This window comes from Panthera onca, chromosome X (assembly GCF_046562875.1).
Source record: "Panthera onca isolate mPanOnc1 chromosome X, mPanOnc1 haplotype 2, whole genome shotgun sequence".
NCBI lineage: Eukaryota > Metazoa > Chordata > Mammalia > Carnivora > Felidae > Panthera > Panthera onca.
The window spans coordinates 55,560,027-55,632,115 of record NC_138357.1 but is presented as its reverse complement, the minus strand read 5'-3'; the positions used below and the strand labels follow the sequence as shown (position 1 = coordinate 55,632,115).

At 37.7% G+C, this 72,089-nt stretch overlaps 1 protein-coding gene across 1 annotated transcript; it reads right to left on the bottom strand.

The window, feature by feature from the left end:
* Positions 1–26,356: 26,356 nt before the first annotated feature.
* On the bottom strand, positions 26,357–27,679 carry TGIF2LX (TGFB induced factor homeobox 2 like X-linked). Its single transcript, XM_081792360.1, has one exon. It carries the CDS (start codon positions 27,528–27,530, stop codon positions 26,817–26,819), a length of 714 nt encoding a protein of 237 aa, XP_081648486.1. The 5' UTR covers positions 27,531–27,679; the 3' UTR covers positions 26,357–26,816.
* Positions 27,680–72,089: the final 44,410 nt, after the last annotated feature.

Below are 72,089 nucleotides of genomic sequence, written 5' to 3'. Positions count from 1 at the left end.
GTTTTTGTGGAGAGGAAACAGAGAGAAATATAAAAGGGGAGAGTGAAGTGCTATGGTATCATGCAAGAAAATCCTTCACCCCAAAAATACCTGGTGAGAAAGAGAGAAAGAATGAAAACAGTCACAGGGGGCTGGACAAGAAATCTGTTCCCCAAAACCATTGACAGGGAAATAGGATAGCATTTCAATACCACCAGGATTCTATAAGCACTGGAGAACATAGTCTGAATGTTCAGGGCTCAGTTCTTGGTGGTATTCTGGTGAAGAAGTAGGGTGAATCTCCAGAAGCAGACCGTGTGGTCTAAAGAGTCTGTGAGCCACACAAGTGTTCCCCTGCTTGGAGTGCATTTGGTAAAGTCCATATGACCTCCCTGAGTGAAAAGGTCCTGGCAAACCCTGGACAGCAGCCACGTTTTTGGTATTGGAACCAACACACCAGATTGTAGCAAAACTGTTGCCAACTGTGTGTTATAATTTGCCATAAACTCTGAACCGCTACCACTCCACAATCACGTTAATGTTTTCTGGGACAAGCTAGACCTGGGGATTGCTCGGCCATTCCTTCCCCCAGAGAATTGGCACGGGTCCAAGTGGAAGGGGTCTCTGAAGTATTGTTTTTTTTTTTAACGTTTATTTATTTTTGAGACAGAGAGAGACAGAGCATGAACGGGGGAGGGGCAGAGAAAGAGGGAGACACAGAATCGGAAGCAGGCTCCAGGCTCCAAGTCATCAGCCCAGAGCCCGACGCAGGGCTTGAACTCACGGACCGTGAGATCGTGACCTGAGCTGAAGTCGGATGCTTAACCGACTGAGCCACCCAGGCGCCCCCGAAGTATTGGGTTTTAAAACACAGCACCATCTGAGATAAAACTCTGGAGGGAGGCACCAGCTCGCAAGTCAACAGCTTGGACAAGGAGAAGGTAGAGGTGGTGAGTAGATGGAGGCCTGAGAGTAAGAAAGGGTGCTTGATCATGGGTCAGTGGGAGAGCAAAGCTCCTGTGCCAGAGAGTAGGTAGCTGGATAAAGCCATTTTTACCTGTAGTGCATGAATGCACATGTGCACTTGCACACAGGATCTACCACAGTAAGCTAAGCAGCTCCATCAAGTGAAGAACTTAGATGTTACAACAATCCCTGCCCAACTGTACCCTCCAAGCACATCCCCCAGAGGAACAGCACAAATCTCTCTCACCTGCTTAGTCAATGGACTATAGTGTGGTTCAAAGTTTCAGTTCTAGGGGAAACTGGATGTAACTTCATTCTGGTTTCATTCTGTTTACTGACTCATTTATTTCTCTGTTAACTTTAATTCTGCTTTTGCTAAAATAATTCTTTATTCTTTCTTTATTTTCTTTCCCTTTCTTGGACCCCCCAAAAAGCAATTTTTTAATTTATTTTCATTTTTTTAATTTTTAATTTATTCTAATTTTTAAATTCTATTTGATTTTCTTTATTGTATTTTATTCTGTTTTATTGTTTAATTTTTGTTTTTAATTTTAACTTTTTTTCCCTTTCCTTTTTTTCTTTTTTCTCTATTCTGTCAACCTTTTTTTCAACAATCAGATGGAAACACATCTAGGATTTTGCTTCCTTTATTTGATATTTTTTGTTTTGTCTGTAATTTCTGAATTTTTATATTTTATTTTATTATTTTCTTCTTCATCCAAAATGACAAGATGGAGGAATTCACCCCAAAAGAACCAACAAGAAGAAATGACGGCCAGAAATTTACTCAGCACAGATGTAAGTAAGATGTCTGAACTAGAATTTAAAAACATGATTATAGGAATAATAGCTTGGGTCAAAAAAAAAACATAGATGACACTAGAGAATCCTTTTCAGTGGAAATAAAAGAACTAAAATCTAGTCAGGCCAAACTTAGGTTATAACCGAGATACAATCTCAAATGGATGCCATGACAGCATGGATAAATGAAGCAGTGCACCAAATCAGTTATATAGAAGATAAAATTTTGGAAAATAGTGAAGCAGAAAAAAGAGGGAAACAAAGGCAAAAGACAACAATACAAGACTTAGAGAACTCAGTGACCTATTATAAAGAAATAACATTTGAATAATAGGAATCCCAGAAGAAACAAAATGAGAAAAAAGGGCACAAGGTTTATGTGAACAAATTATAGCTGAAAACACTCCTAATTTGAAGGACACAAACATCAAAATCCAAGAAGCACAGAGAACTCCCATTACATTCAATAAAAACTGACCATTACCAAAGCATATCACAGTCAAATTCACAATTTACACAGACAAGGAAATAATTATGAAAGCAACAAGGGGAAAAAAGTCTTTAAATGACAAGGGAAAACAGATCAGGTTTGCAGCGGATTTGTCCACAGAAACTTGGCAGACCAGAAAGAAGTGGCATGATTTATTCAACGTGCTGAATAGGAAAAAAAATATGCAGCCAAGAATTCTTTATCCAGCAAGGCTGCCATTCAAAACAGGAGAGATAAAGAGTTTCTCAGGCAAACAAAAACCAAAGGAGATAATGACCTCTAAAGAGCTCTGCAAGAAATTAAAAAAAAATGTTTATTTAGTTTTGAGAGGGGGGACAGAGAGAGAGAGAGAGAGAGAGAGAGATACACTGAATTGGAAGCAGGATCCAGGTTCTGAGCTCTAAGCACAGAGCCTGATGTGGGGCTCAGACCCACAAACCGTGAAATCATGACCTGAGCTGAAGTCAGACACTTATCGAACTGAGCCACCTAGGCACCCCAGCTCTGCAAGAAATTTTAAGAAGGATTCTCTGAGTGGAGAAAAAACAAAACTAAACAAAACAAGACAAAAAACAACAAAGACTATAAAGGACCAGAGAACATCAACAGAATCACAAACCCTACAGGTAACAAAATGGCACTACATATATATGTTCCAATAATCACTCTAAATGTAAATATATTAATGCTGCAATAAAAAAAAACATGGGCTATCAAAATGGATAAAAAAAAAATACCAATCTATATGCTGCCTACAAGAGACACATTTTGACCTAAAGACACCTTCGGATTGAAAATAATGGGATGGAGAATCATCTATCATGCAAATGGAGGTCAAAAGAAAGCCAGAATAGCCATTCTTATAGCAGACCAACTATATTTTGACAAAGACTGTAATTAGAGATAAAGAAAGATATTATATCATAATTACAGGGTCTAACCACTAAGAAGATCTAACAATTGTAAATAATAAAAAAATAATGTTTATTTCTATTTTGCAGAGCAAGAGAGAGAGAGAGGGAGGGAGAGAGAGAGAGAGAATGAGTGGAGAAGAGGCAGAGAGAGAGATGGAGACAGAATGTGAAGCAGGCTCAAGGCTCTGAGCTGTCAGCACAGAGCCCAATGAGGAGCTTGAAGTTATGAGCCGTGAAATCATGACCTGAGATGAAGTCAGAAGCTTAACTGCCTGAGCCACTAAGGCACCCCAACAATTGTAAATATTTATGACCCAAATGAAGCACACCTAAATATATAAATCAGTTAATCACAAAAATAAAGAGACTCATTGATAATGAAACCATAATGGTAGGAGACTTTAACACGCTACTTCCAACAATGGACAGATCATCTAAGCAGAAAATCAATAAGGAAACAATGGCTTTGAATGATACACTGAACTGGATGGACTTAAAAGATATATTCAGAACATTTCTTCATAAAGCAGCGGAATACTCTTTCTTTTTGAGTTCACATGGAATAGTCTCTGAAGACATCACATACGGGGACACAAATCATCCCTCAACAAGTATAAAATGATCAAGCTCATACCACACATATTCTCAGACCACAATGCTATGAAACTTGAAGTCAGCCACAAATTTCCAAATATTTGGAAAGACCACGAATACATGGAGATTAAAAGACATCCTACTAAAGAATGAATGGGTTGACTGAAAAATTAAAGACTAAATTAAAAATGACATGGAAGCCAATGAATGTAAAATCACATCAGTCCCAAACCTCTGGGATGCAGCAAAGGCATCCACAAGAGAAAAGTATATAGCAATCCAGGCCTTACTAAAGAAGAAGAAAGGTCTCTAATATACAACCTAACCTTACATATAAAAAAAAGCTGGAAAAATAACATCAAATAAGGCCCCAAACCAGCAGAAAAAGGGAAATAATAAAGATTAGAGCAGAAATCAATGATATCAAAATAAAATAAAAACCAGTAGAATAGATCAATGAAACTAGGAGCTGGTACTTTGAAAGAATTAACAAAATTGATAAACTCCTAGCCCAATTTATGGAAAAAAGAGAGGAAAGGACCCACCTAAATAAAATCACAAATTAAAGAGGGGAGATCACAACCAACATTGCAGAAATACAAACAATGATAAGAGAATATTATCAGCAATTATATGCCAACAAATTGGAGAATCTGGAAGAAATGGAAAAATTCCTAAAAATATTTAAAACTACCAAAACTGAAATAAGAAGGAATACAAAAGTTGAACAGACTATATCGAGTAAATAAATTGAATCAATAATCAAAAATCCCCCAACAAACAAGAGTTCAAGGTCAAATGTTTTTCGGAGGAATTCTACCAAACATTTAAAGAAGAGTTAATACCTATTATTCTGAAGCTGTTCCAAGAAATAGAAATGGAATGAAAACTTCCAAATTCATTCTATAAGGCCAGCATTACTTTCATTCCAAAACCAAAGACCCTACTAAACAGAACTACAAACCAATTTCCCTGATAAATGTGGATGCAAAAATTCTCAACAAGGTACTAGCCAACCAAATCCAACAATACATTAAAGTAATTTTTAATCACAATCAAGTGGATTTATTCCTGGGCACAGGACTGGTTCAATATCTGCGAATCAATGTGTGTGATACATCACATTAATAAAATACAGGATAAGAACCACATGATCCTGTAAATAGATGCAGAAAACGCTTTTGACAAAAAATATCATCCTTTCTTGATAAAAACCCTCAAGAATTGGGGCGGTATATGAAACATACCTCAAGATCATAAAGGCCATACATGAAAGACGCACTGCTAATATCACCCTCAATGGGGAAAAAACAAGAGCTATTGCCCTCTTGTTAGGAACACGACAGGCATGTCCACTCTCACCACTGTTGTTCAACATAACACTGGAAGTCCTAGCCTCAGCAATTAGACAACAACAACAACAAACGCTAAATGCATCCAAATAGGCAAGGAAGTAGTGAAAGTTTCACGCTTCACAAATGACATGATCTTCTACATGGGAAACCCAAAAGACTCCACCAAAAAACTCCCAGAGCTGATACATGAATTCAGCAAAGTCACAGGATGTAAAGTAAATGTTTAGAAATCTGTTGCATTTCTATGCACCAAAAATGAAGCAATACAAAGAGAAATCAAGGAATCGATTCCATTTACAGTTACAACAAAAAGCATAAAATACTTATGAATAAACCTAACCAAAGAGGTAAAAGATCTATATGCTGAAAACTATAGAAAGCTTATGAAATAAATTGAGGAAGACACAAAGAAATGGAAAAACATTCCATGCTTATGGATTTGAAGAATAAATATTGTTAAAATGTCTGTACTACCCAAAGCAATCTACACATTCAATTCAGTCCCTATCAAAACAACGTTAGAATTCTTCAAAAAGCTAGGGGAAAAAAAACTATTCTAAAATTTGTATGGAACCAGAAAAGACCCCAAATAGCCAAAGTAATGTTGAAAAAGAAAACCAAAGCTGGAGGCATCACAATTCCATTCTTCAAGAAGTATCACAAAGCTGTAATGAACAAGACAGTGTGGTACTGGCACAGAAACATACACATAGATCAATGGAACAGAATAGAGAACCCAGAAATGGACCCCCAAGTGTAGGGTCAACTAATCTTTGATAAAGCAAGAAAGAATATCCAATAGAAAAATGTCTCTTCAGCAAATGATGTTGGGAAGTCTGGACACCGACATGCAGAAGAATTAACATGAACCACTTTCTTACATCATACACAAAAATAAACTCAAAATGGATGAAAGACCTAAATGTAAGGCAGGAAGCCATCAAAATCCTACTGGAGAAAATAGGCAACAAAATTTTGACCTCGGCCACAACTACTTCTTGCTGAACATGTCTCCAGAGGCCAGGGAAACAAAAGTAAAAATAAAATATTGGGACCTCATGAAGACAAAAAGTTTCTGCACAGAGAAGAAAACAATTAACAAAACTAAAAGTCAGCCAGCAGAATGGGAGAAAATATTTACAAATGACATATTAGATAAAGGGTTTGTATCCAAAATCTGTAAAGAACTTATCAAACTCACCACTCACACAAAAAGTAATCCAGTGAAGAAATGGGAAAAAAATAAGAACAGACACTTTTTGAAAGAAGAAATCCAGATGGCTCACAGACACAAGAAAAGATGCTCAACATCACTCACCATCAGAGAAATGTAATTCAAATCTACAACAAAATATCCCCTCAGACCTGTCTGAATGGCTAAAATTAACAAATCAGGAAACAACACATGTTGGTGAGGATGCAGAGAAAGGAAACAGCTTTGCACTTAAATTTTTTTCACATTTATTTATTTTGGAGAAATGGAGAGATAGAGTGTGGGAGAGGGTCAAAGGGAGACAGAGGATCCAGTGTAGGCTCCATACTGTGATTGCATAGCACAATGCGGGGCTTGAACTCATGAAACATGAGATCATGACCTGAGCCAAAAATCAAGAGCCAGCCTCTTAACCAACTGAGCCACTCAGGTGTCCTCACCTTTTCACTTCTGGTAGGAATGCAAACTGGTGTAGCTACTCTGGAAAGCAGTAGGGAGGTTCCTCAAAAAACTAAAAATAGAGTTACCCTATGATCCAGAAAATGCACTACTAGGTATTTATCCAAAGGATACAAAAATGCTGATTTGAAGGGGCACATGCACCTCAATGTTTATAACAGCACTATCAACAATAGCCAAATTATGTAAAGAACCTGAATATCCATTGACTGACAAATGGATAAAGAATATCCATATATATATACAGACATTTACACACACACACAATGGAATATTAGTGATCAAAAAGAATGGAATTTTGCATTTGCAACAATGTGGATGGAACTAGAGTGTATTATGCAAAGGGAAATAAGTCAGTCAAAGATAAATATCATATGATCTCAATTATATGTGGAATATAAGAAACAAAACAGATGAACATAAAGGAAGGAAAAGAAAAAATAGATAAAAACAGAGAGGGAGGCAAACCGTAAAAGACTCTTAAATACAGAGAACAAACTGAGGGTTGTTAAAGAAGCGTTGGGTGGGGGGATGGGCTAAATTGGTGGCAGACATTAAGGAAGGCCGTTGTTGGGATGAATACTGAGAGTTTTATGTAAGTTATGAATCACTAAATTGTACTCCTGAAACCATTATGACACTATATGTTAACTAACTTGGATTTAAATAAAATTATTAAAAAATTCCAATTTGCATTTTATAGAAAGCATTAAGAGCTATTCTCAATTAGGCTTAAATACTATCCAGCCTGGCATTCTATCTGTACAGGTAATAGCAAAAACTATATTTGAAAGGCTATAGTTGGGCTCATGATTTCATCTTTTGTGGGTTCTGCCAGTAAATGTTACCTTGTTTTAAAAATTCATCTTGGCTTTGTTATTTATTATTTTTGAAGTCCTTTAATGTTTATTTCTTAACTCTGAGAGAGAGCATGCTCAAGTGGGGAGAGACAGAAAAATTGTGTGAGAGAGAGTCCCAAGCAGGCTATGCACTAGTGTAGAGCTTATATGGGTCTCAATCCCATGATCTATGAGATCATGACTTGAGCTAAAATCAAGAGTTGGACACTTCACTGGGTTCCCCCCCGTGCCCTGAAGTTTGAAATCTTTTCAGATTATATTTTATGGTGTACCAATTCTTGAGGTTCCAAAACCACCAAGTAATCATCTATAACTACTTTTAATATTGACTATAATTAAATTAAATACCTTCTTATGTGAAAGACTACATTCTTTGCCAGAAATTTCTTTCCCACTTGCTCTAAAGTATGTGACTTTTTTCTAACATTCTGGGAGTTAGTGGCTAAATCCATGCTTATCTTACTCTTAGTGTCCTTATTTTAGCATAATGAAATTAAAAAGCTAAAGGTCTGGCACACATATTTAACAAAGAAATACATAAAAGAAGCATTTTTCAGAAAAAAAATGATACAGGTGTCTAGGTCCTTGAAATATGACAGAAAAAATACATATAATGGGTAAAATAAATCAACTGTAAGTGTTGGGAAAAATTTGAAAACAAAATACAGATGCTTTAAGTAAGTGACTTAAAAGAAAATTACCAGAATGGCTTAATCATGGTATATAAAGTATACCTTTGCTTACTGGGGAGATTAGAACATAGACTGAATATATTTTTTGTGTTAGCATTCACTGAATTAAATATCCAGGAGAATTTCATTCCCATATTATCTTTTTCAAATAGATGGATTGCATGTATTAGAGCTTATTATGAAAAAAGTGTGCAAGACATTCTAGACTTCATAAATAAGCTAAAGAAAAATCCCTGTTACTGCAAGTTTATTGAAAGATATGAAAGAATACAAGTGTGGAGATACCCCTTATGCCTTAATTACTTATAAATGTCCTTCTATGCCAGAAGATGAAGACACAGTATTGTGATATCAATTAATCAAAATACTGTTAATATGAGATTCTTGGAGTACACATTGATGAGTCTCCACACCAGTGGAGACAGAGAAAGAAATACTGAACAGAGCAATTTCATTCCAAACTAATTATAAAGTATTCCTTGTTAGAACTACCCCTATGGACTTCTCATTTTTCCTATATCTTTCTACTATGTACTTCTGTTGCAGGGAGTATGGCCGGAGTCGCAAAAGATGAGTCCACAAACAAAGTGCAGTTAGGGGAAGGTCCTCATACTCGAGTCGGAATGAGGCCCCAATTCCAGAATAAAGCTTCTTTTTATTAGGATAATTGCTAAAGACTACGTGCATAAAGTCAGCTAAGCAAGTGTGTTAATCAATCTAATGGTTTAGCTTTTTAAGGTTGAATTTGAGTTAATTGGTTTCTATAACACTATGAAGGGTCAGGTGTGAAGGAAAACCCGGCCCTGGACAATGTTAATGGCTCTAGGTGTTGCTTATGAGACACAGCCGCATTCAGCTGTGTAAACATATCCTAAGGCCTTGCACCTTCTCCAGCTCTTCCCTTTTGAAGTCTTTTACTTTGATGCTTCTCTCCTCCATCTCCCATATATTTCTCTAATTTTTTTCTGATATAAGTAGAAATCTCTTTCCCAAGAAATAGCTCAATCAAGCTGTTTTTTTCAATGTTACCTTCACCTTTTTGTTTCTACAAAAACGTAGTGTTAAAACTGATTACTTTGTCAGATTTTACACAGTTATTAAACTCAAGAATTGGAGGTTAAGTTTATAAAACATGGTTTCTTTAAAAAAAAAAAAAACAACCTTCCATTTCTTTCCACAGAATGTAGTGGATTAAAGCTTAGAAAACTGAAGGGATAATGGTGTCATCTTTTTTTTTATTAAAATAATTATTTGACAAAACTTCCAAAATAAAAGTTCTTGGAACACCTTCATGGCTTGATATAAGCTCAGGTCCTGATCTCTCAGACATGAAATCAAGCCCTGCATAGGGTTCTGTGCTGACAGCATGGAGCCTGCTTGGGATTCTCTCTTTCTTTTTCTCCTCTGCCCACCCCCCCACCGTCTTTCTCTCTGTCTCAAAAACAAAACAAACATTAAAAACAAAGGTTATTTCCTATAGTTTCTTAATTTAACTGATAAACTAAATTTCTTCTCCATGTTTGCAGCAGAAATAAACCAAGGCAGAAACCTAAGAACATTTCCCTGTACTTTCTTCATACATAATGCAATGAAAACTATACCACCACCATAGCATATGATCTACCATTACAAAATGTGCCATGCAAATCAAAGAATACCACAGTCATCCCAACATATTCCGCTTTGGAATGAGTTGTACAATAATTATACCACAATAATCCAAATGGACTCAGCCTCAGAAATAAGGTACAAGAGGTAGACAGGAAGAACTCTTCTTTTCCAGACCCCAGAAGCTATTGAACTGTTAAGTTCACTTTTCAGTGAGCAAGACAAAAGCCTGAGTAGTCCCCAAACGTCTCAGACATAAAAGTTATAAGACAAAGTAATAAGGGTCAAGAAGTATATACACTGAGCCTAGAAATCTTCCCATACATATAACAAGCTTCCTTTCCTTCAATAAAATCCTCTTATGCTTCAATATAAAGAAAATGGCCCAAACGAAAGACTATAAAATTAAGTAGTATGGGAACTCCATTGCATGTTCTGTGGACCTCTCCGGTAAGGTATAGCCAATATTTTTCCTTCTTCCGTCTAAATCTCCTTAAATCTATATATACTTTAGAAATTTCAACTTACTTTAGGTTTTCAAGAATAGAAGTTTGGGAATATGGGCCTGTTCATGGTAAAATGCAAAATTATATATCCAGAGTAATAAGCTGTGATTATTGTTTCTTAAGATGTTTAAAGAAAGTATCTTGTATCAGAAATTTCCAGTAATTGGCAATATAAAAAATCAGGCCAAAAATTAGAACTTGATCTATTTCACCTCAGGGCAGGAGCAGTAACTGAAGCTAGAATCCAATTTCTAGCCTCACATGTGATGAAGTTTTGGGGTGATGATGGGGTGGTTCAGAGCTAATGACCAAGAAAGAATTCTTGAAGACGTCTTTGTTGCAAAAGTGATTTTATTAAAGCACAAGGACAGGACCCATGGGCAGGAAGAGCTGCATGGGGTCCTGACAGGTAACTCATTATATACCTTTAGGTTGAGAAGGTATCAGGGATAGAGTAAGTCTCTAAGGAATTTTGGAATCAAGGTTTCCAGGACCTTGAGGGGCTAGCTGTTGCTAGGGAAATGCCATTTATTACCGTTTAATAAAACCTCAATGATGAGACTCTTCAGATGTATACCAGGGTAGGGGAGCATAATCTTGGAGTATGATTGTCAGCATGTATCTTGGGGGCACTTGAGATAAAGGAAGTTTCCAAAGGGATTTTTTTTTATGTTAAAGTAGACTTACAGGTTCCTGAGGGGTCAGGGTAATGTTAAGTTAAGATTCTCTTTTGCCCCTAGCAAAGTGTCATCATTGAGGCAGCTGAGCTCCTAGAGTGAGGTCACTCTGCTGGTTTAAAGGACTTGTCAGTGGGCTGTAGGAAGTAAAGGAATTTAATTTTTCATTTGCCTTGGTTTCCCACATTATCATGGCAAACACTTAAACCACTTTCCTCTGTTCTTGGGTAGCCAGGAGAGTCCGAGGAATATCACACATATTCCACCCAGAGGTGGGGTGTGTGCCAGCCTGTATTTTGTCCTCAACTTCCCCCACTCTCCCTCATGATATCCCCCCTGGACAATTTTAACCCTTAAATCATTAAAGTTGCTGAAGGTGGAAGGTCTCATCTTCTGTAGCTTCTTCCTGCTGAGTAGGTGTGTAGAGATGTCCCTACCTATGGGGACATGAATGGAGGAGTTACAAAAAGCAGAGGCAGCTGAATCAAACAAGGACAGTAAGTTGGTACCTCTGTGGGTAGGGATCATTTGTCATCGAGAAGTCATTGTAGTGATGGAGACTCAGCACCAATGAAAAAAACATGGGAGAAAACAGCAAAACATAATTAGAATAACAATAAAGATTAGCCCAAATATATGTTCTTTAGTAGTTGACAAGAATCCTCTAGGAGTTTAACCAATCATTGAAAAAGAGAGAGGGATTTTGTTAAGTCCCAATTTATGTATTCATATCTTTTAAGAATGCTGAGACATTTTTTTATAATAGTCTGGGATATATACACAACATTTTGTTTTAATGATAGTGCATTTGCCACCTTGGGCAGCTGTTAAAACATCTAGAGTCATTCTAGTTTGTAGAACTGCTTTGTGCTGTGTGTGACTTCAGTGTCCAGTAAGGAGATGTTGTTCTGTGAGTCACTGAGTGCCTTAATAGTGTATTTTTTAAGGGCTTCCATTTGTCAATTTACACTTTCTAGCCCTAAAGACTGAGCAAAAAATGGATGACAAATGGCCACTCCATTGAAAAACAGATCGTGTTCATCTTTGTTTAAAATTTGGAAAGTTAACTAAAGCATGGTTTTAATAATGTTCCCATGAATCCAGGCAAAACCTAAGTTACAATGACCTATCCACCTTGGAGGGAGCTGGAGCCATAGGTTAGTTCCACATATCCAGTTAATTCCATTTGGAGCTAGCCATCTGATTCCAGGTCGCCTTATCTAACCAGTAGCAAACCAGTTGGTAGCCTGAAGTACAATTGTTTGGGAGCATATTTCTAATGATGGCCACCCTAGATATTGTGTGCTATTTGCCCATGTATCATATGTATGATTTCTTTGTTTCCAGCATAAATCCGCCTTTTGGCTGAGCTGTCCAATGGTAGGTGCGAGCCATAAAATAGCATCCCAAATTTGATATAAGCCATCTTCAGTATAATAAGTAGGGTTTTGTAACTTAGGCACTTGATGGGCATTAATTTGTGGGTTTGAAAAGTCAGTTAATATTTTAATAGTTTGAGGGTATGAAAAAGTCTGCCTTAGTAATCATGGTCCAGGAAAAAAAAACATTTTGATTGATAATAGGTTTATCTTGAAACAGTATCTTCACATACTATCTTTCAAATGTAAGCATATAGGGAGTGCCAGTCGGTAAAGGGCAACCCACCAGGGAACCCCAGATGTACTCGACATGGACAAAAGTCCACATATCTAGCAAGCTGTCTGATTTTGTAGTTCAGCATAGTGCTGTGCCCATTGTAGAAAGGAATTGTCAGCTAAGATATATGTATAGAGAATAAAGAGAAAATATATAACCTTAATTGTCATTTGAAGAGGAATTTGAGATCTTCTATAAGATCACAGGAGTAAGAAGGCACATTTGTTCATTCATTTGCTTCCTGTGAAGGAGGTACAGGTTTTATTCTGGATACGTGAGTCCATGAAGAGTGCCCCTCTAATTTTACTGCAGTGGAAGTACATTATGTGACCTGATATTGGCCTTTCCGTTTTGGAGTTAAGACCGTTGTATTTTACTTCCAATCCTTTAGATAAAGTCCATGTCTCCAGGACTTACATGGGGTGGGTTTTCATTTACAGTTAAATCAGGTTTTGGGAGCATGTGATCACATACTCATTAAGTAACTTATGAATTAGACATCCTCAAGTGAATAACTTAATAATGTGTTATAATCTTCATCTAAGATTCTACTAACTTCTACTAACAAGTCCACTGTACGAAATGGTTTTCCATATAACAACCCAAAGGAGCTGAGTCCCAGAGGATGTTTTGCTCTGAGAAGTCCTACTGGTAAAAGAGCAACCCAATTTTCCTCGGTCTCTAAACTAAGTTTAGCAAGGTGTCATTTTAAAGTATGATTAGCTTTCCATAATTTGGCTATTGTTGAAAAACCACAAGAGACTCTTAAAAAAACAGAGAACAATCTGAGGGGTGATGGGAGTGGGAGAGAGGGGAGGGTGGGTGATGGGTATTGAGGAGGGCATCTGTTGGGATGAGCACTTAGTGTTGTATGGAAACCAATTTGACAATAAATTTCATATTAAAAAATAAAGTATGATTAGCTTTTTATACCTTTCCAGAGGGTTGTGGATGCCAAGATAAATGTATAAAATATTTGATTTTTAAAACCTGTGCCAGTTGTTGGGTTATTTGTGCAGTGAAAGAAGGACCATTGTCACTTTGCAGGGATTGTGGAAGACCAAATCTGGGAATAATTTCCAGTAGCAAAAGTTTGGTTACTTCTTTGGGTTTTTCAGTTTTGCACAGAAAGGCCTCGATCTACCCAGTGAAAGTATCAACAAACACTAATAGTAATACATAGCCTTTGCAAGGAGGCATCTGTGTGAAACCAAGCTGACAGTCCTCTCCTGGATATGATCCAAGCTTTTGGACTGGTTTTAAAAGTTAAGGGTGGGGGGTAGTGCCTGGGTGGCTGAGTCGGTTAAGTGTCTGACTTTGGCTCAAGTCATTTGGCTCAGTTCAAGATCTTGCGGTTCATGAGTTAGAGCCCCATGTCATGCTCTGTGCTGACAACTCAGAGCTGGAGTCTGCTTCAGATTCTGTGTCTTCCTCTTCTCTCTGCCCCTCCCCTGCTCACGCTCTGTCTCTCTCTCTCTCCAAAATAAACATTATAAAAAATTTAAAAGGCGGGTGCAAGATTGTGCCCTCTGGATTTACCTGTGCATGAACAATACAGGATTGGCAGACCTGTTTTATCATAGCTGTTAAATTCTTTGCATCAAGCACATTGCTGATTAAATATATAGACTATCTTTGCTCAAATGGATAGCTTTGTGTAAACCCTGCCTTACATTCCATTGATTATTTTGGAGTATAAAGATTTTTCCATCATTATTAACAAACCAGTCTTGTGTATTCTTAGTGTAGCCTCGTTCCTGGGCTATGTACATCTCTTGGTCTGAATAGACTGGAGTTATAGACTCCATTGGGGTTAAGACTGGTATTAGACTTAGTATCTATTTTGTGCTGCCAATTTGGCAGCATGGTCTGCTAAATTGTTTCCTTTGGATTCTATGGTCATATCCTTTTGATGCCCTTTGAGATAAAACATGGCTATGTCCTTAGGTAGGTGCCTCAAGAAAAGCAAGAATTTCAGGCCCATATTTTATTGGGGGTTTATAGCTTGATAACAGTCTGTTTTCCTTACAAATTGTTTCATGGCATACACCATCAGAAAGGCATATTTGGGTTCAGTATAAATATTAATTTTTAGACCCTTCGCCAATTGAAGAACACAAGTAAGCCTTTTGAGCAGACGTATTGGTTGGAAGTGTTTTTGTCTCAATGGTCTTAAACTAACTATAGCATATCCAGTTTTTCTTTCTCCTTTATCCATGAAATAACCACCCTCGGTGAACCAATTTTCATCCACATTTTCAACAGGGGAGTCCTTTAAATCTGGCCTGCTAGAATAAACAAGATCAATAATTTCTGAGCAATCATGTTCTGTCCTAGAATAATGAAAGTCAGGGCCAGGCCTAAGGGTAGCTGGGTTTAGAGTCTGACACGTTTTGAGTATTATTTCAGGCATATGTGAAACCACAGCCTGGTATTTAGTTAGTCTGCCTCCCATAACCCATTAGTGACCCTAGGTTTCCAGGACACTCTGGACTTGATGTAGAGTCATCACTGTCAGAGTCTGTCCCATGGTAAGTCTTGAGAACTCGTCTACCAGGAGGGCTGTTGCAGCCTCTGCTTGAAGACACGCCACCCACCCTTGGGCTATATTTCCAAGTGACTTCAAAAAGTAGCCCGCTGTTCTTACTTCATTTCCTAATTTCTGAGTAAGAATCTCCAAGGTTTGTCCCTGTTTCTCTGCTACATATAAAGTAAAAGATTTTCCTAAATTTGGTAAAGTCAGAACTGGGGCTGATGAAAGCCTATACTTTAATGTTTGAAAAGGTGTTTGCTGATGTTTAGTCTAGAGTAAAGATTTCTCATCAGGGCTGGCAACATAATTATACAATGGTTTGGCTAACAGCCCAAATCCAGGAATCCACAGATGGCAAAAACCTGCCATACCCAGAAAAGTACCCGGTATTTTAGTTTTTTAGTTTTTTTTTGTTTTTGTAGTTGGGGGTTCAGGATATATTATAGCCTTTTTCCTGTCAATAGAGAGAATATGGTGACCTGGTGTTAGCTCGCATACCAAATATTGTACCTTTTGTTTAGATATTTGTACTCTTTTTTTGGAGACACACAATTTTCCCTGCATGCCAGGAAATTAAGTTATAGAATTGTTATCAGGTGTTACTTTTGTGGGACTACAGATCCAGCTGCCTCACCAGGATGCTCCCTATGTAGAACACCTCAGAACACTCCTGCTTGTGCCAGCCACAGCTTCAGTTACCTGGCCAGGTCCCCCACTATACTGAACACTCTGTGACACCCTGGTTTACCCCCACTTTAGCTTACACTGTCTTACAAGGACACTTTTTCACAAAGAGCCCAGAGACTACAGTGTCCCATGTCCTCTTTAGATTTAGCTGTTTCGCCAGGGTGCTTCCTGCACAGAGTTCTTCAAGAACCCCTGGTCTGTACCCCACTTTGCCTCCAGCCACCCCTTTAGGGTACCTTCTGTATGGAGTGTCTTGGAACACCCCAGTTTATGCCCACTTCATCTCCAGCTACCCCACTAAGGTGCCCTCTGTGTGTAGAGCCCTGGGACACTCCAGCTTGTACATATTTCAGCTTCAGTTTTCTGGGTAAGGCACTCTCTGCTTAGAGAGCCTAGGGACCTCCTGGCCTACATATCACCTCAGCTCTAGCCACCCCACTATGGCTCTCACTGCATGGGGTGTCTTGTGATTCCCTTACTTGCACCCTCAGCTTCAGCTATCCTACCAGGGTGCCCTCAACACATAGCATCACAGGACACCACAGCCTGCATCCACTTCAGCATCAGCTGTACTGACAATGTGTTCACTTCATGAAAAGCTGCAGGATCCCCCAGCTTGCACCCACATTAAATTCAGATGGCCTTCCAAGATGCCCTCTGTGTGGAGAGACACAGAACCTCCCAATATGTGCACTACCTTAGCTGCAGGCACTCTGCTAGGGCATCCCCATCAAGGAGCACTCTAAGATCTCCCAGTGTGCATTCAGTTCAGCTTGAGCTGTTCTGGAAGGCTGCCTTCAGAATGAAGAACCATAGGACCTCTTAGCCTGCACCGACTTTAATTTCAACTGTCTTACCAAGGTGCCTGCTGTATAGAAAACACAGAGACTTCCCATCCTGCTCCCTGCCTTAGCTCCAGCATCCCTACCAGGATACCTTGTCCAATTACAGCCTCTGGATAACCCAGCTTACACCCTCTCCAGGTTTAACTGTTCTGCCAGGCCACCTAATGTGTGTAGATCTCAGGGACCACATCAACCTATGATCTTTTAAGTTTTAACTTTCCTTCCAAGGTGACCACTGTGTGGAAAGCCCCAGGACACCCATACCCACCTCATGACATCCACAGCCCCAACCAGCCAGCAAAAGTCACCAAGCACACAGAGTCTGCAAAGGGGATGACCATAAACAAAACCATATATTCAAGCTTAAGATAAGTAGCTGTTCCACCTAATACGCAGAAAAGAACACAGAAAAATCAAGCAAAATGGGAGACAAAGGAATATGTACCAAGAAAGGACAATAACTCAAAAAAAAAAAAAAACTAAATGAAATAGAGATAAGCAATGCACCTGATAAATAATTTAAAGTAATGATTGTAATTATGCTCACCAGGCTGTAGAAAATACATGAACTCAGTGAGATATTCAATAAAGACATATGGAATATACTGGTAGTGTTTCTATACACTAATAATAAAGTAGAAGAAAATTAAATTAAGAAAACATTTCTACTTACAATTGCACCAAAAAGGATAAAATTTTTATCAAGAAGATGAAAGACCTGTATTCTGAAACTATAAAATATTAATGAAAGGAACAGAAGACAACATAAACAAATGGAAAAATATTCAATGATTATGGATTAAAAGAATACTGTTAAGATGTTCCTACTACACAAAGCAATCTATAGATTCAAAGAAATCCCTATTAAATACCAATAGCAGTTTTCACAGAACCAGCACAATACTAAAATTTGTATGGGAAACACAAAAACCTTGAATCACCAGAGCAATCTTGGGAAAGAAGAGCAAAGCTGGAGGTACCACAATTCTGGGTTTTAAGATACACCACAAAGGTGTGGTAACAAAAAACAGTGTGGTACTTGCACAAAAATAGACACATAGATCAAAAGAACAGAATAGAATGTCCAGAAAAAAACACACAAATGTGGCTAATTACTATGACAAAGGACATAAGGCCATACGATAGAGAAAAGATAGTCTCTTCAATAAACAGTGCTGATAAAACCAGAGTGCTACATGAAAAATAATGAAACTGGACCACTTTGTAATACCATACACAAAAATAATCTCCAAATGGATTAAAAATCTAAATGTGAGACTGAAACCATAAAAATCCTAGAAAAAAACCACAGGTAGTGCTTTATTTTGCATTAGCCATGCCATAGCAACATTTTTTTTTTTAGATATGTCTCCTAAGACAAATGGAAACAAAAGCAAAAATAAAGTATAGGGACTATATCAAAATAAAAATGGAAAGATGGTGGCGTAGGAGGATTCTGGGCTCACCGCACATCCTGCTGATCACTTAGATTCCACCTACACCTGCCTAAATAACCCAGAAAACCACCAGAAGACTAGCAGAAAGGAGTCTCCGGAGCCAAGCACAGAGGAGAGGCCCAAGGAAGAGGGTAGGAGGGCAGCGAGGTGATGCGCACTCCAAAGACTGGCGAGACGGAGCTGGGGCGGAGGGGAGGACTGCCGGCCAAGCAGGGCCCCCAAGTCTGCCTTGTGAAAGCAGAGGGGCCGGATGGAGTGTGTTCCAAAAGCAAGAGGGACTTGACACCTGGAAGGTTATAAGCTAACAGCTCTGCTCAGAGAACGGGAGGGCTGGAGGACAACGGGAGGGAGAGTTGTTGAGCCCCAGACGACAGAGCTCAGCTTGGCAGGGAACAAAGGCGCTCGCCAGCTCCATCTCCCTCATCCATCCCCCAGCCAAATCCCAAAGGGAACCAGTTCCTGCCAGGGAATTCCTGCCAATGCTGTGCTTCTGCTGATCCATCCCTCAGGCGGGTCTGACTCCCTCCAGGTGCCTCAGGGCCCCTCCCGAAGCAGATCTCCAAAGGAAAAGGGAGCTGAGCCTGCCCCTCCCACTCTGGTGCAACTTGCCAATCCACCGCAGCTAATGCACCAGATCCCCAGCACCACAAGCCTGGGAGTGTGCAAGTAGCCCAGACAGGCCACGCCACCCCACAGTGTATCCCACCCCTAGAGAGGGGAAGAGAAGGCACACACTATTCTGACTGTGGCCCCAGCGGTGGGCTGGGGGCGGACATCAGGTCTGACTGCGGCCCCGCTTACCAACGCAAGTTATTCAAGACAGCACGGGGGAAGTGCCCTGCAGTCCCTCACCACTCCAGGGACTATCCAAAATGACCAAACGGAAGAATTCCCCTCAGAAAAACATCCAGGAAATAACAACAGCTAACGAACTGATCAAAAATGATTTAAACAATATAACAGAAAGTGAATTTAGAATAATAGTCATAAAATTAATCGCTGGGCTTGAAAACAGTATAGAGGACAGCAGAGAATCTCTTGCTACAGAGATCAAGGGACTAAGGAACAGTCACGAGGAGCTGAAAAGCGCTTTAAATGAAATGCAAAACAAAATGGAGACAACTACGGCTCGGATTGAATTGACAGAGGAGAGAATAGGTGAACTAGATGATATAATTATGGAAAAAGAAGCAGCTGAGAAAAAGAGAGATAAAAAAATCCAGGAGTATGAGGGGAAAATTAGAGAACTAAGTGATGCAATAAAGAGAAATAATCTACGCATAATTGGAATTCCAGAGGAGGAAGAGAGAGGGAAAGGTGTTGAAGGTGTACTTGAGGAAATAATAGCTGAGAACTTCCCGGATCTGGGGAAGGAAAAAGGCATTGAAATCCAAGAGGCACAGAGAACTCCCTTCAGACGTAACTTGAATCGATCTTCTGCATGACATATCATAGTGAAACTGGCAAAAAAAAAAAAAGGGTAAAGAGAAAATTCTGAAAGTAGCTAGAGACAAACGTGCTCTAACATATAAAGGGAGACCTATAAGACTCGTGACTGATCTCTCTTTTGAAACTTGGCAGGCCAGAAAGGAATGGCAGGAGATCTTCAATGTGATGAAGAGAAAAAAAAATATGCAGCCGAAAATCCTGTATCCAGCAAGTCTGTCATTTAAAATAGAAGGAGAGATAAAGATCTTCCCAAATAAACAAAAACTAAAAAATTTGTCACCACTAAATCAGCTCTACAAGAGATCCTAAGGGGGATCCTGTGAGACAAATACCTGAGACACCGCTACAAGCATGAAAACTACGGACATCATGATGACTCTAAACCCATATCTTTCTATAATAACACTGAATGTAAATGGACTAAATGCGCCAACCAAAAGACATAGGGTATCAGAATGGATAAAAAAACAAGACCCATCTATTTGTCATTTAAAAGAGACCCATTTTAGACCTGAGGACAAGTTCAGATTGAAAATGACGGGATGGAGAACTATTTATCATGCCACTGGAAGTCAAAAGAAAGCTGGAGTAGCCATACTTATCTCAGACAAACTAGACTTTAAATTAAAGGCTGTAACAAGAGAGGAAGAAGGGCATTATATAATAATCACAGGGTCTATCCATCAGGAAGAACTAACAATTATAAATATCTATGCGCCGAACACAGGAGCCCCAAAATATATAAAACAATTACTCACAAACATAAGCAACCTTATTGATAAGAATGTGGTAATTGCAGGGGACTTTAACACTCCACTTACAGAAATGGATAGATCATCTAGACACATGGTCAATAAAGAAACAAGGGCCCTGAATGATACATTGGATCAGATGGACTTGACAGATCTATTTCGAAATCTGCATCCCAGAGCAACAGAATATACTTTCTTCTCGAGTGCACATGGAACATTCTCCAAAACAGATCACATACTGGGTCACAAAACAGCCCTTCATAAGTATACAAGAATTGAAATCATACCATGCATACTTTCAGACACAATGCTATGAAGCTTGAAATCAACCACAGGAAAAAGTCTGGAAAACCTCCAAAAGCATGGAGGTTAAAGAACATCCTACTAAAGAATGAATGGACCAACCAGGCATTAAGAGAAGAAATTAAAAAATATATTGAAACAAATTAAAATGAAAATACAACAATCCAAATGCTTTGGGACGCAGCGAAGGCAGTCCTGAGAGGAAAATACATTGCAATCCAGGCCTATCTCAAGAAACAAGAAAAATCCCAAATACAAAAACTTACAGCACACCTAAAGGAAATAGAAGCAGGTCAGCAAAGACACCCTAAACCCAGCAGAAGAAGAGAAATAATAAAGATCAGAGCAGAAATAAACAATATAGAATCTAAAAAAAACTTTAGAGCAGATCAACGAAACCAAGAGTTGTTTTTTTCAAAAAATAAAAAAAAAATTGACAAACCTCTAGTCAGGCTTCTCAAAAAGAAAAGGGAGATGACCCAAATAGATAAAATCATGAATGAAAATGGAATTGTTACAACCAATCCATCAGAGATACAAGAAATTATCAGGGAATACTATGAAAAATAATATGCCAACAAACTGGACAACCTGGAAGAAATGGACAAATTCCTAAACACCCACACTCTTCCAAAACTGAATCAGGAAGAAATAGAAAGCTTGAACAGACCTATAACCAGCGAAGAAATTCAATCAATCTTCAAAAATCTCCCAACAAATAAGAGTCCAGGACCAGATGGCTTCCCAGGGGAGTTCCACCAGACTTTAAAGCAGAGATAATACGTATCCTTCTCAAGCTATTCCAAGAAATAGAAAGGGAAAGAAAACTTCGAGAATCATTCTATGAAGCCAGTATTACTTTGATTCCTAAACCAAAAAGAGACCCAGTAAAAAAGAGAACTACAGGCCAAGATCCCTGATGAATATGGATGCAAAAATTCTCAATAAGATACTAGCAAATCGAATTCAAAAGCATATAAAATATTTATTCACCATGATCAAGTGGGATTCATTCCTGGGATGCAGGGCTGGTTCAACATTCACAAATCAATCAACGTGATACATCACATTAATAAAAGAAAAGATAAGAACCATATGATCCTGTCAATCAATGCAGAAAAGGACTTTGATAAAATTCAGCACCGTTTCTTATAAAAACCCTTGAGAAAGTCGGGATAGAAGGAACTTACTTAAAGATCATTAAAGCCATTTCTGAAAAGCCCACAGCTAACATCATCCTCAACGGGGAAAAACTGAGAGCTTTATTCCTGAGATCAGGAACACAACACGGATGTCCACTCTCACCGCTGTTGTTTAACATAGTGTTGCAACCGCTAGCACCAGCAAGCAGACAACAAAAGGAAATCAAAGGCATCCAAATTGGTAAAGAGCTTTCACTTTTTGCAGATGACATGATATTATACATGGAAAATCTGATAGACTCCACCAGAAGTCTGCTAGAACTGATACATGACTTTAGCAAAGTTGTAGGATACAAAATCAATGTACACAAATCAGTTGCATTCTTATACACTAATAATGAAGCAACAGAAAGACAAATAAAGAAACTGATCCCATTCACAATTGCACAAAGAACCATAAAATACCTAGGAATAAATCTAACCAAAGATGGAAAAGATCTGTATGCTGAAAACTATAGAAAGCTAATGAAGGAAATTGAAGAAGATATAAAGAAATGGAAAGATATTCCCTGCTCATGGATTGGAAGAATAAATATTGTCAAAATGTCAATACTACCCAAAGCTATCTACACATTCAAAGCAATCCCAATCAAAATTGCACCAGCATTCTTCTCGAAACTAGAACAAGCCATCCTAAAATTTATATGGAACCACAAAAGGCCCCGAATAGCCAAAGTAATTTTGAAGAAGAAGACCAAAGCAGGAGGCATCACAATCCCAGACTTTAGCCTCTACTACAAAGCTGTCATCATCAAGACAGCATGGTATTGGCACAAAAACAGACACATAGACCAATGGAATAGAATAGAAACCCCAGAACTAGACCCACAAACGTATGGCCAACTCTTCTTTGACAAAGCAGGAAAGAACATCCAATGGAAAAAAGACAGTCTCTTTCACAAATGGTGCTGGGAGAACTGGACAGCAACATGCAGAAGGTTGAAACTAGACCACTTTCTCACACCATTCACAAAAATAAACTCAAAATGGATAAAGGACCTGAATGTGAGACAGGAAACCATCCAAACCCTAGAGGAGAAAGCAGGAAAAGACCTCTCTGACCTCAGCCGTAGCAATTTCTTACTTGACACATTCCCAAAGGCAAGGGAATGAAAAGCAAAAATGAATTACTGGGACCTTATGAAGATAAAAAGCCTCTGCACAGCAAAGGAAACAACCAACAAAAATAAAAGGCAACCAACGGAATGGGAAAAGATATTTGCAAGTGATGTATCGGATAAATGGCTAGTATCCAAAATGTATAAAGAGCTCACCAAACTCCACACCTGAAAAACAAATAACCCAGTGAAGAAATGGGCAGAAAACATGAAAAGACACTTCTCTAAAGAAGACATCCAGATGGCCAACAGGCACATGAAAACATGCTCAATGTTGCTCCTCATCAGGGAAATACAAATCAAAACCACACTCAGATATCACCTCACGCCAGTCAGGGTGGCCAAAATGAACAAATCAGGAGACTATAGATGCTGGATAGGATGTGGAGAAATGGGAACACTCTTGCCCTGTTGGTGGGAATGCAAAGTGGTGCAGCCACTCTGGAAAACAGTGTGGAGGTTCCTCAAAAAATTAAAAAGAGACCTACCCTATGACCCAGCAATAGCACTGCTAGGAATTTACCCAAGGGATACAGGAGTGCTGATGCATAGGGGCACTTGTACCCCAATGTTGATAGCAGCACTCTCAACAATAGCCAAATTATGGAAAGAGCCTAAATGTCCATCAACTGATGAATGGGTAAAGAAATTGTGGTTTATATACCCAATGGAGTACTACGTGGCAATGAGAAAGAATGAAATATGGCCCTTTGTAACAACATGGATGGAACTGGAGAGTGTGATGCTAAGTGAAATAAGCCATACAGAGAAAGAGAGATACCATATGTTTTCACTCTTATGTGGATCCTGAGAAACTTAACAGAAACCCATGGGGGAGGGGAAGGAAAAAGAAAAGAGGTTAGAGTGGGAGAGAGCCAAAGCATAAGAGACTCTTAAATACTGAGAACAAACTGAGGGCTGATGGGGGGTGGGAGGGAGGAGAGGGTGGGTGATGGGTATTGAGGAGGGCACCTTTTGGGATGAGCGCGGGTTGTTGTATGGAAACCAATTTGACAATAAACTTCATACATTAAAAATAATAAAATAATAAAATAAAATAAAATAAAATAAAATAAAATAAAATAAAATAAAATAAAATAAATATAAAAATGTAAAAACCATTTGTACAGTAAAGGAAACCATTGGCAAAACAAAAAGGCAATCTACTGAATTGGCGAAGATATTCCTGAATGATATTTCCAATAAGGAGCTAATATCCAAACTATATAAGGAAAATACACAACTGATTACCACAAACCAAACAACCTGATTTAAAAATGTGCAGATGGGTGCCTGGGGGGCCCAGTTAGTTAAGCATCCGACTTCAGCTCAGGTCATGATCTCGCTGTCCGTGAGCTCAAGCCCCACGTTGGGTTCTGTGCTGACAGCTCAGAGCCTGGAGCCTGTTTCAGATTCTGTGTCTTCCTCCATCTCTAACCCTCCATCATTCATGCTCTGTCTCAAAAATAAATTAATGTAAAAATGTGCAGATGACCTGGGTAGACATTTTGTTCCAAAGAAGACATATATATGGATAGGAGACACATGAAAATATGCTTAGCATCTCTAATTTTCATGGAAATGCAAATGAAAACCACAATGAGACATCACATTACACTTGTCAGAATAACGGAAGAAAGAAAGAAAGAGAGAAAGAAAGAAAGAAAGAACAAGTGTTGGTGAGGTCATGGAGAAAAAAGGTATCCTCATGCACTATTGGTGGGAATGTAAGTGGGTACAGCCACTCTGAAAAACAGCATGGAATTTCCTCAAAAAATTCTAAAGAGAAGTACTATTTGATCCAGTAATTTCACTACCTAGTATATATCCAACAAACATGAAAATACTAATTCACAAATATATATTCTCTCCTATCCCTATTTCAGCATTATTTACATTAGGCAAGGTACAGCAGCCACCTAAGTGTCCTTCAATAGACAAATGGATAACATAAAAAAAAAAAAATCTTGTCATTTCCAACAATGATGGACATAGAGGGTATTATGTTACGTAAAGTAAGACTGAGAAAGATAAGCATCACATCATTTCACTCACACGCGGACTCTAAAAAACAAAGCAAACAAACAAAAGTTACAGTCAGGCTTATAAATACAGAGAGCAAACTGATGGTTACTAGAGGTAAGGGGAGATGGGCCAAAAGGGGTGAGGGGGAGTGGGAGTACAGACTTCCAGTTATGAAATAATTCATGTAATAAAAGACACAACATAGGGAATGTAATCAATGATATTGTAATAGTGTATGGGGACAAATGGTAACTTACACTTGTGGTGAGCATAGCATATAGAGAAGTTGAAACACTATATTGTACACCTGAAACTAATATAACATGTCAACTATGCTCAAATTAAAAAAAAAAAAAGTTTAAAATATAAATTCCTATTTTATCCTAAAGACAATAAGCAGGAATTGAAATGTTAAATAAATATGTATATATTTAATATTTAGCATTTTATATGTTAACATATTTTATATTTAATATGTGTGTATATATTTATATATACATATGTGTATATAACTACTATTTTCTATATGTTTGTGTCTCCCCCAAATTCATATGTTGAAATTAATGTGTTGAAGTCATCCCAAAGATGATAGGATTAGAGATAAGGCTTTAGGAGGTGCTTAGGTCATGAGAGTGGAGACCTCATGAATGGGGTAAATGCCTTTATAAAAGATGCTTCAGTGAGCACTAGCCTCTTTAATCATACAAGGACACAAGGTGCTGTCTATGAACCAAGAGGTGAGCGCCTTGATAAGAATGTGTCCAAACTGGCACCTTGATGTTGGATTTCTAGCCTGTGAAGTACATATCCTCCTGTGAAGTATATATGTGTCCAAATTGGCACCTTGATGTTGGATTTCAAAACTGTGAAAAAAAAACTTGTTTAAGCCCTTCAAAAATAAATAAATAAATAAATAAATAAATAAATAAATAAATAACAAAAAAGTATCCTCTGAAAACAACTATGCTGGAACTAACGACTGAAAATTACCATGTAGAATTTTTGTATCTTACTGCATACTTTTTCACTAGTATGTCAAATATGAGTGCACCCTTATCTGTAACATGTTTATGAATTCACTGTATTTTGACTCTTAGGTTTACCCTCTGCAAAAAAAAAAAAAAATAGCTACTCCTGAAGATTGTCAATAAACTATACAAAGAAAAACATAAAGTTGAAATTTTCACAAAAAATCCAACATTAAAATGACACCAGTGCTGTTATAGTCATCTTTTATAGAGCCTTTCTTTTCCATTATTCATGCTAATCAACAAGGAAAGTTAGAGAGAGGGAGAAATATTGGTGCTGTGGTATTTGCAGCAACCCTGGGATCAAAAAGTCTGATTAGAAAAGCCAAAGCAAGGCTTCTGACGATGTCTCAATACTGTGTCTAGTCTCAGGTATATTGGTCTGATTGTCTGAAGCCTTTAAACCTAGGAGATAGTAGAAGAAGTAAAGAAGATATCTTTATTTTAGTGTTGATGCCAAGTCCATCTGGAAGCACTGAAATATCTAGCAGAATTGGGTCCCAATAGCTAGTAATGGTTCTTATGAAACGCCTAGAAGGCAAAGGTCTCTATAAAATATAAAACTATTCATTAGTTGGAGGAGCACAAATAGATCTACTGCTGTAGACAAGGGACTAACTACTTGATAATTTTAGGGACATTGGATATCATGGATTGGACTCTTGCTTCTTCTGTAGCTCCAGTTCTTCAGCCTTTTGCACGGCTGCATCTACCAGCAGCTGGAAGCTGCTGAAGTCATTGTACTCTTCTGTTAACACAGGTTTGGAAGATGACATAAGCACAGGCTCATTAGTAGAAATCTTGACCTTTTTTTTTGGCTGGGCCTTTGGGGTGAGCTTCTGGCCTGTAGACAACTCTGGATCCAGCAGCTTCTCCTCCAATGGCTGGTCCATTACAGGGATGTTCAGGGGCAGCCACTGCATCTTGTCTGGATCTCTGGGCCCTGACCTGGCCTGTATAGACGAATCTGTGTTCTGCTTATGGGTCATATCAGCAGACTTGCCTTTTTGGTGGTACATGGTGATCTGATAAGGGTCATCTCCATCCTGTTGAAGCATTTCTGGAAGAACACGTCTGCGGGCATTGATAAACCAGTTTGAGACCTGCAGGAAAGACAAATTAGTCTGCTCAGACAGCATTCGCTTCTCTGCTTCTGAAGGGTAGGCCTTAAACCGGTGTTCATACAGCCAGTCACGGAGAATCTTCACTGATTCAGTTGGCAAGTACCCTTTCCGCTTCCTCTTGCCCTCTAGTGAGGCAAGAACTTTATCTGTACCAGTGTCACTATTCAATGTGATTGAGGTGCCTTGAGCCAGGCTTTGCTTCTCTGTTGGGCTTTCTTCAGAGTCTTCCATGTTCATGAGTACTGTCTTCACTCTTTTGGGAATTAGGAATGGCTGAATTAGGATTAATGTGGGTTTGGGAGAACCAGTGAAGAAGGCATGGACAGGTCTCTAAGGGGAAGTTTCACCTTTCACTTCCCAAGCAGATAAACAGTGCTCCTAACTGCTTTGAGCCAGTGGGCTTTGTGATGTCATATCCTTTCTGTCCTATGTCCTGACCATCCCCCCCCCTTTCCTGCTTCCCCCTTTCCTTCTTTTTTTTTTCATAGATTCAAATTCACTTGTTTTTACCTCATAAGTTTAAAGCTTTCCAGACTTTTATTTCTTTGCTCCTATGACAAGTTTCTGTTAACTAATGAATTCTAATTCTACTGGTTACATCTGGCTTATGCATAGCTTCCTCATTTTCTTCCTTTTTGACTTCACTCTGATAACGTTCTTCCTTTTTTTCCTTATAATTGCATTATTGACTCATCTACATATATCAGAAACAATCTATTAAATATTAACTTTAATAAAAGGAGAGTGTAGGTAGTGTACCCTGACTCCTCCCTTCCATATTTGAAGCTAATTTAAGAGTAATTTTTAACTAGACAGTTACTTTTGAAACTTTGTCCCTTCAATTTTTCTTTATGGCCTTGAAAGGTTTAACTTTGACATGACTTCATTATGCCACGAGGATCTTTATGTCTGCACTTTGGGCTTTGACATCCAGTTGTGATCATTCTCTTTGAAGCTTCAGTCGCAATTCAGGGGTCTTCCAAAACCATGGAACAAGATAGGATTCAAGAAATATGGTGATCACACACTTAGATTATTTAAATCTTTCTTGATAGTTTAAGCACCCAGCCATTAGCTTTGAACCAGATGACAATAATTTGTAAATTGTACATTTTAATTTCAGATAGCTGAAAACAAGTGTTCTTCAAGAATATGATGATCAATTTAGAAGACAATCATGGACTCTGACTTCTTACAGACAACGTATAGTATTACTTATTTCTAATTTCAGAGGGTTTTCAGAGGAAACTCCAGGTCTCCTTATTAAGCATCATATATTATCTATAGTTCCAATTTGGCAAGGACAATATCATTTTACCTTTAAGAGTTCTTATTTGGTGTCACTGGGCTGGACATAAGAATATTATCTACTGATCCTTTGGTTTTTGGTAAGCTTACCAGTGATTACTTTCATAGCTTAAAATTTATTGTAAAGGATATCTATTGAAATACACAATCAAATCTGATGGTAATTTTAGCAAAGTTCCCAATAACCAGAAAGTGCATGTGTTGGCTACAATTGAAGGTCTCCTTTGGGATATTCTGAGAATGCTACTACTTCCATTGGTCTTGTGGTCTCCTGGAATACAAAAGATAATGTTTTCTCTTCATAATGCAAACTCACTTCGCTTAGTTATTTCCCACCAATACATTCATGGCCCAGGCTCACTGAAACTACTCTTGTATGTCAGTATGATTTCTAGTAACTTATCCTTCGTCACTTGTAACTTCTAGATGCTCCTTGTATTTTTGAGATTTAGATCTCTGCTGATGTATTTTTGAGATTTAGATCTCTGCTGAAGTATTGACAGAACTGTATATATTTAGGGGCACCTAGGTGCATCAGTTGGTTAAGGGAAAGACTCTTGATTTTGCCTCAGGTCATGATCTCGTGGTTCATGAGTTTGAGCCCAGTGTCACACTCTGCTGTCATCTTCTTAGGATTCTCTTTCTTCCTTTCTCTCTCTGCCCCTCCCCAGCTTGCTCTCTCTCTCTCTCTCTCTCTCAAAATAAATAAACATTTAAAAAATTGTACATCTTTAATTCTAAATGGCATGGTCTAGGTTCCTGATTTTCAATCACTCCTTTATTAATCCCTTTTGAAAAGGAATATCATAGTGGTTCAAAATTATCACTAAAAAATTTGAAGATTTTTTTCCTTAATAACAGCTATAGGGACATAGAAAAATTTGGAAATTAGGTGAAAAATTGGAAGAATCCCTTTAGTGTTGATAAAAAATGGTTTTGTTTCATGATGTAACAATAGAAACACTGTATAGAACTCTTATTATCTTTCTTTAAAATTTTGAGGATGAAAAATATGAATTAAAAAGATGTTTAACACAGCAATGGATTCCTTCCATCCATTTCTTTAAAACTTCTAAGGAGTTCAAATTATCGAAATGGTTTCTATAAGATTTTTTCTTCCTTCATTGATTCTTATAACAAGCCGGAGGATATTATTGAAAATAGGGATATATGACTCTGAAAAGTGTCTTCTCATAATTGTTTAATGAATTAAGATGGTATTATGCTATAATATGCACCTTAATTTTCAAAATATATAAGGCATGAGAAGACTGAAGTCTTTTATACCTTGCTGCTCATTGTTTCTAGTAATCTACTTATAATTGAATATAAGCTTATGTATTCTATTTTCCAAATTATGTTAGTCTATCTGCAGAGTTAAAAAAAGAAAAGCTTATATTTTGACTTCCAAGAAATGAAGTAATGCAAAAACAATTTGAAAACAACAACCTAAAACTAAAACTAAACTTTTCCTCAAACAAAACACAGTGACCTAAGAGAAATAAAAATTAATGCTATGGTAATGGAACTTTGCCAAATCTGAAAATAGAAAATGTTAAGTGCATAGAGTTTATCATAATGTAAAGTATCTGGATAATTTTGGCCAGATATTTTACACTTTGAAATGAATTGAAGAAACATTCAGAAAGCCATTTATAAACTTCCAAAATTTAAGGAGTGGTGGCAAGTTAGGAAGAAAAAATGTAGAAAGGTCTGGTAAATACAACAAATCCTTCCTTAACATAAGTCAAATTCATAAGGAGATAAAAATCACCAGTACCACAATTCATACCTACTAGTAAAAAAAATGGTTCTTTTAATTTCATGAGCAAGGCAAAGTTGTCAATTTTTACTATTGCAGCATTGCTTAGACAATGGAGCCAATGGAATTAACCAAAAAAATATAAATGTTATGTATATAAGAAAAGAGGGTAAAATAGTATGATGTATTGATAGCTTGATTTGCCATTTAGGAAATATTTAAAAATCAATTGAGAAACTATTATAAATAATAAGAGTTAGGTGATGTAGCCAATCACAAACAAATAAATGATAAGTTTTAACATATACCAATAATTATTATTTATAAAATATATTGGAGAAATAATCTAGCTCATAATCATGACAAGAGTAATGATATAAAATCCCTGTGCATAAAATTAGAAAGTATTATGCAGGGATCATACTGAAACAAGTATTAAATTCTATTTAAGAACATAAATGAAATTTTAATAAATGGCAAAACATTTGCTTTTTATATAGGGATTCTCAACATTTTAATTATGTCACTTTTCTTTAAATATTTCTTTGCAACTCTTTTCTATCAAAATCACAAGTACTGTCAACTTCCTTCTTTGTAAACTTTGTAAACTTCTCACTTTACAATACATGTTGGAAAATAGTTCTAAAATTAATCTGGAGGGATAAATGTATGATATACTATAATATTTTTTGGATAAAAACAAACTAATGTGGAAACATTTTTCATACTAGATAATATACTATATTTTAAAGTAGAAAGAAATTAAAACAGCATGACAAACAGGTAATCAAAAAACAGATAAATGAAGCAAACAAAATATGGCAACAGTCTTAAGGGCTTAATGGTACTGTGTAGTAGATAGGTATGGCTTTTCATATTATTGATGATAGATGCCTATTCATCCTGAAAATAATGAACGTTGCAAAGAATATACCACAAACTTTGGATACTTTCTGCTAGATATTGTTGTTTTAAATAAATTGAAGGAACACACAGGGAGCCATCCTTAAAGTCATTCTATTGGTAAAGTGGTATGGATAGAAAGTGTGGAGAATCCTGGCAAATTAATTTAGTGTACTTTAAACAAGAGGAATGAAGATGAGAGTGACCAAACCATAGAAGAAAGGATAAGTTTCAACAAGTGACTATCCTGTGAAAAAAAGGAATAGTTTTGCTTTACCATTAACTATGAAGTTGGGTATTGGGATTTTATCTATTGCACATGCGTGGGCACATTCATGCACAATTGAGCAGAAAGCATCACAAGTGTAAAGATTGTTGAATGTAGTTATGTAAATATTTAGAATATTCTGTATGAAAAATCTCAACCTGAAGGCAAACAAAAACTTCCATAAGCATACACTTTTTTTTTAATTTTTTAAAAGTTTATTTATTTTGCGAGAGAGAGAGAGAAAGAGAGAGAGAGAGAGAGAGAGAGAATGAACAAGCATGAAAGGGGCAGAGAGGCAGGGAGAGAGAAAATCCCAAGCAGGCTATGCTCTGTCAGTCCAGGCCTGATGTGGAGCGTGAACTCACAGTCTGTAAGCTTATGGCCTGGGCTGAAATCAAGAGTTGGACACTTAACTGATTGAACCACCCAGGTACCCCAAGCATTCATTTTTTTATTAATGACAAAAGACAAAAAACATATATTGACAATATATATCGTAGTCAATGTTTTAGTATACTCATCATTTTCATGCCCCTTGAAATGAATAGGGAGTTGGTCACCTAATAGAAAAATTAATAAATAATATGAGCAATTTAATAAAGAATAAATATAAATGACCAATAAATATATTAAAAATTTTATTAGCTTTCATAATAATCAACAGTACACATATAAAAGAACATTTGGTAATGTTTTCTCCTATCAACTAATCAAAGACCAAGTAAATTATAAAAAGTACATTGTTTAGAGTCTGTATGTTGTAATAAGCATATTGATATATTTCTGGTAGTAGTATAAAAGGACAGAGCCTTCTTAGAGCTGTTTTTACAGGATGGATAAAAAAAAAAAATAAGGTTTACTGTACTGTTTAACCCAGGAATGTTGCTTCAAGAAATTGAGCATAAGAAAATTATTTTATAAGATGATAGAGATTAAATATACAAAGTAGTTTTTATAGAATTAAATATACTTGTGAAAAATTAAAAGCATTATTTCCAACATAATGGGATTGATTAAACAAAATGGCATTTCCTTATGATTGAAAAGAATCTAGCAATTGTTTGATGGCATAGACATTCATTAACGTGGATGAGCTTAGAATGTGAAAAGAACAATGAAAAATAGTATGCAAATTATTAGTCATATTTTGGAAAAAGTAAAGAAAGAGAAACAAAGCCAAATATATCTGTACATATAAAGATGTGGTATGCTTGTGTCTTCATGTGTGTGTGTGCTCTTGTGAGTATAGAAAAAAGAAAAAAAAATTTAAATCCTCACTATTTTGAGAGATAAGAAGAATACACTCTATATAAAATAAACCTTTTTGAGAAATCTTCAAATATACTATCAGGGGTCAAAGAAAGAATTCACACACTTAAATGTTATATTCCCAAATAGCTATGAAAAGTGAAGCGTTACAGAGTATAAGAGCATGAAATCCCTTAGTCTCTCAACAGTTTATGTAGCATCAGGAAGAGGTGTGCACAGTGAGACTAAGAACTTTTTGAAACATTTTACTCCACTCAACAAAGATGAAAGGGGGCGTGTACCTTACTGTGATTCTTGACTGACTGAGGAATCTTCAAGTGCATAATAAGAACATGCACATGTGGAGTAAAATTGCCTATTTCTCAACATTGTTCAAAAGTTAACTAGTGAAAGGGGACTAATAGCATTTATTTCCTAGGATTCTACTCTAGTCATCAGGGTAAAAAGAAAGCTCTGAAAAAACTACCCCTCCCAAATATTCAAAACAGTCTTGCCATTATTATCTGCTTTGAATATTTGGAATTAATTTTATTTTGCCATCTCTCCCTGTATACACAAACAATTGAATAAATTGGTAAAATCTGAATAAGGTCTGTATTTTAGTTTTTAGCATTATACAAAAGTCAGCATCCCCATTTTGATAATGTGCTATTAAAATAATAAGATTATTATCATACATTAAGATATTATCATTATGGAAAACTGAGTTAAAAGTACACAAGAACTCTACAATTTTACAAAATTCTTTGAGCATTAAATTTAAAAAATAAAGAAGAAGTGGGCTGTTTTCCAAAATAATTGTACCATTTTACATTTCCATCTGCAGTGTTTGATAGGTCTATTTGCTCTATATCCTTGCCACCATGTGGAGTGGTAAGTTTCTTTACTTTCATTATTTTATGGAGTATTAAGTGGTATTTTTAAAATATGTATTTACTTTCTGAGTGATTAGATAAACAGATGTTGCCAAACAATTTGTGTAAAGATCCTAATAGTACATATTTTGGCTTTGGGAGTCATAAGGCCTCTTGGGCATTACTCAACTCTGTAGTGCAAAAATAGTCATCATTAATAACTACACAAATGAGAGTTGCTATGTGCCAAAATAACCTTATTTATAAAAATAAGCTGTATTTGGCTCAAGAGCCATAGTTCATTGTCCTTAGAAGTAAAGCATTGTTTCTTCTCCTTTGTTACCATCTAATTATTTTTTAAATGTTTCTGTTCAAATATTTCATATACTCAAAAATATGTCTGTGTTATTGAGTTGTTAATGTTTTTATTTAATTGGATGAAAGTAGTTTAGCAAATATTAGATGTGCAAATCATTTGTTAAATATATTTTCAAAAAATGTTTTACTCTATCCATTTTTATGTTGTATTTATATAACATTGTCCTTTGAATTGTAAAAGTGTTCAATCTTTATGAAACCTAATTTGTTGTTTTGTTTTTATGCATTTCATACTTTATGTGTGTAAACGTTTTGCCTAAAAAAAGAAAAAAAAAGAAGCTTTTGCCTAGGGTTAAAATTGTAGGTAGGAATTTAAGTCCATTTGTCATTTAGAGTTATATTTTATTTTGGTGCATGATACACAGTATTGTTGAAGTTCTTCTTTTTTTTAATTTTTTTTTTTAATGTTTATTTATTGTGGAGAGAAAGAGACACAGCACGAACTGGGGAGGGGCAGAGAGGGAGAGGGAGAGAGAGAGAGAGAGAGAATCTAAAATAGGTTCCAGGCTCTGAGCTGTCAGCACAGAGCCCAACACGGGGCTCGAACTCACAAACTGTGAGATCGTGACCTGAGCCTAAGTCGGCGCTCAACCAACTGAGCCACCAGGCTCTCCTCCTCCTCCTCTTCTTCTTCTTCTTCTTCTTCTTCTTCTTCTTCTTCTTCTTCTTCTTCTTCTTTTTAATGTTTATTTATTTCTGAGGCAGAGAGAGATAGAGAGCATGAGTGGGGGAGGGTCAGAGAGAGAGGGAGACACAGAATCAGAAGCAGGCTCCAGGCTCTGAGCTGTCAGCACAGAGCCCGAAGCGGGGCTCGAACTCACAGACCGTGAGATCATGACCTGAGCTGAAGTCAGACGCTTAACCGACTGAGCCACCCAGGTGCCCCCTTCTTTTTTTTTTAATGCACCTATTCAATTGTTACAATATGTTTTGTTGAAAAGGTATCCTTTCGTCATTGAGTTTTCTTGGTGACTATGTTGAAAATCTGTTGAATTATATGTATGAATATACTTTTGGACCCTATTTTATTCGATTTAACTATTTTTCTTTTTAAACCAATTCCACATGCTGTTGATAACTGTAAAGGAATTTCATATTTAGTATTCTTGCAACGTTAATTATTCAAATGTATTACATTTATATTTTATAATGACACATCATGGTTACCAAAATCCCACAGTTTACATTATGGCTCCCTCTTGGTGTTATACATTCTATACATTTGGGAAATGTATAATGATCTGTATTTATCATTATTGTATCATACATAGTATTTTCATGGCTCTAAAATAGTTCAATCTTGGTGTTATATATTCTATTGGTTTTGAAATGAATAATGATATATATCCAATAGTATAGTATCATACAAAATAGTTTCACTGTCCTATAAAATTCCCTGTGCTTCATCTGTTTATCGCTCCCTCCCACAAAATCCCCAGAAAGAACTGATATTAATGGCTCCATAGTTTTGCCTTTTTCCAGAATGCCTTGTTTGTAATCATAAAGTATATAGCCCTTTTAGATTGCCCTCTTTCATTTAGTAATATGTATTTAAGTTTCTCCCCCATGTTTTTTGTGGGTTGATAGGCTTTTCTTTGTAGTGCTGAATAATATTCCATTGTATGGGTCTATGATAGTTCATTTAAACATCCAGTTATTTACAGAATATTTTGGTTGTTTTAAAGTTTTACCAATTTTGAATAAAGCTTCTACAAAAACAATGTACCGGTATTCATGTGGACATATGTTTTATTTCTTTGTTTTTTTTTTTTGTTTTTTTACTATAAATTATTGTCAAATTGGTTTCCATACAACACCCCGTACTCATCCCAACAAGTGCCCTCCTCAATATCCATCACTCATTTTCCCCTCTCCCCAAACCCCATCAACCCTCAGTTTGTTCTCTGTATTCAAGAGTCTCTTATGGTTTGCCTCCCTCCCTCTCTGTTGTAACTTTTTTTTCCACTTCCCCTCCCCCATGGTCTTCTGTTAAGTTTCTCAAGATACACATATGAGTGAAAATATATGGTATCTGTCTTTCTCTGACTTATGTCACTTAGCATAATACCCTCCAGTTCCATCCACATTGCTGCAAATGGACAGATTTCATTCTTTCTCACTGCCAAGTAGTATTCCATTGTATATATAAACCACATCTTCTTTATCCATTCATCAGTTGACAGACATTAGGCTCTTTCCATAATTTGGATATTGTTGAAAGTGCTGCTATAAACATTGGGGTGTATGTGTCCCTATGCATTAGCATAGTAGTAACGTTATTGCTGACCCATAGGGTAATTCTATTTTTTTTAATTTTTTGAGGAACACCCACACTGTTTTCCAGAGTGGCTGCACCAGTTTACATTCCCACCAACAGTACAAGAAGGTGTCCATTTCTCCACATCCTCGCCAGCATCTATAGTCTCCTGATTTGTTCATTTAGCCACTCTGACCGGCGTGAGGTGGTATCTCATTGTGGCTTTGATTTGTATTTCCCTGATAATGAGTGGCATTGAGCATATTTTCGTGTGTCTGTTGTCCAACTGGATGTCTTTGGAAAAGTGTCTATTTATGACTTCTGCCCATTTCTTCACTGGATTATTTGTTTTTTGGGTGTGGAGTTTGGTGAGTTCTTTGTAGATTTTGGGTACTAGCCTTTTATGCGATATGTCATTTGCAAATATCTTTTCCCATTCTGTTGGTTGCCTTTTAGTTTTGTTGATTGTTTCTTTGCAGTGCAGAAGATTTTTATCTTGATGAGGTCCCAATAGTTAATTTTTGCTTTTAATTCCCGTGCCTTTGGAGATGTGCTGAGAAAGAAATTGCTGTGGCTGAGGTCAATGAGGTTGTTGCCTGCTTTCTCCTCTAGGGATTTGATGGTTCCCTGTCTCACATTCAGGTCTTTCATCCATTTTGAGTTTATTTTTGTGAATGGTGTAAGAAAGTGGTCTAGTTTCATTCTTCTGCATATTGCTGTCCAACTCTCTCAGCACCATTTGTTAGACAGTCTTTTTTCCATTGGATGCTCTTTCCTCCTTTGTTAAATATTATTTGGCCACAGATTTGTGGGTCCAATTCTTGGTTCTCTATTCTTTCCACTGGTTTCTTTGTCTGTTTTTGTGCCAAAACCATGCAGTCTTGATGATTACAGCTTTGTAGTAGAGGCTAAAGTCTGGTATTGTGATGCCTCCCGCTTTGGTTTTCTTCTTCAATATTACTTTGGCTATTCAGGGTCTTTTGTGGTTCCATACAAACTTAAGGATTGTTCGTTCTAGATTTGAGAAGAATGCTGGTGCAATTTTGATTGGGATTGCATTGAATGTGTGGACTGATTTGGGTAGTATTGACATTTTAACAATATTTATTCTTCGAATCCATGAGCATGGAATGTTTTTCGATTTATTTGTGTCTTCTTCAATTTCCTTCAAGATTTCTAGTTTTCAGCATGCAGATATATTACATCTTTGTTTAGGTTTATTCCTATATATTTTATTATTTTTCGTGCAATTGTAAATGGAATCAGTTTCTTTAATTCTTTTTCTGTTACTTAATTATTGGTGTATAAAAATGCAACCAATTTCTGTACATTGATTTTGTAACTTGCCACTTTGCTGAATTCATGTATCAGTTCTAGGAGACTTTTGGTGGAATCTGTTGGGTTTTCCATATAAAGTATCATATTGTCTGCAAAAAGTGAAACTTTGGATTCTCTTTGTCTATTTTGATGTTTTTTATTTCATTTTGTTGTCTGATTGCTAATGCTAGGACTTCTAACACTATGTTAAACAACAGTGGTGAGAGTGGACATCCCTGTCATGTTCCTGATCTCAGGAGAAAGCTCTGTTTTTCCCCATTGAGTATGATATTGGCTGTGGGCTTTTCATAAATGGTTTTTATGATGTTGAAGTATGTTCCTTCTATCCTGACTTTCTTGAGGGTTTTTATTAAGAAAGGATGCTGTATTTCTTCAAATGCTTTTTCTGCATCTATGTACAGGATCATATGGTTCTTACCTTTCTTTTATTAATGTAATGTATCACATTTATTGATTTATGAATGTTGAACCAGCCCTCCTGCCCAGGAATGAATCCCACTTGATCATGGTGGATAAATCTTTTTATATGCTGTTGAATTCTATTTGTTAGTATCTTGTTGAGAATTTTTGCATCCATATTCATTAGGCATATTGGCCTGTAGTTTTCTTTTTTTGCTGGGTCTCTGTCTGGTTTGGGAATCAAAGTAATGCTGGCCTCATAGAATAAGTCTGGAAGTTTTCCTTCCCTTTCTATTTTTTTTTGAACAGCTGGAGAAGGATAGGTATTATCTCTGCTTTAAATGTCTGGTAGAATTCCCCAGGGAAGCCATCTGGTCCTGGAGTCTTATTTGTTGGGAGATTTTTGATAACTGATTCAATTTCTTTGCCACTTATGGGTCTGTTCAAGTTTTCTATTTCTTCCTGTTTCAGTATTGGTAGTGTGTGGGTGCTTAGGAATTTGTCCATTTCTTCCAGGTTGTCCACTATGTTGGCATATACTTTTTCATAGTATTCCCAAATAATTTCTTATATTTCTGAGTGATTGGTTATAATAAATCCATATGGATTCATGATCTTATCTTTTGGGTCCTCTCCATTTTCTTTTTGAGAAGCCTGGCTAGAGGTTTATCAATTTTGTTGAGTTTTTCAAAAAACCAACTCTTGGTTTCATTGATCTGCTCTACTGTTTTTTTTTTTGTTTGTTTGTTTTTATTTTATATTGTTTATTTCTGTTCTGATCTTTATTATTTATCTTCTTCTGCTGGGTTTGGTGTGTCTTTGCTTTTCTGCTTCCAATTCCTTTAGGTGTGCTGTTAGATTTTGTATTAAGGATTTTTCTTGTTTTTTGTTTTTTGTTTTTTTTGAGATAGGCCTGGGTTGCAATGTATTTTCCTCTTAGGACTGCCTTTTCTGCATCCCAAAAGGCTTGAATTATTATGTTTTCATTTTCATTTATTTCCATATATTTTTAAATTTCTTCTCTAATTGCCTGGTTGACCCATTCATTCTTTAGTAGGATGTTCTTTAACTTCCATGCTTTTGGAGGGTTTCCAGACTTTTGCCTGTGGTTGATTCCAAGTTTCATAATATTGTGATCTAAAAGTGTGCATGGTAGGATCTCAATTCTTTTATAGTTATTGAGGGATGTTTTGTGACCCAGTATGTGATCTATCTGGGAGAATTTTCCATTGACACTCTAGAAGAAAATATATTCTGCTGCTTTAGGATGTAGAGTTCTAAATATCTGTGAAATCCATCTGGTCCAGTGTGTCATTCAGGGCCATTGTTTCTTTAGTTATTTTCTGTCTAGATTATCTGTCCATTGTTGTAAGTGGAGCATTAAAGTCCCCTGCAATTACCATAATCTTACCAATAAGATTGTTTATGTTTGTGATTAATTATTTTATATATTTGGGTCTGCAGAATTTGGTGCATAGAAGTTTATAATTGTTAGCTCTTCCTAATGGATAGACCCTGTAATTATTATATAAAGCCCTTCTTCATCTCTTGTTGCAGCTTTGAGTTTAAAGTCTAGTTTGTCTGATATTAGTATGGCTACTCTGGCTTTCTTTTTACTTCCAGTAGTATGATAGATGGTTCTCCATCTCCTCACTTTCAATCTGAAGGTGTTCTCAGGTCTAAAATGGGTCTCCTGTAGACATCAAATAGATAGATCTTGTTTTTTTTAATCCATTCTGATACCCTGGGTCTTTTGATTGGAGCATTTAGTCCATTTACATTCAGTGTTATTATTGAAAGATATGGGTTTTATAGTCATTGTGTTCTGTAAGTTTCATAGTTTTAGTGATGTCTCTGGTACTTTGTGGTCCTTGCAACATTTCACTCTCAAAGTCCCCCTTATGATCTCTTGTAGGGCTGGTTTAGTGGTGATGAATTCCTTCAGTTTTTGTTTGGGAAAACCTTTATCTCTCCTTCTATTCTTAATGACAGGCTTGCTGGATAAAGGATTCTTGGCTGCATATTGTTCCTGTTCATCACATTGAAGATTTTCTGCCATTCTTTTCTGGCCTGCCAAGTTTCAGTAGATAGGTCTGCTACTACTCTTATGGGTCTACGTTTGTAAGTTATAGCCTGTTTGTCACTAGCTGCTTTCAGAATTTTCTCTTTATCCTCGTATTTTGCCAGTTTCACTATGATATGTCATGCAGAAGATGGATTCAAATTGCATCTGAAGGGAGTTCTCTGTGCCTCTTGGATTTCAATGTCTGTGTCCTTCCCCAGATTGGGGAAACTCTCAGATATGATTTGTTAATGTACACCTTCAGCCCTTTTCTCTCTTTCTCCTTCTTCTGAAATTTCTAGGATATGGATAGTGTTCTGTTTGTTTAAATCACTAAATTTTCTAATTCTCCCCTCATGATCCTGTATTTTTTTACCTCTCTTTTTCTCAGCTTCCACTTTTTCCATAATTTTATCTTCTAATGCACCTATTCTCCCCTCTGCTTCTGCAATCCACTCTGTGGTCATCTCCATTTTATTTTGTACCTCATTTATAGCATTTTTAAATTCATCATGTATATTTTTCAGTTCCTTGATCTCTGTAGCAATAGATTCTCTGTTGTCTTCTATGCTTGTTTCAAGCCCAGCCATTAACCTTATGACTATTATTGTAAATTCTTGTTTGATTATATTGCTTATGTCTGTTTTGATCTATTCTTTAGCTGTCACTTCTTCCTGGAATTTCTTTTGAGGAGAATTCTTCCTTTTCATCATTTTGGCTAGTTTTCTGTCCCTTATGAGTTTTAAAAGTTTGTTATGTGCTCTGCACCTGTGCGCACTGTTATATTAAAGGGGAAGTCATACACTTTCCGGGGCCTTGCCCTTCAGGATGTGTTTTTTTGGAAAGTGTTATTGGCTCTCTGTTGTTGGGACTTTGGTTATTTTATTTCCCTACTCACAGTGATATTTTGGGCCCTCCACCAGGTGTGCTTTGATTTGTTCCTTGAGTTAGCCCTGGAAAGTAAAACAAACAGGAAACAAAAACATGCAAACATACAAATAAAAGAAATAAAGAACCCACCAAAACCAAACCAAACCAAACCAAATGTAATCCAAAAGCAAAAAAAAAAAAAAAAAAAAAAAAAAAAAAACCAGAAACACCAGCTACACGTAAAGAACAGGGTGGTGGTGGTGCTGATGAAAGAGCCCATACAAAAAGATAAATGACAGGGGCAAGGGAAAATAAAAAAATAAATATTGACCAGGCAGAGAGACTATACGGCTTAATCCAGAGAGAAAGGAAAATAAAAAGGAGGTGGGGGAAAAATGAAGATAAAGTTTCCCCAACAGGGAAACTATATAGCTTGATTATTCCAAGAGAGAGAAAGTAAAGGGAAGAAGGAGGTGTAGAACATGTATCAAAGGAATGGATGAAATATGTATGCTTTAATAAACCAACAACCAGAGTAACCAGACTAGAGGAAGGAAAGATAAGAAGGAGAAAAAGAACTAAGAATATATCTAAATAACAAGAATTGTCCTAGAATTAATCCAGGCAAGGCAGCAGCACTGGTCTGGAGGAGGGGGCCATCTGGTTCCTCAGCATCTATCCCGCTCCAGTAGATAAGCAGTTACCTGGCACGGAGGTGCATGGTTTGGTGTCGGCTGGTCCCACCTCCATTGTGGGCCCCCCTAGGTCCAATTCCTGAGGCCACGCCTTGGTGGTGGTGGGAGAAAAATGGCAACCCCGAGTCTCTTCTCCACAGACAGGTGTCTCAAATCACTCTGTTTGAGGTGTCTTCACTAAACTGCAGGTGTAGTTGTGGTGGTCTGTCTCGCTCTGTCAACTCCCATGCCCTGACGCTTGGCTGGGATTTAAACTCCCGCTCCATGCCCCCTGGCACTAGGGAAGCACCTCTCTATGCTGCCCGATATGTGGTCCTGGCTGGTTTTGTCCTATGTTGCAGCACTTCAGGGAGGTGACCAGTTCTCCTACTGTGGACTATGTTCCTGACTTACCACCGAACCCAGGGGTGGCTCCCCTCCTCTCCAGGTGCACGAATAGGACAGCCGGCCCCTGTATGAAGAAAGCCCCACAGTTAGGGATGGAATCCCTCTCCATCCCAGTCAGAGGTTTTTCTCTTGTCCAGATACAGACCTACGCTTTCCCAGCCACTCTTTCTCTTCCCTTTGTCTCTCCCCAAAAGGGGTCCCTCCCCTCCGTGCCCACACGGTCTGTTTTATCTCCCTGAGTCCCCAATCACCGACCTATGGCCCATCAGGTTGTCCCAGTGTCTCCCTCATAGACTCAGTCTCTTTTCCTCCCAGACTCTTGAGGTTCAAAGTCCTTTGGTTTCAGCGCTTCTTTGTTTGAGAGACACAGGAAGTATGGATTCCCCTACTTCTTTGCCATGTTGGCTCCTCCTCCACCACTTTTGAGCATTTTGGAGCAGTGCATGAATAGGGGGATGCCCTGAAAATGACCAAGGGATATCCTATCCAAAAAGGTGGGTAGAAATGGAGAAGGGAAAGTGAAAAAAACTATTGTGTTAATAGCTTTCTCATTGATCTAAACATTATGAGATGCCATGGAAAGTGAATTATGAGTAAGGAGAGAATTGGAACATACCAAAGAAGAATGCTTATAGATTGTGGCATGTGTCAAAGCAGGGATGTATGGGCATGAACTGCCTCACATTGAAGTGACAACTATTGTATCTCAGAAGTTGGGTCCCTGAGGCATAAGATCCCTAGAGTGATGAATCTTCTCATGAGGAGGATTTTATAATACAGGAGGAAAATTGTTTTCAGGCATAACCTTTTTTTTTCAATATATGAAATTTATTGTCAAATTGGTTTCCATACAACACCCAGGCTCATCCCAAAAGGTGCCCTCCTCAATACCCATCACACACACGCCCCTCCCTCCCACCCCCCCATCAACCCTCAGTTTGTTCTCAGTTTTTTTTTTTTTTTTTTTTTATTTATTTTTTTTTTTCAACGTTTTTAATTTTTTTATTTTTGGGACAGAGAGAGACAGAGCATGAACGGGGGAGGGGCAGAGAGAGAGGGAGACACAGAATCGGAAACAGGCTCCAGGCTCCGAGCCATCAGCCCAGAGCCTGACGCGGGGCTCGAACTCACAGACCGCGAGATCGTGACCTGGCTGAAGTCGGACGCTTAACCGACTGCGCCACCCAGGCGCCCCTGTTCTCAGTTTTTAAGAGTCTCTTATGCTTTGGCTCTCTCCCACTCTAATCTCTTTTTTTTTTTTTCCTTCCCCTTCCCCATGAGTTTCTGTTAAGTTTCTCAGGATCCACATAAGAGTGAAAACATATGGTATCTGTCTTTCTCTGTATGGCTTATTTCACTTAGCATCACACTCTCCAGTTCCATCCACGTTGTTACAAAGGGCCATATTTCATTCTTTCTCATTGTCATGTAATACTCCATTGTGTATATAAACCACAATTTCTTTATCCATTCATCCATTGATGTACATTTAGGCTCTTTCCATAATTTGGCTATTGTTGAGAGTGCTGCTATAAACATTGGGGTACAAGTGCCCCTATGCATCAGTACTCCTGTATCCCTTGGATAAATTCCTAGCAGTGCTATTGCTGGGTCATAGGGTAGGTCTATTTTTAATTTTCTGAGGAACCTCCACACTGTTTTCCAGACTGGCTCCACCAGTTTGCATTCCCACCAACAGTGCAAGAGGGATCCAGTTTCTCCACATCCACGCCAGCATTTATAGTCTTCTGATGTGTTCATTTTGGCCACTCTGACTGGCGTGAGGTGATATCTGAGTGTGGTTTTGATTAGTATTTCCCTGATGAGGAGCGATGTTGAGCATCTTTTCATGTGCCTGTTGGCCATCTGGATGTCTTCTTTAGAGAAGTGTCTATTCATGTTTTCTGCCCATTTCTTCACTGGGTTATTTGTTTTTTGGGTGTGGAGTTTGGTGAGCTCTTTATAGATTTTGGATACTAGCCCTTTGTCCGATATGTCATTTGCAAATATCTTTTCCCATTCCGTTGGTTGCCTTTTAGTTTTGTTGGTTGTTGCCTTTGCTGTGCAGAAGCTTTTTATGTTCATCAGGTCCCAGTAATTCATTTTTGCTTTTCAATCCCTTGCCTTTGAGAATGTGTCGAGTAACAGATTGCTACGGCTGAGGTCAGAGAGGTCTTTTCCTGCTTTCTCCTCTAGGGTTTGGATGGTTTCCTGTCTCACATTCAGGTCCTTTATCCATTTTGAGTTTATTTTTGTGAATGGTGTGAGAAAGTGGTCTGGTTTCAACCTTCTGCATGTTGCTGTCCAGTTCTCCCAGCACCATTTGTGAAAGAGACTGTCTTTTTTCCATTGGATGTTCTTTCCTGCTTTGTCAAAGAAGAGTTGGCCATACTTTTGTGGGTCTAGTTCTGGGGTTTCTATTCTATTCCATTGGTCTATGTGTCTGTTTTTATGCCAATACCATGCTGTCTTGATGATGACAGCTTTGTAGTAGAGGCTAAAGTCTGGGATTATGATGCCTATTGCTTTGGTCTTCTTCAAAATTACTTTGGCTATTAGGGGCCTTTTGTGGTTCCATATGAATTTCAGGATTGCTTGTTCTAGTTTCGAGAAGAATGCTGGTGCCATTTTGATTGGGATTGCATTGAATGTGTAGATAGCTTTGGGTAGTATTGACATTTTGACAATATTTATTCTTCCAATCCATGAGCAGGGAATGTCTTTCCATTTCTTTAAATCTTCTTTAATTACCTTCATAAGCTGTCTATAGTTTTCAGCATACAGATCTTTTACATCTTTGGTTACATTTATTCCTAGGTATTTTATGCTTCTTGGTGCAATTGTGAATGGGATCAATTTCTTTATTTGTCTTTCTGTTGCTTCATTGTTAGTGTATAAGAATGCAACTGATTTCTGTACATTGATTTTGTATCTTGCAACTTGTTGAATTCATGTATCAGTTCTAGCAGACTTTTGGTGGAGTCTATCGGATTTTCCATGTATAATATCATGTCATCTGCAAAAAGTGAAAGGTTGACTTCATCTTTGCCAATTTTGATGCCTTTGATTTCCTTTTGTTGTCTGATTGCTGATGCTAGAACTTCCAACACTATGTTAAACAACAGCGGTGAGAGTGGGCATCCCTGTCATGTTCCTGATCTCAGGGAAAAAGCTCTCAGTCTTTCCCCATTGAGGATGATGTTAGCTGTGGGCTTTTTATAAATGGCTTTTATGATGTTTAAGTATGTTCCTTCTATCCCGACTTTCTCAAGGGTTTTTATTAAGAAAGGGTGCTGGATTTTGTCAAAGGCCTTTTCTGCATCGACTGACAGGATCATATGGTTCTTATCTTTTCTTTTCTTAATGTGATATATCAAGTTGATTGATTTGTGAATGTTGAACCAGCCCTGCAGCCCAGGATGAATCCCACTTGATCATGGTGAATAATTCTTTGTATATGCCATTGCATTTGATTTGCTAGTATCTTATTGAGAATTTTTGCATCCATATTCATCAGGGATATTGGCCTATAGTTCTCTTTTTTTACTGGGTCTCTGTCTGGTTTAGGAATCAAAGTAATACTGGCTTCATAGAATGAGTCTGGAAGTTTTCCTTCCCTTTTTATTTCTTGGAATAGCTTGAGAAGGATAGGTATTTTCTCTGCTTTAAACGTCTGGTAGAACTCCCCTGGGAGGAAGCCATCTGGTCCTGGACTCTTATTTGTTGGGAGATTTTTGATAACCGATTCAATTTCTTTGCTGGTTACGGGTCTGTTCAAGCTTTCTATTTCCTCCTGATTGAGTTTTGGAAGTGTGTGGGTTTTTAGGAATTTGTCCATTTCTTCCAGGTTGTCCAATTTGTTGGCATATCATGTTTCAGAGTATTCCCTGATAATTGTTTGTATCTCTGAGGGATTGGTTGTCATAATTCCATTTTCATTCATGATTTTATCTATTTGGGTCATCTCCCTTTTCTTTTTGAGAAACCTGGTAAGAGGTTTGTCAATTTTGTTTATTTTTCAAAAAACCAACTCTTGGTTTCACTGATCTGCTCTACAGTGTTTTTAGATTCTATATTGTTTATTTCTGCTCTGATCTTTATTATTTCTCTTCTTCTGCTGGGTTTAGGCTGCCTTTGCTGTTCTGCTTCTATTTCCTTTAGGTGTGCTGTTAGATTTTGTATTTGGGATTTTTCTTGTTTCTTGAGATAGGCCTGTACTGCAATGTTTTTTCCTCTCAGGACTGCCTTCGCTGCGTCCCAAAGCATTTGGATTGTTGTATTTTCATTTTCGTTAGTTTCCATATATTTTTAAATTTCTTCTCTAATTGCCTGGTTGACCCTCTCATTCTTTAGTCGGGTGTTCTTTAACCTCCATGCTTTTGGAGGTTTTCCAGGCTTTTTCCTGGGGTTGATTTCAAGCTTCATAGCATTGTGGTCTGAAAGTATGCATGGTAAAATTTCAATTCTTGTAAACTTATGAAGGGCTGTTTTGTGACCCAGTATATGATCTATCTTGGAGAATGTTCCATGTGCCCTCGAGAAGAAAGTATATTCTGTTGCTTTGGGATGCAGAGTTCTAAATAGATCTGTCAAGTCCATCTGATCCAATGAGTCATTCAGGGCCCTTGTTTCTTTATTGACCATGTGTCTAGATGATCTATCCATTTCTGTAAGTGGGGTGTTAAATTCCCCTGCAATGACCACATTCTTATCAATAAGGTTGCTTATTTGTGTGAGTAATTGTTTTATATATTTGGGGGCTCCGGTATTCGGCGCATAGACATTTATAATTGTTAGCTCTTCCTGATGGATAGACCCTGTAATTATTATATAATGCCCTTCTTCATCTCTTGTCACAGCCTTTAATTTAAATTCTAGTTTGTCTGATATAAGTATGGCTACTCCAGCTTTCTTTTGGCTTCCATTAACATGATAAATAGTTCTCCATCCCCTCACTCTCAATCTAAAGGTGTCCTCAGATCTAAAATGAGTCTCTTGTAGACAGAAAATAGATGGGTGTCTATTTAATCCTTTTAATCCATTTACATTCAGTGTTATTATAGAAAGATACGAGTGTAGAGTCATTGTGATGTCTATGTTTTGTGCTTGTAGCGATATCTCTGGTACTTTGTCTCACAGGATCCCCCTTAGGATCTCTTGTAGGGCTGGTTTCGTGGTGACAAATTCCTTCAGTTTTTGTTTGTTTGGGAAGACCTTTATCTCTCCTTTTATTCTAAATGACAGACTTGCTGGATAAAGGATTCTCGGCTGCATATTTTTTCTGTTCAATACATTGAAGATCTGGTGCCAATCCTTTCTGGCCTTCCAAGTTTCAAAAGAGAGATCAGTCAAGAGTCTTATAGGTCTCCCTTTTTAAGTTAGGGCACGTTTATCCCTTGCTGCTTTCAGAATTTTCTCTTTATCTTTGTATTTTTCCAGTTTCTCTATGATATGTCGTGCAGAAGATCGATTCAAGTTACGTCTGAAGGGAGTTCTCTGTGCCTCTTGGATTTCAATGCCTTTTTCCTTCCCCAGTTCAGGGAAGTTCTCACCTATGATTTCTTCAAGTACACCTTCAGCACCTTTCCCTCTCTCTTCCTCCTCTGGGATACCAATTATGTGTATATTATTTCTTTTTAGTGTATCACTTAGTTCTCTAATTTTCCCCTCATACTCCTGGATTTTTTTATCTCTCTTTTTCTCACCTTCCTCTTTTTCCATAACTTTATCTTCTAGTTCACCTATTCTCTCCTCTGCATCCTCAATCTGAGCCATTGTCGTTTCCATTTTGTTTTGCCTTTCATTTAAAGCGTTTTTCAGCTCCTCGTGACTGTTCCTTAGTCCCTTGATCTCTGTAGCAAGAAATTCTCTGCTGTCCTCTATACTGTTTTCAAGCCCAGCGATTAATTTTATGACTATTATTCTAAATTCACTTTCTGTTATATTATTGAAATCCTTTTTGATCAGTTCATTTGCTGTTGTTATTTCCTGGAGATTCTTCTGAGGGGAATTCTTCCGTTTGTTCATTTTGGATAGTTCCTGGACTGGTGCGGGACTGCAGGGCACTTCCCCTGTGCTGTGGTGTATAACTGGAGTTGGTGGGCGGAGTCGCAGTCATACCTGATGTCTGCCCCCAGCCCACCAATGGGGCCACAGTCCGACTGGTGTGTGCCTTCTCTTCCCCTCTCCTAGGGGTGGGATTCACTGTGGGGTGGTGTGGCCCGTCTGGGCTACTTGCACACTGCCATTCTTGTGGTGCTGGGGATCTGACGTATTAGCTGGGGTGGGTAGGTAAGGTGCACGGGGTCAAGAGGGGCAGGCTTAGCTCGCTTCTCCTTAGGTGATCCACTTCTGAAGGGACCCTGTGGCAGAGGGAGGGAGTCAGACCCGCTGCAGGAGGGTTGGCTCTGCAGAAGCACAGTGTTGGGTGTTTGGGCAGAGCAAGCAAGTTCCCTGGCAGGAACTGGTTCCCTTTGGGATTTTGGCTAGGGGATGGGCCAGGGAGATGGCACTGGCGAGCGCCTTTGTTCCCCAACAAACTGAGTTCTGTCGTCCGGGGGCTCAGCAACTCTCCCTCCCTTTGTCCTCCAGCCTTCCCACTTTCCAAGCAGAGCTGTTAACTTATTACCTCCCAGATGCTAAGTCACGCTTGCTGTCGGAGCACACTCCATCCGGTCCCTCCGTTTTTGCAAGCCAGACTCAGGGGCTCTGCTCAGCCCCCAGGCTGCCCCTCTGTCCCAGCTCCCTCCTGCCAGTCCATCAAGTGCGCACCACCTCTCCGCCCTTCCTACCCTCTTCCGTGGGCCTCATCTGCGCTTGGCTCCAGAGACTCCATTCTGCTAGTCTTCTGGCGGTTTTCTGGGTTATTTAGGCAGGTGTAGGTGGAATCTAAGTGATCAGCATGATGCACGGTGAACCCTGCGTCCTCCTAAGCTGCCATTTTCGGAACCGACCTCTCAGGCATAACCTTTGAGTCAAATAAAGACCAAGGTCACCAGGGAGCCAAGAGATGGCCGAGAGGAAGTTCCCACCTTTTAGAAGATGACTATGAGGGAATATTCAGTCACTGAATTGGTGGAGCTGTCCAGCCACTTTGAGAAGGGGGGCTGAGAGGTCGTGGCTGATTTGGTGTTGCAAGTATGGGATTCTGGGAGAGATGGTATTATGTTAAATGGGTTTGAGATGTTAGAAATCCTTAGTCACTACTCAGTCTACCCTGCAGCTGATATTATGTGTCACAGGCATGGGCAAGAATTGCAGGCACTCAGGTAATTTAATTGACTGGATAAACACTAACACTAAGATAGCCAGGCCTAAGAAAGGGGCTGTTCCTTGTCTTCCATTATGCTGGATCTCAGTGGAAGAACTACAAGAAATTATATGTGAACAGAGAAAGATTTTCCTCTGGTATGAAAGACAATATCTTGCAGTCAGCCCATGGGGTACCTAATATAGTCTTCTAGTTAGAAAAATCCAGGACATCTACTAAGACATATCATTATGTGCTACACCTATCTAACACTTTTTTCAGTATTCCATTAGGACCTGAATTCCAAAACCAACTTGCCTTCACATGGAAAAGGAGACAATGCACCTTCCAGGCATTGCCCTAAGGATATCTCCATAATATCACAATTTGTCACAGGATGGTAGCCAGAGATTTGAAAAAAAATGGGTATTGCCAGAGGAAATGGTGATTTTAATTGATGATGACTTATCTTCCCTGTCTCAAGCAGTCATGTCTTTATAGGCCTACTTAAAGAAGGGGGATGGGAGGTAAACACCAAGATCCAAGTGTTGAGTCAATCAGCAAGATTCCAGGGCAGCATCTGGTAAAGTAAAACAAAAATGATGTTAGAGGCAGTCATGGATAAAATACAAGCCTTTCCTAATCCCTGAAATGGTAAAGGAATTATAGGTTTTGTTGGGTTTATTTGGTTATTAGAGACCTTTTATTTCCCTTCTAGCACAGATATTAAGTCTTTTTTATGTCTTGGTTACAAAAGGGAAAGCGATGAGATTGGGGTTCTAACAAACAAGAGGCTTTCTTAAAGGTAAAAATGGTAGCGAAACAAGTACAGACTCTGGGGATAATAATGCTAGATGTAGTTTGTTAATTAGATATAAGCTCATATCCACATGGGTTTGGCTGGGGCTTGTGGCAATCACAAAATGAGAAACAGATCCCATTAGGATTCTGGTCTCAATTATGGAAAAGAAAAGAAACTAGGTATAATACAATCAAGAAACAACTATTAGCTGTGTAATCTTTCACTGCAACAGATGGAAGGATTGACTGCCAACCTGCCCATGATGATATGAATCACTTTGCTGGTAGGAGGATAGATTAAGGACATATTCAGCAAGTCTAAGGGTGTACCCAGGTAAGCACCTTACAGAAATTGCATGCTTACACAGAAGAAGATAATTTACAACATCAGCCTTCTATCTCATGAACTACACTTATTACTAGGACGAGTCACCTATGTTGTCCCAGCCAAACTTCCAGAAGTTGCCGACATCATGCCTCCCCTCCCTTAAGTAAAGAAAGGAGTAGTCTTACCTCTAGCAGGCACATGGTACACTGATGGCAGTTGCCAGGAAAAAAACCACCTATTTGGCATTCCTCTGCTATCCTACTGGATTCTGATTCACTTTGGTTTGAGTAGGCAGAATTGAAAGTATTATGGATTTTGTTGATGAATGAACCTATGCCCATTAATTTGGCTACTGACAGCTGGGGAATGTGGAAAGGGTTAGCAACATGCATGCTACAGAGGCATAAAGAAGGCTGGGCTATATTAAATAGACCCCTGTGGATAGTGGAACTATGTGAAGATAATTGGGAATTGGGAAGTATGGCCTAAACCCAATTCAAGCATTTCTGGCATGTGTCTGCTCAACTCCACATCCACACTTCCAGGAAATCATGAAGCAGAAGCTCTAGTCCAGGCATTAGTCCTTCTGCTGGAGGAAATGCTGAGCTTGTATGATGCAGCATAATGTATCCACTGTAAATCAAGACACCACCGTCCCAAAATGACTCGAGAAATAGTAAAAAGACAACATCGGCTTTTAAAATATTCCAATCTACAAGCACTGACAAAAGCCGCCCACAGTACTACCTCAGGCAATGGTCAATGTACCATACTCCAGGACACACTGGGAAGACTACATACCCTGTTTCTTGCTAGCTAAAAGATTACATAGGCCCATTGCCAGTATCTAAAGGGTGCAAACATGTGCTGACCTGTGTGGATACTTCTACAGACTTGTATAACTATAAAGAGATTAATAGACCCTGGAAGATAGCCAAGTAGTAGGGTCATAAGATCACCTCATCCCACAGTTCCCCCTAGATAAGAGCCACATCAGCATCACTAACCAAGAAAATGAACTGAACACTGACAGAACAGAGCCTCCAGTTATTGTACAGAAGAAGTCACATTGAAAATGGTAGGAAGGGCAGAGTCCCAGTCTAGAACAAAAATACCAGTGAGGCTAATCACAACTGGCAGGGACACTACAAATACAGAGAAGGGAAAGGAACAGACTCCACACCATACACCCTAGATACAGGGGACCTTCACTGGTAATATGAGTTCTCATGACATTTGGCTTTAAAAACCAGAGGAGCTTACCTTAGTGAATTTTTACAATCAGTGAGGCTTAAAGCTGGAAACTTTAAAAATCAGCGGGCTTGATTCTGAGAGAGCTGGAGGTTGACTGGAAACTTAGTCCCCTCCATTAAAGATACAGCATAAAAAACAATTCTGCCAAGATACAGCATAGAAGCGGCAATTTGAAAAGCTCCTGGGGCATATGGAATATTATTCATGTACTAATAATATTCATGGAATGTGAATCAAAGGGAGGAAATCTTTAGGAGACTTCTCTAAGAACAAAAAAAGCTGGCTGGTGCCATTTCATTCCCCCTTCAGACTAGATAGCCAGACACCTGTGGGAACCACCAGGAGCACTCTCAACATAGCTTGCTAACACTGTGTGCCCCACCCCCATGTTCTCCTATGGACTGCCCCACCCAACCTTCCCCACTTGGCAGGACTCCCATCAAAGTGGTGCCTGATATATTTTATTCTGCAAGCAGCCCTAACAAGTGACAAATACCACTCTGAAGAGACTCCTGCCCTGTGGAAAGGGGAAGATAACTCCACATAACAGTTCCACTGCAGCCAAGTGGTGGCCCGGGGACAAATGTCTACTTTGACTGCCAATCTTGCCCACCAACAAAAACCTGATAGGGGTCATTACAAGAAGAAATCCTTGTAGTTTTGAGTCACTCCAACTACAACAGACTGGAGGCAGACATCTACTCTTACTGAAGACCCTGTCCACCAAGAGAGCCCCTCAGGGAACAACATTGGGAGAAAAGTTTGGTGCAAATGCAGCTCCAGCAAATGGACAGAGGACAGGTATCTTGTCTGACCCAACTATAAGACCAAGGAGGCCCCATGCATACCCCTTAACAGCACAGGGACCAAATCCTGACTATGAAAGTCAAAGAGGACCATTTTAGTCAACAAGTCTGAAGGCAAATATGGCTCTGTGACAACCATAAAGTGCACACAATACACATAGGAGACACTTCTCTAGTGCCAGGTTGTGGTGAAGAGGAGATATTTTATTACAAGACACTATAGGGGCCCTTTTTCATAAAGCCACTACTTTAGGATCAAAAGACATAGTTGACTTTCTGAATATATAGAAACAAACACAGAGATTTAAACAAAATGAGGAGACAGAGCAATATGTCCCAAATAAAATAATAGGGCAAAATCATAACAAAAGAACTAAATGAAATGGAGATAGGCAATATACCTGATAGAGAATTCCAAATACTGATCATAAAGATACTTACTGTACTTGAGAAAAGAGTGGAAGATCTCAGTGAGACATTATGAAAAGATATAAAAAAATATTAAAAAGAAACCATCAAAGATGAAGAACTACATAACTGAAATTAAAAATAGCACTAGAGAGAATAAATAGTAGACTAGAAGAAACAGAAGAATGGATCAGCAAGCTGAAGACAGGATAATGAAAAGCAACTAAGCAGAATAGTGAAAAGAAAAAAAAAAGAATAGTAAAAATTGGGAAAAGGTTAAGAAAACTCAGTGACATTTTTAAGCATAATAACATTTAAATTTTTGGGTCCCAGAAGGAGAAGAGAGAGAAAAGTAGACAGAAAATTTATTTGAAGAAATAATGGCTGGGGGCCCTGGGTGGTTCAGTTGTTTGAGCGTCCCACTTCAGCTCAGGTTATGATCTCACAGTTTGGGAGTTCGAGCCCCACATCAGGCTCTTGCTGACAGCTGAGAGCCTGGAAACTGCTTTAGATTCTGTTTCTATTTCTCTGCCCCTCCCCCACTCATGCTCTTTTTCTCTCTCTTTCTCACTCTCTCCCTCTCAAAAATAAATAAACATTAAAAACTAAAATAAATAAAATTTAAAAAAAAAGAAAGAAAAAATAATATCTAAAAACTTCCTTAATCTGCAGCAGGAAACAGACATTCAGATCCAGGAGGCACAGAAAGCCTCCAACAAAGTCAAACCAAGGAGGTCCACAGGAAAACACATAATAAATGGCAAAAAGTAGTGATAAAGAGAAAAATTTTAAAGCAGCAAGAGAAAAGAAAATGTTACACCAGGGAAACCCCATAAAGTTATAAGCTGATTTTTCAGCAGAAACTGCAGGACAAAGACGGTGGTGTGATGTATTCAAAGTGCTCAGAGCAAAAAAAAAAAAAAAAACACACAAAAACAAAAACAAAAACAAAAAACCTGCAGCCAATAATCTTCTATCAAACAAGGCTATCAGTCAGAATAAGAGAGAGAGAATTTCCCAAACCAATAAAAGTTTAAGGATTCATCACCACTAAATCATCCTTACAAGAAATGTTAAAGGGAATTCCTTGAGTGGAGAGAAAAGGTCATAATCAAGAATAAAAACAATTAGGGAAGAAGAAAATTTCACAGGTACAATCAATATAATAAAGCTAGTAGATTAATCACCTGAAAGAAGTAATAAATAAAAGCACAAAAGTAGTAAAATCAATTATATCTCTAAAAATCAGTCCAAGGATTCACAAAATAACAAGATGTACAGTTTGACCATAAATACATAAAATATGGGGGGAGGAGTAAAAATGTGTTGCTTTTAGAATGGGTCTAAACTTAAGTGACTGTCAACCTAATATAGACTGCTATATGCACAGAATGTTATATGTGAACCTAATGGTAATCACAAATCAAAAACGTATAATAGACACACAAAAAATTAATACAAAGGAACCCAAGTGTATCACTAAATAAAGTCATTAAACCACAAGTCAAGAGTCAAAGAGGAGAAAGGAACAGAGAAGAACTAGAAAAATAGTAATACATAAAAAAGTAACAAAATGGCAATAAGTACATGCTTATCAATAATCACTTGAAATGTAAATGGATAAAGTACTCCAATAAAAATACAAAAGGATAAAAAACAAGCTCCATATATATGCTGCTTACAATAGACTCACTTTAGACCTAAAGATACATGCAGATTGAAAGTGAAAGTATGGAACACCATTTCTCATGCAAATGAAAACCAAAAGATAGGTGGGGTAACAATACTTATATCCAAAAAATAGACTGTAAAACAAAGACTTTAACAAGGGAAAAAGAAGAACACTACATAGTGATCAAGGGAACAATAAAACAAAAAGATATAATAATTGTAAATATTTATGCACCCAGAATGGGAGTACCCAAATACATAAAAGCAACTGTTAAAAAACATAAAGGAAGAAATTGATAATAATACAATAATAGTAGGGAAAATTAACACCCTACTTACATTAATGGATAGATCATCCAGACCAAAAAAAAAAAAAAAATCAACAAGAAAACGATGGCTTTGAATGACATATTGGGACAGATGATCTAACAGATGTATTCAGAACATTCCATTTGAAAACAGCAGAATATGAATCCTTTTCAAGTAAACATGGAACATTCTCCGGAATAGATCACATGTTAGGCCACAAAAAAAGTTGCAAAAATTTTTTAAAAAATTGAATTCATAGCATGCATCTTTTCTGACCACAACAGTATGAAACCAGAAATCAATCATAGGAAAATATCTGGAAAGAACAAAAATACATTGGGGTTAAATAACATGCTACTAACCAATGAATGGGTCAACTAGGAAATCAAAGAGGGAATTTAAAACAAAATGGAGACAAATGGAAATGAAAATAAAATGTTACAAAATATTTGCAATGCAGCAAAAGCTGTTCTAAGAGGAGAGAGTACAGCCATACAGGCCTAACCCAAGAAACAAGAAAAATCTCAAATAAACATGCTAACCTTACACCTAAAGGAGCTAGAAAAAGAACAATAAATGAAGCCTCAAGCCAGCAGAAGAAGGTAAACAACAATGATTAGAGCAGAAATAAATGAAATAGAAACTAAAAAGACAATAGAATAGATCAATGAAACCAGCAGGTGTTTCTTCAAAAACATCCAACAAATTTATAACCTCTAGCCTGAATCATCAAAAATAAGTAAATAAAAGGGGAATCAAAACCAGAAGTGAAAGAAGAGAAATAACAGACAACAAAGGTATACAAAGGAGTATAATAGAATATTAAGGATAATCATATGCCAACAAATTAGGCAACCTAGAAGAAATGAATAAATTCCTAGAAACATATAACTAGCAAAACTGAAGCAGGAAGAGATAAAAAAAATTGATCACTTCAATTAATAACAGTGAAATTGAATCAGTAATCCAAAACTCCCAACAAAGTCCAGAACCAGATGGCTTTACAGACAAATTCTACCAAACATTCAAAAAAGAGTTAATACATGTTCTCAAACTATTCCAGAAAATAGCAGAGGAAGGAAAGCTTCCAAATTTATTATACAAAGCCAAAACTACCCTGATACCCAACCCAGATAAAGATATGACAAAAAAAAGAGAACTACAGGGCAATAACTCTGATGAACATAGATGCAAAAATACTCCACAAAATATTAGCAAACTGAATCCAACAATACATTACAAAAATCATTCACTCCAATCAACTGGGATATATTCCAGGGATGCAAAAGTGGTTCAATATTAGCAAATCAATCAAAGTGATATATCTCATTAACAAGAGAAAGGATAAAAACAATATGACCATTTATATAGAGCATAAAAAGTTTTTAACAAAGTACAACATTCACTCATGATACAAACTTTCAACAAAGTTGAAAGAAATACAGCAGCAAAGATAGCCCAAAGCTAGCAGAAGAAGAGAAATAATAAATATTAGGGCAGAAATAAACAATATAGAATCTAAAATATAGTAGAAGAGATCAATGAAACTAAGAGCTGATTTTTTGAAAGAATAAAGAATAAAGAAAATTGATAAACCCATAGCCAGACTTCTCAAAAAGAAAAGAGACAGGACCCAAACAGATAAAATCACAAATGAAAGTGGAGAGATCACAACTAACACCACAGAAATACATTTAGCAGAGAATAATGTGAAAATTATATGCCAACAAACTAGATAATCTGGAAGAAATGGACAAATTGCTAGACAGTCACACACTATCAAAACTGAAAAAAGAAGAAATGGAAAATTTGACCAGACCATAACCAGCCAAGAAACTGAGTTGGTTATTGAAAAAAATCTCTCAAAAAATAGGAATCATGGGCCATATGGGCCATCCTTCAAGGGGAATTCTATCATATATTTAAAAATGAGTTAATACCTATTCTTCTCAAACTCTTCCAAAAATAGAAATGAAAGGAAAGCTTCCAGACTCATTCTGTGAAGCCAGCATTCCCTTGATTCCCAAACCAAAGACCCCACTAAAATGGAGAATTATAGACCAATATCCCTGATGAACACGGATGCAAAACTCCTCAGCAAAATACTAGCAAATTGAATAAAACAGTCTATTGAAAGAATTATTCAACATGGTCAAATGGGATTCATTCCAGGGCTGCAGGGCTGATTCAGTATTCACAAATCAATCTTCATGATATGTCACATTAATAGAAGAAAGGCTAAGAATGATACGATCCTGTCAATAGATGCAAAGAAAGCATTTGACAAAATACAAGATCCTTTCTTAATAAAAACCCTAAAGAAATTCAGTATTGAAAGACATACCACATCATAGAAGCTATATGAAAGTCCCACAGTTACTATCATCCTCAATGGGGAAAAAAAAAAACTGACAGCTTTGCCCCTGGGATCAGGAACACAACAGGGATGTCCACTCTCACTACTGCTGTTTAAAATAGTGTTAGGAGTCCTAGCATAAGCAATCAGACAAAAAATGAAATAAAAAGCATCAGAATTGGCAAAGAAGAAATCAAACTTTCACTGTTCACGCACGACACGATATTCTACATGGAAAACCCGACAGATTCCACCAAAAGTCTGCTAGAACTGACATGAATTCAGCAAAGATGCAAGGTACAAAATCAATGTACAGAAATTGGTTACATCTTTATACACCAATAATGAAGCAACAGAAAGAGAAATAAAGAAACTGATTCCATTTACAATTGCACCAAGAATCATAAAATACCTAGGAATAAACCTAACCAAAGATGTAAAAGTTCTGTATGCTGAAAACTATTAAAAGCTTATGAAGGAAATTGAAGAATATATAAAGAAATGGAAAAACATTCCGTGCTCATGGATTGGAAGAATAAATATTGTTAAAATGTCAATATTACCCAAAGCTATCTACACATTCAATGCAATTGCAATCAAAAATTGATTCAATGCAATTCAATGCAATCGCAATCAAAAAAGAAGGATGCACCAGCATCCTTCTCAAAGCTAGAATGAATGAATGAATGAATGAATAAATTACTCTTAACAAAATTCTGAAATTCGTATGGAGCCACAAAGACCCCAAATAGCCAACGTAATATTGAAGAAGAAAAACCAAAGTGGACATATATTTTCAACTCATTTGTATGAACACCAAGAATCACAATGCTAGATCATATGATCAGAGCATATTTAGTTTTATGACAAATTCTCAAATATATCCTAAAATGGCTGTACCATTTTTCATTCTCACCAGCAATGAATGAGGATTCCTATTGCTCCACATTCTCACCAGGGTGTTTTTTATGGAAGCCATTCTAACAGGTGTGTTTTGGTATCTCATTGTTGTTTTCTTTTGCATTTCCTTAATGACATATGACATTGAACATATTATGTTTATTTGCTGTATATAAATCTTTGATGAAGTGTTTGGTCAGATATTTTGCACAATTTTTGATCAAGTCATTTGTTTCCTTGTTGTTTTTTTTTAAGTTTTATGTATTTATTTTTGAGAGAGAGAAAGAGGGAGAGAACACGAGTAGGGGAAAGGCAGAAAGGAAGGAAAAGAGAGAGATCATCAGTGCAGAGCCTGATGTAGAGCTCAAACTCACAAACCGTGGGATCATGACCTGAGCTGAAATCAAGAGTCAGACACGCTGAACCGACTGAGTTACCCAGGCGCCCCTCCTTATTGTTTTTTTTTAATTTTTTTAATGTTTCCTTATTTTTGAGAGAGAGATAAGAGGGAGAGGGAGAGAGAGAGAATTGGTGTGGGAGGGGCAGAGAGAGAGGGAGACAGAATGCATATCAGGTTCCAGGTTCTGAGCTGTCAGCCCAGAGCCCGATGCAGCACTTGTACCCACAAACTGTGAGATTATGACCGGAGCAGAAGTCGGATGTTGAACTCACTGAGGCACCTAGGCAACCCTCCATATTGTTAAGTTTTAAAAGCTGTTTGTATATTTTGAGTACTTGTACTTTATCAGATACATGATTTTTTCAAATGTATTGTCCAAGTCTGTAGCTTGTCTTCTCATTTTCTTAAAAATGTTTTTCATAGAGCAGAAGTTTTAAATTTTAGTCAAGTATTGTGTCTATGGTATTTTATCTAAAATGCAAGTGCTAAACCTAAGGTAATCTAGATTTTCTTCTATATTATCTTCTCAGAGTTTTGAAGTTCTTCATTTTACATTAAGGTCTATGTTCCATTTGAGATATTTTTGTGTGTGTGAAAAGTGTAAGGGATTTGTCTAGATACTTATTTATTTGCTTGCTTCTTTACTTGTGGATGTATGGTTATTTCAGCACTATTTGTTGAAAAGACTATCATTTTTCCATTGAATAGCTTTTGTTTCTTTGTCAAGGATCAAGTGACAATTGTATTGGTCAATATCTGGGATCTCTATTCTGTTCTATTGATCTATTTCTCTTTTCCTTTCACCAACACCACACTATCTTAATATTTTTATAGTTTTATAGTAAGACTTGAAATCAGGTACTGTCTGCTCAGTTTATTATCCTCAATATTTTGTTGGGTATGCTATTTCTTTTGACTCCATTTAACATTAGATGTTCTTTTGAAGTTGATAAAATTCCCTAATATTTCTAGGTTTTATCATGAATACTTATTAATTTTTTTCAAATGTTTTTCTACATCTATGAGATAATTGTTATATTATTAAAACATGGTTATTATACTCTCTGACCTCAGCTGCAGCAATTTCTTACTTGACACATCCCCAAAGGCAAGGGAATTAAAAACAAGAATGAACTATTGGGACCTCAGGAAGAAATGGGCAGAAAACATGAATAGACACTTCTCTAAAGAAGACATCCAGATGGCCAACAGGCACACGAAAAGATGTTCAACGTCGCTCCTCATCAGGGAAATACAAATCAAAACCATACTCAGATATCACCTCATGCCACTGGCTAAAATGAACAAATCAAGAGACTATAGAGGCTGGCGAGGATATGGAGAAACGGGAACCCTCTTGCACTGTTGGTGGGAATGCAAACTGGTGGAGCCACTCTGGAAAACAGTGTGGAGGTTCCCCCCAAAATTAAAAATAGACCTACCCTATGACCCAGCAATAGCACTGCTAGGTATTTACCCAAGGGATACAGGAGTGCTGATGCATACGGGCACTTGTACCCCAATGTTTATAGCAGCACTCTCAACAATAGCCAAATTATGGAAAGAGCCTAAATGTCCATCAACTGATGAATGGATAAAGAAATTGTGGCTTATATACACAATGGAATACTACATGCCAATGAGAAAGAATGAAATATGGCCTTTTGTAGCCACGTGGATGGAACTGGAGAGTGTTATGCTAAGTGAAATAAGTCATATAGAGAAAGACAGATACCATATATTTTCATCTTATGTGGATCCTGAGAAACTTAACAGACGTCCATGGGGGAGGGGAAGAAAAAAAAGAGATTAGAGAGGGAGAGAGCCAAAGCATAAGACACTCTTAAAAACTGAGAACAGGAGAGGGAAGATGGCGGCGTAGGAGGACGCTAGGCTCACCGCGCGTCCTGCTGATCACTTAGATTCCACCTACACCTGCCTAAATAACACAGAAAACCGCCAGAGGATTAGCAGAACGGAGTCTCCAGAGCCAAGTGCAGACAAGAGGCCCACGGAAGAGGGTAGGAAGGGCGGCGAGGCGCTCCACAGACTGGCGGGAGGTAGCCGGGGCAGAGGGGAGTTCATAAGTTAACAGCTCTGCTCAGAAAGCGGGAAGGCTGGAGGACAAAGGGAGGGAGAGATGCTGAGCCCCCGGACAACAGAGCTCAGATTGGCGGGGAACAAAGGTGCTCACCAGCGTCATCTCCCCCATGCATCCCCCAGCAAAAATCCCAAAGGGAACCAGTTCCTGCCAGGGAACTTGCTCGCGCAGCGCAAACACCCAACTCTGTGCTTCTGCGGAGCCAAACCTCCGGCAGCAGATCTGACTCCCTCCCGCTGCCACAGGGCCCCTCCTGAAGTGGATCACCTAAGGAGAAACGACTAAGCCTGCCCCTCCAGCCCCCGTGCACCTTGCCTACCCACCCCAGCTAATACGCCAGATCCCCAGCACCACAAGCCTGGCAGTGTGCAAGTAGCCCAGACAGGCCACGCCACCCCGCAGTGAATCCCGCCCCTAGGAGAGGGGAAGAGAAAGGACACACCAGTCTGACTGTGGCCCCAGCTGTGGGCTGGGGGCAGACATCAGGTGGGACTGCGGCCCCGCCCACCAATTCCAGTTATACACCACAGCACAGGGGAAGTGCCCTGTAGGTCCTCACCACTCCAGGGACCATCCAAAATGACCAAACGGAAGAATTCCCCTCAGAAGAATCTCCAGGAAATAACAACAGCTAATGAACTGATCAAAAAGGATTTAAATAATATAACAGAAAGTGAATTTAGAATAATAGTCATAAAATTAATCGCTGGGCTTGAAAACAGTATACAGGACAGCAGAGAATCTCTTGCCACAGAGATCAAGGGACTAAGGAACAGTCACGAGGAGCTGAAAAGCGCTTTAAATGAAATGCAAAACAAAATGGAAACCACGACGGCTCAGATTGAAGAGGCAGAGGAGAAAATAGGTGAACTAGAAGATAAAGTTATGGAAAAAGAGGAAGCTGAGAGAAAGAGAGATAAAAAATCCAGGAGTATGAGGGGAAAATTAGAGAACTAAGTGATACACTAAAAAGAAAAAATATACGCATAATTGGTATCCCAGAGGAGGAAGAGAGAGGGAAAGGTGCTGAAGGGGTACTTGAAGAAATTATAGCTGAGAACTTCCCTGAACTGGGGAAGGAAAAAGGCATTGAAATCCAAGAGGCACAAAGAACTCCCTTCAGACGTAACTTGAATCGATCTTCTGCATGACATATCATAGTGAAACTGGCAAAATACAAAGATAAAGAGAAAATTCTGAAAGCAGCAAGGGATAAACGTGCCCTCACATATAAAGGGAGACCTATAAGACTCTTGACTGATCTCTCTTTTGAAACTTGGCAGGCCAGAAAGGATTGGCACCTGATCTTCAGTGTGCTAAACAGAAAAATTTTGCAGCCGAGAATCCTTTATCCAGCAAGTCTGTCATTTAGAATAGAAGGAGAGATAAAGGGCTTCCCAAACAAACAAAAACTGAAGGAATTTGTCACCACGAAACCAGCCCTACAAGAGATCCTAAGGGGGATCCTGTGAGACAAAGTACCAGAGACATCACTACAATCATAAAACATACAGACATCACAATGACTCTAAACCCATATCTTTCTATAATAACACTGAATGCAAATGGATTAAATGCGCCAACCAAAAGACATAGGGTATCAGAATGAATAAAAAAACAAGACCCATCTATTTGCTGTCTACAAGAGACTCATTTTAGATCTGAGGACACCTTTAGATTGAGAGTGAGCGGATGGAGAACTATTTATCATGCTACTGAAAGCCAAAAGAAAGCTGGAGTAGCCACACTTATATCAGACAAACTAGACTTTAAATTAAAGGCTGCAACAAGAGATGAAGAAGGGCATTATATAATAATTACAGGGTCTATCCATCAGGAAGAACTAACAATTATAAATGTCTATGCGCCGAATACCGGAGCCCCCAAATATATAAAACAATTACTCACACACATAAGCAACCTTATTGATAAGAATGTGGTCATTGCAGGGGAATTTAACACCCCACTTACAGAAATGGATAGATCATCTAGACACAGGGTCAATAAAAAAACAAGGGCCCTGAATGATACATTGGATCAGATGGACTTGACAGATATATTTAGAACTCTGCATCCCAAAGCAACAGAATATACTTTCTTCTCGAGTGCACATGGAACATTCTCCAAGATAGATCATATACTGGGTCACAAAACAGCCCTTCATAAGTTTACAAGAATTGAAATTATACCATGCATACTTTCAGACCACAATGCTATGAAGCTTGAAGTCAACCACAGGAAAAAGTCTGGAAAACTTCCAAAAGCATGGAGGTTAAAGAACACCCTACTACCGAATGAGAGGGTCAACCAGGCAATTAGAGAAGAAATTTAAAAATATATGGAAACAAACGAAAATGAAAATACAACAACCCAAATGCTTCAGGGCACAGCGCAGGCAGTCCTGAAAGGAAAATACATTGCAATCCAGGCCTATGTCAAGAAACAAGAAAAATCCCAAATACAAAATCTAACAGCACACCTAAAGGAAATAGAAGCAGAACAGCAAAGGCAGCCTAAACCCAGCAGAAGAAGAGAAATAATAAAGACCAGAGCAGAAATAAACAATACAGAATCTAAAAAAACTGTAGAGCAGATCAACGAAACCAAGAGTTGTTTTTTTGAAAAAATAAACAAAATTGACAAACCTTTAGCCAGGCTTCTCAAAAAGAAAAGGGAGATGACCCAAATAGATAAAATCATTAATGAAAATGGAATTATTACAACCAATCCCTCCGAGATAGAAACAATTATCAGGGAATACTACGAAAAATTATATGCCAACAAATTGGACAACCTGGAAGAAATGGACAAATTCCTAAACACCCACACTCTTCCAAAACTCAATCAGGAGGAAACAGAAAGCTTGAACAGACCCGTAACCAGCGAAGAAATTGAATCGGTTATCAAAAATCTCCCAACAAATAAGAGTCCAGGACCAGATGGCTTCCCAGGGGAGTTCTACCAGATGTTTAAAGCAGAGGTAATACCTATCCTTCTCAAGCTATTCCAAGAAATAGAAAGGGAAGGAAAACTTCCAGACTCATTCTATGAAGCCAGTATAACTTTGATTCCTAAACCAGAGACCCAGGAAAAAAAGAGAACTACAGGCCAATATCCCTGATGAATATGGATGCAAAAATTCTCAACAAGATACTAGCAAATCGAATTCAACAGCATATAAAAAGAATTATTCACCATGATCAAGTGGGATTCATTCCTGGGATGCAGGGCTGGTTCAACATTCACAAATCAATCAATGTGATACATCACATTAACAAAAAAAAAAGAGAAGAACCATATGATCCTGTCAATCGATGCAGAAAAGGCCTTTGACAAAATCCAGCACCCTTTCTTAATAAAAACCCGTGAGAAAGTCGGGATAAAAGGAGCATACTTAAAAATCATAAAAGCCATTTATGAAAATCCCACAGCTAACATCATCCTCAATTGGGAAAGACTGAGAGCTTTTTCCCTGAGATCAGGAACATGACAGGGATGTCCACTCTCACCGCTGTTGTTTATCATAGTGTTGGAAGTTCTAGCATCAGCAATCTGACAACAAAGGAAATCAAAGTCATCCAAATTGGCAAAGATGAAGTCAAGCTTTCGCTTTTTGCAGATGACATGATATTATACATGGAAAATCCGATAGACCCCACCAAAAGTCTGCTAGAACTGATACATGAATTCAGAAAAGTTGCAGGATACAAAATCAATGTACAGAAATCAGTTGCATTCTTATACACTAACAATGAAGCAACAGAAAGACAAATAAAGAAACTGATCCCATTCACAATTGCACCAAGAAGCATAAAATACCTAGGAATAAATCTAACCAAAGATGTAAAAGATATGTATGCTGAAAACTATAGAAAGCTTATGAAGGAAATTGAAGAAGATATAAAGAAATGGAAAGACATTCCCTGTTCATGGATTGGAAGAATAAATATTGTCAAAATGTCAATACTACCCAAAGCTATCTACACATTCAATGCAATCCCTATCAAAATTGCACCAGCATTCTTCTCGAAACTAGAACAAGCAATCCTAAAATTCATATGGAACCACAAAAGGCCCCGAATAGCCAAAGTAATTTTGAAGAAGACCAAAGCAGGAGGCATCACAATCCCAGACTTTAGCCTCTACTACAAAGCTGTCATCATCAAGACAGCATGATATTGGCACAAAAACAGACACATAGACCAATGGAATAGAATAGAAACCCCAGAACCAGACCCACAAACGTATGGCCAACTCATCTTTGACAAAGCAGGAAAGAACATCCAATGGAAAAAAGACAGTCTCTTTAACAAATGGTGCTGGGAGAACTGGACAGCAACATGCAGAAGATTGAAACTAGACCACTTTCTTACACCATTCACACACACAAAAAAAAAAAAAAAAAAAAAAAAAACCCTCAAAATGGATAAAGGACCTGAATGTGAGACAGGAAAGCATCAAAACTCTAGAGGAGAAAGCAGGAAAAAACCTCTCTTACCTCAGCCTCAGCAATTTCTTACTTGACACATCTCCAAAGGCAAGGGAATTAAAAGCAAAAATGGACTATTTGGACCTCATGAAGATAAAAAAGTTTCTGCACTGCAGAGGAAACAATCAACAAAACTAAAAGGCAACCAACGGAATGGGAAAAGATATTTGCAAATGACATATCGGACAAAGGGCTAGTATCCAAAATCTATAAAGAGCTCACCAAACTCCATACCAGGAAAACAAATAATCTAGTGAAGAAATGGGCAGAAAACATGAATAGACACTTCTCTAAAGAAGACATCCGGATGGCCAACAGGCACATGAAAAGGTGCTCAACGATGCTCCTTATCAGGGAAGTACAAATCAAAACCACACTCAGATATCACCTCACTCCAGTCAGAGTGGCTAAGATGAACACATCAGGAGACTAGAGATGTTGGTGAGGATGTGGAGAAATGGGAACCCTCTTCCACTATTGGTAGGAATGCAAACTGGTGGAGCCACTCTGGAAAACCGTGTGGAGGTTCCTCAAAAAATTAAAAATAGATCTACCCTATCACCCAGCAATAGCACTGCTAGGAATTTACCCAAGGGTTACAGGAGTGCTGATGCATAAGGACACTTGTACCTCAACGTTTATATCAGCACTTTCAACAATTGCCAAACTATGGAAAGAGCCTAAATGTCCATCAACTGATGAATGGATAAAGAAATTGTGGTTTATATACACAATGGAATCCTAAACGGCAATGAGAAAGAATTAAATGTGGCCTTTTGTAGCAACGTGGACAGATCTGGAGAGTGTTGTGCTAAGTGAAATAAGTCATACAGAGAAAGACAGAACCATATATTTTCACTCTTATGTGGATCCTGAGAAACTTAACAGAAGACCAGGGGTAGGGGAAGGGGGAAAAAAAAGGTTAAGAGTGAGGGAGGCAAACAATAAGAGACTCTTAAAAACTGAGAACAAACTGAAGGCTGATATGGGGTGGTTGGGAGGGGAGGGTAGTTCAGGTGTATTGAGGAGGGCACCTGTTGGCATGAGCACTGGGCGTTGTATGGAAACTAATTAGACAATAAATTCATATTTAAAAAAAAAGAGAGAAGAACAACATAGCAGACTTCACATTTCCTGAATCAAAAAGTATTACAAGGTTATAGTAATCAAAACTGTATGGTATCAGTGTGAAAACGACACATATACCAATGGAATGGAATTGAAATCCCAGAAATAAATGCATACATATAAGGTCAATAAATATTTCATAACAAAGCCAATAATTCTCAATTGTTAAATTGATTGCTCTTCAATAAATGGTGTTGGGAACACTAGATATTCACATGCAAAAGAATCAAATTGTACTTCTGTCTTACTTCACCCACAAAAATTAACTTTGAAAACACTAACAACTGAAGTATAAAACCTGAAACCATAAAATTATTTTTAAAGAAAAGAGAAAAGAAGAGAATAATTCAACATTGTATTATAGGTTATTTCTTGGTAATTTGACAAGAAAAAAAAGATGAAGGCATCTAGTTTGGAAAGGACGACTTAACACCATCTTTATTTTCAGAAGTATCTTATTTTTAAAAATATTTTAATATTTATTTATTTTTGAGAGGCATAGTGCGAGTGGAGGAGGGGCAGAGCAGGACAGAGACGGTATCAGAAGCAAGCTCCAGGCTTTGAGCTGTCAGGACAGAGCCCGATGTGGGGCTTGTACTCACAAACCGTGAGATCACGACCTGAGCTTAAGTTGAATGCTTAACCAACTGAGCCATTCAGGCTCAGGAAAAAGTACTTTATATAAAAATCCTAAAGATACACACACACACACACACACACTTGGAGGTAATAAATGAGTTCAGCATAGTTGACAAATACAATAACAATATATAAAAATCAACTATATCTTAATGTAAGAAAATAAACCCTCTGAAAATGAATTTTAAAAATACCATTCATGATAGCATCACAATACTGAAATATTTAAGAATAAATTTAGCAAAATAACTTAAAGAATGTGCACTGAAACCTGTAATACATTGCTGAAAAATATTGAGAAATATTTAAGTGAAGAAAAAGAGATACCATGTTTAGGAAATGAAAGTCTCAATATTATTATGATAGTAATACTCCAGATATATGTATATACTCAATGTCTTCTCTGCTATAATCCAGCAAGCTGTTTTTCAGTAGTTGACAAGAAAATCCTAAAAATTAATATTCAATTGCAAAGACACAGAAATAGTCAAAACAATCTCAAAAAAGAACATGATTTGATGTCTCACACATTCAAACTACAAAGTCACTATAAAACCATAATAAACCATATGCTGTATTACTTGCACAAGATAGACATATAGATCAAAGGATAACAACTGAGAGTTGAAAAGTAAATCCTTACAATAGTGGTCAACTTATATTCATCAAAGATACCAAGGCAACTCAATGAGGATAATCATTTCAATAAATGGTGTTGGAACAATTGCATGTCTATAGGCAAATATTAGAACTTAGACATAGGACATCTGGGTTGCTCAGTCAATTGGGTGTCTGACTTCATCTCAGGTCATGATCTCTTGGTTTTTGAGTTCGAGCCCCACTTTGGGCTCTGTGCTGACAGCTCAGGACCTGAAGCCTGCTTCAGATTTTGAGTCTCCTTCTCTGTCCACCCTCCCCCACTCACAATCTGTCTCTCTGTCTGTCAGAAATAAATAAATATTAAAAAATAAATAAAATAAAATTTAGAACTTAGACTTCACTCTACACCATACACCAAAGTTAACTGCAAACTGATCATAGACTTAACTGTAAGATCTAAAACAATAAAATATTCAGGAGAAAATCCTTAATATTAAGCAAGGCAAAGAATTCTTAGATAGCCTACATAAAACATGGTCTATGAAATGGAAAATAGTAAATTTTACCTTACTAAAATAAAAATATTTGCACTTCAAAAGACATTATTATGAACATGGAAAGACAAGTAACAGATTGAGAGAAAATATTTCAAAAATACATAACTTACAAAGGACAGTGTAATTTATTACATATTTAAAGAGGCACATTATTTTAAAATAATCTCCATAAATAAAATCAGATCATAGCACACTATCCCTATAAATTCAATATTATAGGTACTGAATTTGAAGATGGGGATAATGAATCTGGTGAAAATTATTCCATGAGATATTATACACAAAGACCTGAATATATAAACATTTAAATATTTTCTATTTATATTTTCCTTCAGTATTTATAAACCTAGGAGCGATAGCTATCATCTTTGAATAATAAAAAATAAATAAATGATATTCATTAGCTAAATTCATGTATGGTTTTTGATAGGAAAATAAATAAAAGCCAAATTATTTATAACTGAATCAAATGCTTAGTCAGACAACATATATTTTTTCTTGGGGGTTAGAGACCAAGTTCTATTTTTATTTTGTCCAAAATATCCTTACAGTTGGATTATTAGTCTCATAAGTTCAAAACTGCAAGTGTAATAATGCTTTTAATCTATGTAGTTCACTTTATTTTGGTCAAGTCGGGTAAAGGAAAAAGCCTACCCAGCTTTTGAATCTCCCCATCTGCTATTCATTTGCTGGAATATCTCTTTCTACTTGGTAAAATCTTACACATCCTATAAAATTCTATTCAAACAAAATGAACCAAGTAGCTCTTGAGACAGATGTATTATCTCCTTTGTGATTTATAAATATTTTCATCTATCTTTCCTAAAGTCCTTATAATAGACTTCCCTTTGTTTTCATTTGTGAGCCACCAGTATCTTTGAGACCATAATTAATAATAAAGGACCATAATATGCATTTTCACATTCCCCTACTGTGTGGTATTTATAGGGACCTAATAAATGCTGTTGAATGGATATTTCAAAATTATGGAAGCATTATGAAAAAAAATATACATATCTCAACGTGAAGTAAAATTAATATTAAGCCAGAATCATTAGAAGTAGTTATCAGTTATGAGTATATAAAACAAAACTGACCACGTGGGAACTAATTTAATGTTGTTTTTTTCTGATTTTTAGTCTTTGTCATTTCTCATATTCCAGACTTACTCATTTCTTTAATGTGCACCCCACATTCATATGTGCATACATATACACACAAATACAAATATACAGGCATGCATTCACACACATATATAGGGTTTTTTTTCTATTTCACTGATACTTATTTCATTAAAGTCTAAATTATTCCAGCATATACTCTAAAGCTCCAGAATATATTATTTATATAAAATCCATGCTAATAATTAATAGTTTTTTGGTAAAGTGATAAGAGATTATAGAAAAACTTGGGTTGATGCAATTCAAAATGGAGAATCTGGCCATATTTAACTGGAATTTATTTGTTTCCATGAACAAAAGGCATTGTTCAATGATGAAAAGTATAATTGTGTGCTAGTGTAACAATAAATAAAAATTGAAGTTTATCAGGGCTCCTGACTGTCTCAGTCAGTTGAGCATCTGACTCCTGATTTTGGCTCAGGTCATGATGCAAAGGTCGTGAGATCGAGCCCCGTGTTGGGCTCTATGCTGAGCACAGAGCTTTTAGCTTGCATAAGATTCACTCGCCCTCTGCCTCTCGTATCCACTCATGCTCTCTCTCTGTAAAAAAAAAAAAAAAAAAAAAAAAAAAAAAAAAAAAAAAAAAAAAAATTCAGTATTTTGATTTGGAAAATGTAAAGATACCCATACCTTAAATCATATTCATTCGCAGATTTCTATCACATCCAAGTCAATAAAACCATCAACTAATGGGAGAAAAAAGTAAATTTAAGATACAAGGTATTAATTTTAAGAAACTGAAATGCTTTTAGAAATATCTCCTTTTTCATACTTTAGGGTTGAATATGAAGATAAATATGAAACAACATTGACTAGAAATCAAATATCAATTACTTATTTTAAAATCCTATGATAAATATAATTAATTTCACACCAAGTTATTTAAAGAATGAATATATTCTAATCTTTGCAAAGTAGAATGTAAATTCAACTTCCCAAACCAGCTATCAAATTGAGTTTCTTATAGCAAGTATAAAATTTCAAGTACTTCTGTGTTTAAATTATGATATCATTTTTTTAAGAAAGTAGTGTATCACCAACACTTGATATTCATATACTGATTAATATTTTTATTTTATTTTTATGTTTTTTTTAAATTTACTTTTTTAGCAAAAGAGAGAACAAGCAGAGGAGGGGCAGAAAGAAAGGGAGAGAGACTCCCAAGCAGCCTCTGCACTATCAGTGTCATGATGTCATGACCTGAGCCCAAACCAAGAGTTGGCTGTTTAACCGACTGAGCCACCCAGGTGCACCTGCTTTATATTTTACTAAGCAATAGCACAAACTTTTTCCTTCTTAACGTTCAAAACACCCTTTGTTGTAAATAAAGCAAGAAATACCCCATTTTATAGGTGAAACAACTATCAGAGTTTCAGAGACATCACAAGAGTTATATACTTAAAAAGTGTCTGTTGTACTCAGAATAATGGCCCTCTAAAGGAATTCACATTGTAATTCCTGGAACTGACAGGTATATTGGGTTACATGGCAAAGAGAAATTCATGTTGTAGATGGAATTAAGATTGCTAATCAGCTAACATTAAAATAGGATGTTTATCCTGTATTAGTGAGGTGGATCCAATGTAATCACAAGTTTTTTTTTTTTTTTTTAATTGAAAGAAGGCATGGTGTAGTGAGTATACTAAAAACCACTGAAGCATATACTTTAAAATGGTGAATTTTATCTTATTTAAAGTACATCTGAATTTTTAAATGTTTTAAAAATAATTGAGGAGCAGCCAAGATGGCGGAACAGCATGGAAACTTTTTGTGTGTCTCGCATCCGTGAAATACAGCCAGACCAACACTAAACCATCCTACACACCTAGAAAACAGATTGGAAGATTAACACAGCAATCTGCACAACCTGAACCACAGAATTCAGCAGGTATGCGACACCAAGAGCTGAACTTGGGGAGCAAGAAGCCCCAAAAGTTAGGGAACCGCTTTTGCGGGTGGAGAGAAGATGGAGAATGGGGAGGGGGGGAGCATATGGGAAAAGCACCCCTCCCCAAAAGAAGCTGGAGAGAAAGTAGAAAATTGGAAACCGCCGCAGGGACTAAACTAAAAAGGAAGAAAGGAGAAAGGAGAGGGTTTAAATTCCATTAAGACTGTATACAAGGGGAGTGCAAAGGCTGCAACTCCGCAGCTCGATAGCTGGTGGTGCTCTGGTGGGAAAGGTGAATCCCCAGGAACAGAGTGGGGTTCAGGAGGTTCTTGGGCCACACGGGGAAAAATGGTTCCACTGCTGTAAGGACATTTGGTAGAGACTGTTGAAGCCACCTGGTCCCAGCAGACCCCAGAAGGCAGCCACATTTGCTGGTGCTGGGGCAAGGCTGTTGAGGGTGAAGCCTAGTGCCAGATGTGTGTTGCAATTTTCCATGGTCCCTGAAACGCTGAAGCTACACTGTCTCGCGATTTTCTTGGGGGGCATACTGGCACCTGGCCACAGTCTTGGGGCACCGGCAACAGCAGGGGCCAGCAGGCATTCCTGGGTGCAGCTGACATTCGGCCATTACTCATTCAGCCATTGCTCTGTGAGACCCTCCTGCAGAGGGATGGAGCAGGTCAAAGCCACACTCCTTCGTAAGTAAGGGGCTGGGAAATCAGCCGTATCTGAGTCAAAACTTGGGAGAGAGGTACTGCCAGGGGTCTGGTCACAGAGAGTGGAAAAGCGAGGAGTGGACAAGAGCTGAAGATGGAGGACCAGTGCACGATTGCTGATCTGGGAGAACAGACTGGGTGGCTAGGTGGCGCCATTTTTCACCACTCCTGTGCATGCACAAGCACAACAATGAGAACTGCAACAATCCACCCGAGTAGGCTAGCAGTGTCATCTAGGGGAGAGTGGACTGTTACACCAAGCCCT

Coding starts and splice junctions, on each gene's coding strand:
- TGIF2LX (XM_081792360.1), bottom strand. CDS start 27,530: ATGAACATGGAAGACTCTGAAGAAAGCCCAACAGAGAAGCAAAGCCTG.